Raw genomic sequence first — 57713 nt, 5'->3', positions numbered from 1 at the left:
TCATTTTAAATCACATACACCTAATCAACATTACTAAGTCTTTGGTTTTAGTGCTACTACAACCACAGTGCGCGTATACTCCGGGTACGAGCCGCGAACTCCCTCCCGCAATACGCCCATAGGGCTGTTGGAGAAGGCCCACCGTGAGTACTCGGAAAAATAAAGACAATGCCGTCCACCGGCTCTCAACAGAAATGTAAATAAATTAAATGACAGTGCTGACTCTAGCAATTTAAAAGCAGTACGATTGGCCCTCTTGAAATACCACCGGGGTTGCCGACTGTCCTACATGACTCGCCGGGCGTAATGCCTAACCGCCACAGTGTCCGACAAACGCGACCCCTGCTTCCCCCCAAATGGCAACCCAACACCTCAACCCCTGTTGGGAAGGGTCGTAGCACGGGATGGTGAGAATCCTAATACCGCATGCCCCTATATGCAGTACGACTGCATAGTGCCACCGTGTCCCATACCACGGGCCACCAATGCATTCGTTTCCAAGCCGACCACGGCATCTAATCTATCAATGCTTTATGCAACATGATGTCCACATTCAACATATAACATCTCATTTAATTTGCAATTGAAAGTAAACATAGCATATATGCACATCAATGAGTGGAATGACTAATCTATATAGCACATTCATGATGACATGACTAGATTAGATATGGTTATATGAATGCCAAACAAATGCCTTGAAACAAGGCCAAACGTCCTCTCTCCACTTACTTGTAGCGTATAAGGAGTCCCGCTCAGTACGGGTGAGATCCGGAGCGAATCGGGAAGGCTTTGGTGAACCTAACAAAATTGAGCGGGGTTAGTACTTCACCATTTTAGAATCAAAATTAATGAAATCCGACGTCAAAATCGTTTTTGGAACGCCGAAAGAAGGTCCCACGTCCGATTTGGGCTCGATCGGACCCAAAAATCACATTCTGGCCACTCGGGTGGGTCACTCAGGTGGGTTGTCTACCCACCGGTCCTACCCGCCGATTTTGGACCGGCGGGGTAGGACCCGCCGGTCCTACCCACCGGTTTGGCCAGAAGCCCACTGGTCCTCTCAGGTGGGTGACTCAGGCGGGTAGGGACCCGCCGGTTTTGGCGGAAAAACCCCAGTTTCTTCTCAACTTCCTCCATTCCTTGGGGACCCAAATAGGGCTTTTCTCAACCCATTCTTCACACCTTTAGAGTCCTATAGGATGGTTCTAGCTTAGATTTAAGTTAGATTCAAATGAGGGGAACCATCTTACCTTCTTTGTCCAAGAATGACTTCAAACCCTCCAAATCACTTCCAACTCACAATGCTCCTTCTACCTTGTCAATATCTCTTCAAATCCTTCAAGATCAACACATAAATCATCTATTAAACCTTAGATTCATCATTTCAAAGGGTGTCTACAAGATCTTAAGAACTCATACTCGAATCAAGGGTTTAAAGCGTGGGTATGGTGAATGTTCATAAAACCCAACTTTTCTTACCTCCAACTGTAGATCTCGAGTCGAAGATTACTCTCCCGGCACCGGAATGGCAAGATCGAGCTTCGGCGCCACTGAAATCCTCCCTTTCTTCCTCTTCCTTTCTTCTTCCCTTTCTTTTTCTCTCTCCTCTTTACTTTTCCCACCAAACGTACGGGGTAATAAATGGAAAGAAAAGAAGTCATAAAGCTTTATATACTATTCCTATTTAAGTGAATAGTGATGGATGGGTCACTCAGGTGGGTAGGTGTACCCACCGGTCATACCCACCCGAGAGTCAAAACTTGGGACTTTGACCGGGCACTGACCTCGGCTCGGACCCTACCCCAAGCATACAATGTAGCATACGTATATAACCTTAAAATACGGATATAATATCTGTTCTATCTGTACATAGCCTTATGGTAGGTGCACGTACACGGTTTGGGCACTCCCGTCTCTTCTGGCACTGGCTCGGACTTGTCGGGCCAGTCGGTGTTTAAGGTCACCCGTGCCATCATAGCCCATAAGGAACCCGCTCTAACATCCTCTGGCTCGGTTCCTGCATGGTTAAACCGGTTCAACCGCGAAATCAGACCGGGTTTAAGAAGCGGGATATTACATTACCCCCCCTTCTGAAAAATTTCGTCCTCGAAATTGCGTACCTGGTTGATCAAAAAGATGAGGGTACTTGGCTCGCATTTCTTCTTCTACCTCCCAAGATGCTTCTTCAAGTGAATGACCAGCCCATCGCACCTTTACATAGGAAATGGAGCGGTTGCGAAGGGTTTTCACCTTCCGGTCCAAAATTTCAGCTGGCTGTTCTGTGTAGGTCATATCAGCTTCCAGGTACCCTGGTTCCACGGGTAGTACATGAGATGGATCATGCACGTACTTCTTCAGCATGGATACATGGAATACATTGTGAACATTTCCAAGTGAAGGTGGCAGAGCAAGCATGTAGGCTACTGAGCCAACCCGGGACAAGATCTCAAATGGTCCCATGTATCTTGGGCTCAACTTCCCCTTTCTGTGAAACCTTTGCAAACCTTTAGTAGGAGAGATCTTGAGAAATACCTTTTCTCCTGGCTGAAATTCAATCTCCTTCCTGCGGGTGTCCGCATAGCTCTTTTGACGGGACTGAGCTGCTTTAATCCGTTCCCTAATAACGTCGACCTTGTCACAAGTCATTTGGATCATCTCAGGTCCTAACATTCGACGTTCACCTACCTCATCCCAATACAAAGGGGTTCTGCACTTTCTGCCATATAACGCCTCATATGGAGCCATCCCAATTGTAGCTTGGTAACTATTATTATATGCAAACTCCATAAGAGGTATATATTATTCCCAGCTGCCACTCATCTCCATTGCACACGCCCTGAGCATGTCTTCCAATATCTGTATGGTTCGCTCCGACTGACCGTCCGTCTGTGGGTGAAAAGCTGTACTCAAGTTCAGTTGCGATCCCAAGGCACGCTGTAAGCTTTTCCAAAATCTGGAAGTGAACCTTGGGTCCCTATCTGAAACAATGCTCACTGGCACTCCATGTAAACGCACTATGTTGTCCATGTAAAGTTGTGCTAGTTTGGCCATGGAGAACTTGGTCTTGATAGGAATGAAATGAGCAGTCTTGGTAAGCCGATCCACAATCACCCATATCGCATCCATTCCCTTAGGTGTACCTGGTAGTCCGGTGACGAAGTCCATTGTAATCCTTTCCCACTTCCATTCTGGTACTGGGAGTGGCTGAAGGGTACCATAAGGTCGATGCCTCTCAGCTTTCACCTTCTGGCAGGTAAGACAAGTCGCCACATACAAAGCTATGGTGACTTTCATGCTTGGCCACCAGTAACTCTGTTTGAGGTCTTTGTACATTTTGGTACTTCCTGGGTGGAGTGAGTACTCGGAGCTGTGTGCTTCTCTCACGATTTTATCCTGTATATCCAAATCATCGGGTACACACAATCTGTCTCGAAACATCAATGCCCCATCACTGGCTAAAGTAAAATCTGGGTCGTTCCTTGTTTGGTCTTGAACCTTAACCCTGATCCGCTGTAATTCATGATCCAAAGGTTGCTTCACAATCACCTCTTGCATAATTGCCGGATGCACCTGTAGAGCCGATAAGGATGCCGTCAACCATTTAAGGTTTTCTGGTTGAGGTTCAAGCTCTAGGGTTGCCCCTTCATACAAGAGGGTCTCTTCCATTAGCATCGCCTCTTGCACAAGTGGTGAGCTTACTGCTAAGCATGAAAGCGACACAGTCTGTGTCTTTCCGACTCAATGCATCTGCCACTACATTAGCCTTGCCGGGATGATACTGAATATCGCAGTCATAATCCTTCATGAGTTCAAGCCATCTTCTCTGTCTCATGTTCATATCCTTCTGAGTGAAGAAGTATTTCAGGCTTTTGTGGTCACTGTATATTTCACACTTCTCCCCATACAAATAGTGTCGCCAGATCTTAAGGGCAAAAATGACTGCCGCTAATTCCAAGTCATGAGTGGGGTAATTCTTCTCATATTCCTTTAGTTGTCGGGATGCATATGCTATTACTTTCCCGCGTTGCATGAGAACACAACCCAAACCAACTTTGGAAGCATCGGTATAAACTGTCATTCCACCTGTGCCTTCAGGAATAGTCAGCACAGGGGCAGTCACCAACTTTTCTTTCAATTCCTGGAAGCTCTTCTCACATTCCTCTGCCCAGTCGAATTTCACACCCTTTTTCGTCAACTTGGTCATTGGTGCTGAGATCCGAGCAAAATTCTCGATGAACCGCCGGTAGTATCCAGCCAATCCCAGGAAGCTTCTAATTTCAGTAACATTCTTGGGACTTTCCCATTCCACTACTGCTTTTACCTTAGCAGGATCTACTTCGATTCCAGCTTTAGACACTACGTGCCCCAGGAATCCAACTTGTTCTAGCCAGAATTCACACTTGCTGTACTTGGCAAACAACTGTTGATCTCTTAACCTCTGTAACACCATTCTCAAATGTTGAGTGTGCTCCTCTTCGGTCTTGGAGTAGATCAAGATATCGTCAATAAAAACAATTACCCATTTGTCGAGCACATCCTGAAATACTCGATTCATCAGATCCATAAATGCTGCCGGTGCATTGGTTAACCCGAAGGACAACACTAGGAACTCATAATGGCCGTATCGAGTCCTAAATGCTGTTTTGGGTATGTCACTACTCTTTATCTTGAGCTGATAATAGCCGGACCGAAGGTCTATCTTCGAAAATACTCTGGCTCCCTGCAACTGATCAAACAAATCATCAATGCGTGGCAACGGATACCGGTTCTTAATGGTTAACTTATTCAACTCCCGGTAATCTATGCACATACGCAAACTACCATCCTTCTTCTTGACAAACAACACCGGGGCACCCCAAGGTGAAACACTTGGGCGAATAAACCCCTTTTCTAATAGTTCTTGCAATTGCATCTGCAACTCCTTCAATTCAGCTGGTGCCATCCTATATGAAGCCTTAGATACTGGAGCTGCTCTAGGAGTCAAGTCTATGGCAAACTCCAACTCTCTATCAAGTGGTAAATGCATCAGATCATTTGGGAAAACATCAGGAAACTCTTTAACCACCTTTACTTCTTCTAGAGGTGTAACTCTTGCATCAACATCGAGTACCGAGGCTATGAAACCCTGACATCCACTTTCTAGAAACTTTACCGCTTGAAGAGCGGAGACGAGGACCTTCCTCACCCTTTTCATTGTATCTGCTCGGTACACCCACTCTTTCCCTTCGACATCTGTCACCTTAATCAGCCTTTCCGCACAGATCACATTAGCTCGATGAGCTGCCAACCAATCCATACCCAGTATAACATCAAAATTCTGCATATTGAATTTAATGAGTTGCGCATCAAAGTTCTTCCCACTAATCTCCACCGGGCACGGCCCATACACTTCCTTCAACTGTGCAATTTTACCAGTAGGCATACTAACAATCATTCCCTGGTCTAGGATCTTTGGTGACATCCCAAGCTTCCCCACAAATCTCTTAGATGCGAAGGAATGGGTAGCTCCTGAATCAAATAAAACATAGGCTGGTATGCCCGATATGGGTAAGATATCTAATATAACAATGTATATAATTTCAGCAGGTCATCAATATTAATCATAATGAACTTCTTAATTTAAAATGTACCTGCTACAACTTTTGTACTAGCCTCAGCTTCCTCGGCTGATAGGGCATACATCCTTCCCTGTGGTTGATTGCCTCGAGGCAAGGGAGGTCGGTAAGCAGAGGGCTGACTGGAGGGCAAGGCTGGTCGGGACCGACAGTCTTTCGCATAATGCCCATAGGAATGGCAGTTGAAGCAACGAATCTGAGACGTCGAAACTGGAGCGGGGCCCCTCTGCACTTGACCCGATGCAGATGTAGGTCGAGGTGGCCTTGGAGCTGTAGGAGCCACACTAGTGTTCGGGCGAAAAGAGGTTGAACCCGAACCACCAACTGGCCTAGGAGGATAGCCAGATGGCCTATAGGGCTGCCTATACATAGGCCCCGAGCTATATGATCCACGGTATGCCTTGGAGGAATTTCCCGCATCTGGGAATGGATTTGATCTCTTCCACAGTCCAGGAGTGAGGGACTGTTCACCCTTTTGCTTATCTTCCATTGTTTTGGCCTTCTGTACAATCTGGCCATATTCGGTCAAATCCAAGACTTCAAGCACCGACCCAATAGATGCTTTTAGGCCTTTTAGGAACCTTGCTGCCTTTTCTTCAGCTGTTCGCATATGCCTTGGGGCGAAATGGAATAAACTTTCGAACTGTTGCTGATACTCAAGGACAGTCTTACCTCCTTGAGTTAAGGCCATGAACTCAGTCTCCTTTCGATCTCTGAAACTGCGCGGATAATGGTTATCCAAGAACAATTCCTTAAACTGCTCCCAAGTGGGTTTTGGATGAGCAGCTATCAATATAGGCTTGGAAGCTTGCCACCACGAATTTGCCTCTTTCTTGAGTTGTAACTCAGCACAAATGAGCTTCTGGGCATCCGTGCACTCAAGCACCTCAAATATCTTCTCCAATTCTTGGATCCATTGATCCAGTTCTAGAGGATCACTCCCCACCTTAGAGAATACCGGTGGTAAGTTCCTCTTGAACGACTCTACTACCCTTGACGTATTACTCGTCGCCGGGAAGTTAGGAGCATAGGTAGGATAGTAGGCATAAGGATGAGGCATCCCATGCTGAGGAATACCGAATGGTGGGATTGGAGGTGTACCCACTTGTGGTCCCGTTCCCGACCCGACAGGTGGGTCTTGCGGAGTGTGTACCCGGGGAGGTTGACCCGGTTAAGAAAGATCCAACTGTTGCTGGATGGCAGTCATAAATGCTTGTTGTTGCTGAAGCATTTGTTGTTGGAAAGCTTGTTGGGACTGCTGAATTATTGTAGCAACATCTCCCGGTGTAATGACTGGTGGAGGGTCCGGGAGTGCAGTCATAGGTGGGTCCCCATGTGCCCCACCCTGACCATGGGTCTCTGCAGGTAGTGGAGGCGAGGTATGCCCCACAGAACGGGCCCCTCTAGGATTTTGTGGTCCACCGACCCGACGAGGACCCCGCGAGGTACCTCGGGCATTACTACCGGATCTAGTACGTACCATCGTATCCTTGTACCTGGAACATATCACACACCATATTGGTTAAACACCATAGACTGATTTAGGCACATAATCATATGCCATTAGGTGAGGTGTTGTAGTGTATGATAGCCTGTAATTATTCATAGCTCAATTCCAAGATACAGGCAAAGTTCACCACATACATGCTAATGGTCCCACTTGACCATAGCATATTGATCATAGGATTAATCTCCACCATAAAACCAATGCATTCATAATAGGAGAAAAGAAGGGAAAAGATAAAGAAGGAAAATTTTAAAAATTTTAAAAATTTTCCCCTCTGTCCAAACCGGTGGGATGAACCGGCGGGTAGGGACCCGCCGGTCTTGCCCGAGGTTAAAACACGAACAGGGCCAGAAAGGCCCTGTTTCGTCTATCACTCTCACCCTCTCCTTTCTCTTACTTCCTTTTCCTCTTGGACGATTTTGGGAGTTTACCCGGCGCTTCCACTCGCGAGTCTACTCACCCACTCGACGCTTTAGAGAGGATTCAACTCGTCTTCATCCAAGTAAGTTCTTCTTCTTCTTCGTTTTCCAGAATTTCAAATTGGGTGAATTATTTGAATAGGATTTACTTTTTAGGCTTTCTTTCTCTATTTTTCACCATAGAAAAGTATTATCATGTGTTTGTGATGATTCTACTGTGCTCATTTGTAGTTTATAGGATTCATCACTCTTTATTTGGAGAGACTCCTTTGTAATGCATTCCGCTTGTTTTACGCTAGATATGAGTTAGATTTCATTGAATCACCCATTATGCTTGAAATCCCCATGTATTTCCATGAAAATCCCTATTTTGGCATTGGTTTCCTTGATTTTCATCCATACTTGTACTCATGGAGTTTCATAGTCCTTTTTGGGGTATATTCTTGCAATTTCATCATCCCACTACTATGGCATTTCATTCTAGACCTAGGGTTTCAAGCTTTCTCTCCATTCCATTCCAATTTGCGCAATGGACTTGAATTTCCCCATTTCATTCATGCCTATTGCTTTTGCTGTCCTTTGTTGTCATTTTACTGTTTTGGCACGTTTCCATGCGTTGCCATCACCATGTTTCATGTCATAAGTTTTTTATCCTTCCTAGATCATTGCCGTTCCCATTTTACAGAAATTGGGTTTTGAATTTCCCTTCTTTAATGCTGCTGTCTTTTCTTACTGTACTAACCCAACTTTCCTTACTTATTGTCAGGATGTCTTCACGCACCGGCAGAGGACCATCTTCCTCTGGTGTTCGACGCAAGACCACCGCTTCTAAGCGGAAAAGTGCGGAGACCAGCACTTCAGCTCATCGCACAGGAAGACCTACACCTGCTCAGTCTGACCCTTCAGACTATGATGAGGAGCACTTCACTAGTGCAGAGGCCGCAGCCAAATGGCCTATCTTCCTGAAGGGGCCAGTGTTGATGGAAAAGACCGTGGTAGTCGAGGACTTCCACAAGGCCCAGCTTCAGGAGAGGTTCTCAGCATTGGGCTGGGACATTATTCTTCAGGTGGACCGACCGTGCTACGATCAGCTCGTCCGTCGGTTTTATTGCAACCTGGAGGTGTCGTATCAGTACGGGGAACTCACTGTCAGCAGTCTGGTGAAGGGAGTGGATATCCAGCTGACGGTAGACACCCTGGCTAGTGTTCTGGGCATATCGGCGGCGGGACATCGATACTACAGTCCCCCCAGGAGTAGACCTCAGGGATCGTTCATGAGCATGGAGACACCGGACTTCATCTATGAGACCATATGCGGCAGCAGCAGTCGCCCGGGGTCCGAGACATCTTTCTTCCCTGAGGTCCGTCTCTTCGCCCGGTTGATCCAGTTCAACCTGCTCCCCAGAGGAGGTCATCGGAACCAGGTAGGTTTCATGGCGGCTTTTATAGCATTCTGCATCTTTACGGCCGCAGAGGGAGGCGGGGAGCACCTGTGCCTTCCCTATATCATCCTCAGAGCGATGGAGCACCATGCTTCCCACCCAGAGGACGGAGGATTCCCATACGGCAGGATCCTCACTAGGATCTTCGAGTTCTTCGGGGTGGACCTGAGCGGAGAGGAGGGGAAGACTCCGGCTGATAGGTTCGATCGGAGCAACCTCTTGAAGATGGGTCTCCATACCCTCATGGATTCACCTCCCAGATCGGGAGCTCGGAGAGGTAGGGGTAGGAGGGCTGCCCCTGTAGAGGATGTCCTCATGGAGGAGGAGTCCAGTGAGGAGGACCAGGACTACGTTCCTCAGGACGAGGAGGCGGATCTGATGGGTGGTGGCATTCCTGAGGAGGCGCCTCAGGAGTCGAGAGGTCCGGGTCCTAGTTCTTCCGGAGCTGCAGCCCCACCATATGGAGCCCCACCACCTGGGAGTGGTGACTACGACTATGAGGATAGGACAGCCTCCATGCGGGCCTTGCAGGATGGCCAGGTCCAGATACTGAGGCGGTTGGACGAGATTGCCTCCCGGCAGATCACCTTGGAGGATTCCTTCCGTAGGCTGGGTCAGGACTTGGACACTAGGGCCAATGCTATCTCAGCAGACTATGGCCGGCTTCGGAGGGAGGTACGATTGGTGAACACGAGGTTCGATTATTACGATCACCGCTTCGATGTTAACTCCAGGCCTCCGGCGAATGTGGTGATCATCGACGACGATGACGACGACCAGTGAGGGGTTGGCTTGCCCACACTAGCTGTTCATCCATTTTCTCTCTTTCTGTAGACATTGTGTATTTATTTATCTCATTCCTTGTAATTGCAATGTACTTGAATTTCATTTATGGAATGAAATATCTTTGGATATTGGACTATTATAATGTTTTCATATGTGGAGTTCCTGTGTGGTTTTGTGGTGATGTGACTTTTCTATTTGTGCTCTTTGTTATATTATTATCTGTTGTTTATCAGGTTTTGTGTAAAATTTTTGGAAATCCCATTTTACGCCGTTATGCTGCCGAAATTTCGTCGAAATAGTACTTTATAGGTTATAGTTCCAATCTAATACCTTTTATCTACACTCACGCATGCCATGAATGCAACAAATAACATAACCTCATTTTATACTTTCTTTCTTTGACTTTTAATCTTTAAGCTTTTATCTTTACCCAACCCCATTTTCCTATTATAGAGTCTACGGGATTCTAATGGTATGCTGTGAGTGGAGCAGAGCATCACGCTCTGATACCACCGTTTGTCACACCCCGTTCACACTGAACCGGAGCGGTGACCGAATTAACACCGGTTAACCCAAACCTGCCAGGATCATCAGATACTGTATTCCACCACAGCATACACACACTAACACAAGTTCATCAGATCAGCGGAAGACTAAGTTTTACCTGTGAATAANACTCATCAAATCAGCGAAAGACTAAGTTTTACCTGTAATAATTCCCATATACCTGATACCCAAATGGCGATACCATAATTATATACATTTGGGCCCGAAGGCATGATATATATACACAAAAAGAATAAAGTTTGAATATCAATTATATACAGGAAATTATCAAAAACATCAGAGTACGCAGCCCGGCATCGGTATCAAGGCTGGAGCTCAGCTCGGCCTCAAAACCGCTGCCCCGCGACACAGCTCTCACACGCGCAGTCTACGCCGTGCTCAAACTCCTCAGGGGTCCACCAGTCCTCCTCAGGGAACTCGACGGTGGGACCCACCCCCTGCTCCTCAGATGCATGACCTGCAAAATCATCTAAAAAGGGGTGCACACGTGGAATGAGCTCACTAGCTCAGTAAGTAGAGAGGTGGACCACACACAACAGTCCACACATCACAACACATCATATGCACTACATGCCATGCAAGTCATTTTAATTCACATACACCTAATCAACATTACTAAGTCTTTGGTTTTAGTGCTACTACAACCACAGTGCGCGTATACTCCGGGTACGAGCCGCGAACTCCCTCCCGCGATACGCCCATAGGGCCGTTGGAGAAGGCCCACCGTGAGTACTCGGAAAAATAAAGACAATGCCGTCCACCGGCTCTCAACAGAAATGTAAATAAATTAAATGACAGTGCTGACTCCAGCAATTTAAAAGCAGTACGATTGGCCCTCCTGAAATACCACCGGGGTTGCCGGCTGTCCTACACGACTCGCCGGGCGTAATGCCTAACCGCCACAGTGTCCGACAACCGCGACCCCTGCTTCCCCCCAAATGGCAACCCAACACCTCAACCCCTGTTGGGAAGGGTCGTAGCACGGGATGGTGAGAATCCTAATACCGCATGCTCCTATATGCAGTACGACTGCATAGTGCCTCCGTGTCCCATACCACGGGCCACCAATGCATTCGTTTCCAAGCCGACCACGGCATCTAGTCTATCAAGGCATTATGCAACATGATGTACACGTTCAACATATAACATCACACTCAAATTTCATTTGAAAAGTAAACATAGCATATATGCACATCAATGAGTGAAATGACTAATCTATATAGCGCATTCATGATGACATGACTAAATTAGATATAGTTATATGAATGCCAAACAAAGGCCTTGAAACAAGGCCAAACGTCCTCTCTCCACTTACCTGTAGCGTACAAGGATTCCCGTTCGGTACGGGCGAGATCCGGAGCGAATCGGGAAGGCTTTGGTGAACCTAACAAAATTGAGTGGGGTTAGTACTTCACCATTTTAGAATCAAAATTAATGAAATCCGACGTCAAAATCGTGTTTAGAACGTCGAAAGAAGGTCCCACGTCCGATTTGGGCTCGATCGGACCTAAAAATCACATTCTGGCCACTCGGGTGGGTCACTCAGGTGGGTTGTCTACCCACCGGTCCTACCCGCCGGTTTTGGACCGGCGGGTATGGACCAGCCGGTAGGACCCGCCGGTCCTACCCGCCGGTTTGGCCAGGACCCCCCTGGTCCTCTCAGGTGGGTGTCTCAGGTGGGTGTCTACCCACCGGTCCTACCCGCCGGTTTTGGCGGAAAAACCCCAGTTTCTTCTCAACTTCCTCCATTCCTTGGGGACCCAAATAGGGCTTTTCTCAACCCATTCTTCACACCTTTAGAGTCCTATAGGATGGTTCTAGCTTAGATTTAAGTTAGATTCAAGTGAGGGGAACCATCTTACCTTCTTTGCTCAAGAATGACTTCAAACCCTTCAAAACCACTTCCAACTCACAATGCTCCTTCTACCTTGTCAATATCTCTTCAAATCCTTCAAGATCAACACATAAATCATCTATTAAACCTTAGATTCATCATTTCAAAGGGTGTTTACAAGATCTTGAGAAACCATACTCGAATCAAGGGTTTAAAGCGTGGATATGGTGAATGTTCATAAAACCCAACTTTTCTTACCTCCAACTGTAGATCTCGAGTTGAAGATTACTCTCCCGGCACCGGAATGGCAAGATCGAGCTTCGGCGCCACTGAAATCCTCCCTTTCTTCCTCTTCCTTTCTTCTTCCCTTTCTTTTTCTCTCTCCTCTTTACTTTTCTCACCAAACGTACGGGGGTAATAAATGGAAAGAAAAGAAGTCATAAAGCTTTATATACTATTCCTATTTAAATGAATAGTGTCGGATGGGTCACTCAGGTGGGTGGGGTACCCACCTGTCATACCCACCCGAGAGTCAAACTTGGGATTTTGACCGGGCTCGGACCTCGGCTCAAACCCCACCCCAGGCATACGTTGTAGCCTACATATATATCTTAAAATACAGATATAATACCTGTTTTATCCGTACATAGCCTTATGGTAGGTGCACGTACACGGTTTGGGTACTCCCGTCTCTTCTGGCACTGGCTCGGACTTGTCGGGCCAGCCGGTGTTTAAGGTCACCCGTGCCATCATAGCCCATAAGGAACCCGCTCTAACATCCTCTGGCTCGGTTCCTGCATGGTTAAACCGGTTCAACCACGAAATCAGACCGGGTTTAAGAAGTGGGATATTACAATAAGACTTTCTATTTTGTAAGTTTCTATTTTCAGATTTAGTAACTAGTTGAGTTTCTAATTTTTAGTTTCCTATTTCAGTTTTTGGAAGCTAAAGTTAGTTTTTATTTCATGTAACCCCTATCACTATTATAAATAAAGCTATGGCTCTTTTAATGAGCCACGATTTTTGACAAACTACATGGTTGCTGCTGCTGTTTTCTCTGCAAGAGAACTTCCTTGTGTTTGATCAAGGTATTGGGTTGGTGTTCGATCCAACGACTCTTTGCGGCGTGAAGTCCAAGAGGTTCCTCTTCAAGTGTTCCTTTTTTCTCTTTCAAAGTCTTCTTTTCAAAGGTTTGTTACTGTTCAAACAAATCAGGTAACAGATCTGATCTTCTTTAAATATCTGGTTTCGAATTTCCCAGATTTCTCCTACCTGATCTTTCACTGATCAGACCAACCAGCCACCTGATGGCTCCCCTATTCTGGTCGAGTGTTAGGCCTATTGAGAGGGTGGTTCGATCCTAATTTTGGGTCAATCAGACCTGAAATTTTATTGTTATAAAAATTCTCTCTATTCTGGCCGATTCTGGTTTCTGCCCAGAATTTTGAATCACTTTGTTCTGGATGTTGCTGATTGGTTGCTGGCCCAATGTTTCATTGTTTAGTCTTATTAATTGGTGATTTAAGTCCTTAATTCCTTGGCTGATTATTCAGTTACAGAATTTCTGAAATTGTTGAGATCGATGAATTTTCCGATATTTTATTGGGCTGGTTCTGGTTGTTCTTCTGATTAAAAGTTCCTGCAGTTTGGGCTGGTTTGACTTGTCAAATCTATTCCTACATTACTCTCTCTTTCCCTTATACTTTCCCTATACGTATTCAAACTCCCCTACCCCCAACTTCTTTTCTGATTCGCCTAGAAAAGCAAATTTCCTCTCTCTTTCTACACTAATAATTTAAAATCCCTGAATTACCCCTGATCCTCTCCCCCTTCCCACACCCTCTGCATCTCCCTCCCTCCCTCCCTCCCCCCCTCCCCTCACCCCCTGCATCTCCCTCCCCCGACCCCACAACCTGCTACCTCCCCCCGCTCCCCCTCTTCCTCGCCACCCCATCCCTGCAACTCACTGCCTCACCTGACCCTACCTCCTCTTTAACTCCCTGCCCCCACCCCGCATAAGTTCTAAAAACCTTCAATCATTGTCTCTGGAGGAAAGCAACTGTAGATCGACCTCTACAGGAATCAGGGGATCTATAATAGACAAAGAGAAAGATTGGGGCAGGGTAAGATCAAGGACACACAACATCTTCTTGAGATAATCGGAGAGGATCTGATTGTTCGCTACGGCTGATCGTAATCCTTTGCCAGTGGCGATCAGGGTTGGAGGTGGAAGAGAGATGATGAAACTTTTAGGCTGTGGAAATCGTTGCAAAATACCAAGAAACCAACAACCTTGATCAGTATAGATGGATTGATGACTACAAATGATGCAGAAGAGAGGATTGTGTAGCGAAAATGTGTTTCAACAAAGAAAGTTGAAAGAAAAAAATGGAAGAGGAAAAGCTAATGGCCTTCTCTCCTCCCTCTTGAGCTTTCGGAAACTCTCTACCTCTCTCTGTCTCTATCTACAACTTTTTCGGTTTCTGCTTTTCTTCCACGTCTGTAATGAGATCAAAATGGCGAGAACAAAGCAAACAACAAGAAAATCCACATGAGGAGGGGCTACTCGCAAGCAGATGTCCTACCATGACTCGCAGCATACAGTGACGGTGTATGTGTGATACAAGATCCCTCACCATGCCTTTAGGTGGAAGATGCCTGACCCTTCCGATGTTGACAGGATTCAGGTTTACAAAAGACCTGACTTGCATCTCTAGGACAAGGTCAAAATAAACTAGAATTTTTTTTTCTGGGCTTTAGTATGATTATATCCCAAGGGAGAGAGGGGGACGAAGTTAGGGGAGAGGGAGATGCAGGGGTGAAGGGGACACAGGTAGGAAGAGGGGAGGGATATACGAGGGGGGGAAGAATGGGAAGGGTAGATGCATAGGGGTAGGGGTGGGGGATGCAGAGGGTGGCCGAGGGGTGGTGGTGGGCTGGAGGTGGGCTGCCATTTGAGGGTTGTGGGAGGGGAGAGGAGGGGAGGAGACAAGGGGTAATTTTGGAATTTTGAATTATTAGGAGAGAAATAGATGTGAATATTTGCTTTCTAATAAGTTTATGGTAGGGGAATTTGAGTAAATATAAGGCAAGTATAGGGAAGTGAGAGTAATTAGCCCAAAAATAAATTCTACAATAAGCAATTTATTCACATACAAGATACAAAATGACCATCATCTCTTGAAAGGTTTAAATAATGAGAAACGATGCCTCTAAAAAATATAGTAACTTAGAAAATATTACAAGTGAATAACAATAAAGCATGCCAGGGATCAATTATAAAATTTCAGCTGCCAAATTCAAGGATAATGTATTTTGGATTGGTACCCGAGATAGCCAGCCATTAAAGAAACGCCCCAAACTGTGCTTTCCCTTCCTCTGTTGTATGGACTAATGTCAGCTGTTGTCTATGTTCAGAAAAGGATAAAAAATACACTGTTCATTAGCTTTTGTTAAAAATCCAGACAAGAAGTCAAAAATAGATGAATTAATTGTTAATGTATACATAAAATATATTAGTTAAAAAGCTATAGTTATTCGACTGACACAGCTTAGACCTTTAATAGTTCCTACATTTTCTTCAAATATTAGCATGCGGTAGTACAAGCATAAGTGTCAACATAGAAACACCTCCAACAGTTGAAAGGCTACAGATTATCCCTGTCACAGTTATAACCAATGAAGAGCATCTCTTACAACAAAAATAAATAAATAAATAAATGAAGAGCATCTCAAGAGATAAAAAATAGGAAATTATGGTTTAGAATGCCTAGATGCTTACACATATCAACCCATCCATTGTGCATTACATTATTGACATCCACATACACTAGCACTCGACCACTATTCATTTGTTAAGAATGTTGCTACCTCCATGGACCAAAAACACATTAACCAATTTAGTAAAACAAAAGGCTGCACCAGTAATCAGCAGCCTATCAATTGGCAAGCCTAGCAGTTTCAGTTTCACCCACCAAAATATTGACAAAAAATAAAATAAAAAATAAAAAAGGAGGGGAAAAAAATAATAAATAGCCCGACCTATTTAAATTGCATGATTTACTTGTAGGTTTCAGTTTTCTGAACATTTAAGTAACCGAACAAACCAGAAAAAGATTCATATTAAAGAGATTTATCAATAAAATACAAGGCAAAGCAACATGATTTGTCCAATGATATTTCCTTGCAATAGTCAAACAGTTCGCATGTTTAGAACCCATAGTCTCAAATGCAGGAAGACCAAGCTTTGAATACATTAATCCGGGTCCTACTAGAGGTGGCAACCTCAAGAAATACCTGTTTTCTCAACTCAACTGAACTAAGACTCATCCCAACTAAATGATGTCAGTGCTCCTCATGCTTATCCTAAGAAAAAACAGATTTTTTGACAAGTATATATGGTGTATTCTAAGAGAGTCCAATTAGTCTTTATTTAGCTACTAATTGTCATTATAAACTTCTATTTCCTATCCTGGTTAAGTTAAGTAAGACATTTAAAGTCCCATAACAATAACCTACTTCCTATTTTTCCTTACTGTCCTCCATTTCTGTAAGCCCTAATCATTTCTAACCTCTTCCAGTGTAAGCATATAAGAACAAGATTCATGTTGAGACTCATCATTAGCCCTTTTAAGTACGAACCAACCACCATGCAGTGGTAACGAAATAAGAATGACAACAGGAGGTGCTCATCCTTATTACCGGATATAGAATAAATATGGAACAACCCAGTGTCACAAGGACTGCCAATAAATAGTCTTGTCCCTTATATCTTTTCTGCATAATGATTGTGCCCCAAACCTGCAGAAGGAATTAAGTATGTCAGCTTATCCAGCCACATTTTTTATAATTTGCATAATTTCATAACATACAAAATAAATAACATCAATGCATCTAATGTTAGATATCAAAAGGATGTTGTATGCCAGACCTTGCACCCATAACTGAAACAGTCCCAAGTAAATTTGCATGGAGGGATTCAGTGTGGTAAAAAATACATTTTGAACTAAATAAAATCAACTTACCATTACAGGTATCATCTTGGCACACTTTGCAAGTGTTTGAACTGGAAAACTGACATACTTCAGGGCCTGAAGAATGAACTTAATGTCACTATATTACAACAGAAGTTTTCTCCCATTGCTCAACTCTTAACAAAAGCTAACCGTGTAATATCAGTTTAAAGCAAATGGAGAAGCCTGTGATTTTGTCATTTGTTGTAAAATTTATATCATTTTGCAGGAATATATTATGGTAAAAGATATCGCAATGTATATACCTCATACTGGCATGTTGTGGTCAGTATGTTTGATACTGATATTAGGCAATACTTATAAATTGGAGCAACAGGGTCCAAGGCCTTTTTGCTTGCCTGTAGAAGGAATGAGAAAAAAAAAATCATGTCAATTATGCTTCTTAAGTCTAGTAAATATTTAACAGATATTAACTACTCACCAGTAAAGCTCCTGCAGACACAGCAGATGTCGTAATGCGGTTGCAGAAGACAAGAAACAATGAGTATTTAAAAAATTCTTTGTTTTCCCCATAAGGAACTCTCATGATCTTTTCCTGCAGGAATATAACTTGTTCTTCAGCTAAAAGCGTAAAGTGAGCAGCTCTGAACTCCCCCCCCCCCCCCCAACACCAAATTTTTTTGTTGATCATTCTGAATAAAATAAACTTTCATTTCATAACAAGTAAATAAATAAGTGAAAAAGAGGTAAAATAAAAGTAAGATCTTCCACAATGCACATATTACACTCTCCCTCCACACGCCATAACATTTTTCCGAAGCCTGCATTCTGGAGGTGTTTATCACCCACCAAGCAGATTAAATTGAAACTCACCTAACAAGTTGACAGATAAAATTATGAACAGGAAAGAAAGAAGCAATGCCAGGATGGCCCGGGTCAAATCCCACGATTGATACAATAAATCCAATATTTCCCCTATAGTAAAACATATGCATGCCTTCGAAACAAAGAAACATCTTGAATTCGTTCACAGATAAATACAAATTCTAAAAGCGAAATCTGCAATCAAGGGCATCTATGTAAGTGATGATAACTAAGATGAGGAGGAAATGAAAGTAGAATCGTACCTGTAAGACACCATAGATAACAAGGGTGGTTATGATCCCAACGACAGCGAAGACACCCTTCCACAAGTTGTTCTCTTTCACAGCAGGTAATGGAGGTTCGGCCATAGCCCATCCAAACCAGCACTGCTCAATGATTCAATGAAACAGAAAGGAAAAAAAACAAAAAAGTCTATCAAATAAAAGCCTCGAGAATACCATTCAAAGCGGCAGAAAATATATAAAATGAAGATGAAATTACGAGACTGTAATGGAACCCGCCGGTGATCAGCGCTAAAACTCACCGGAAAGATTTAAAATGAAGTGAAAAAACCGATGGATTTAGGAATGCGAGCTTTCGGAATCGAGAGATTTAGTTCGATATGGGACCACGGTAAGGAGAAAAGAGAAGAAAGAGAGGAGGAGGAAGAGAGAGTCAGAAGGACACGCGTTATGATGAGATGAGAAGAAAGAGGCAAAGAGAGAGGGTTTAGCGCGGGTTTTAGTCTTTTATGTGAAAGCTTTTGGAATTTGCGAAGCTTTTGAAGCTTAATTAGATTAATGATCGGAAAAGAACTGCGCCGCCGGACGGGCTTCGGATCCTCTGATGGTCTGATCCTCAATCTCGTTTTTGAACGTCGCCGGCGTTTTGCTCCTCCATTCGCTCGTTAAGGTTTTAGACTTTTTGAGACTTTACAGAGTTTATTAGACATTTAGACGTTTGTGCTTCCTTCATCTCCGCCACGTCAGCCGCTCCCGGGTTGGCTTCGTTGACCTCCTCATGACTCTGCACGTGCTATGCGTGCTCAGATGCTGCGAGCCCTCAGATGCTCGCTAGGAGCGCGGAAGAGGATCCCCGTCCACGCGATATACCCCCACCGTAATCATAAGGCCAGCATCGGCGCTCAAAGAACTGGTGCCCATTCTGTATCGGATCGGCTTGGTTTTGTCGGATTGGATCTGTATTTGCCTTGTTCGATCTCGATTCTTGATCGATCTCATACCGTTGAAAGTTGAAACAATACGAACATAAGATAACAAGGTATTTCTTTTCAATAATGGCTGATCTGGATTGGGATCCGATCAGTTTCGCCGGTCAAATCAGATATCTTAAGTGATTATTATTATTATTATTATTATTATTATTATTATTATTATTATTATTATAATAGACACAAGATCACAATTTTTATTCAAAGCGATAGCTATTGGAAACCACGTACCACAAATGGCAACATGGATGCGCACTTGTTGTTTTACAATCTTTTTTTTTTTAGACGGTTTTTCCTTTTAGAAAAATGAATAAATAAATATGAGGACGGATGTATTTTTAAACTCTCATCGGGGTATTGCTAAGTGGGTGGTTGGTTGGTTACCTTTATATGGGTATTTGGGTCTTCTCATTTTCTAACGGTTTATTAAGTATTGTAATATCTCTATAACCTTCTTTTGTTTAGTATATTGCCTTCTTCATTTTGGAGTGGACCTATTACACAAAATATAAAATAAAATAAATCTTATGGCAAAGTAACTGTAAGGTTTTTCCTTTTTTCCACTTGGATTGGATACCTTTTAAAAGAATGGCAACAAATTCATTGACGTGGCTGATCAACGTATTAAAGTAAACCTTTGTTTAGGGGTATTAAATATTAAAGTAAACTTATACAAAATATACATTTTTTTTAAAGAATTATTTAAAGCACTGAAGATATATTTCAATCTTGTGGACTTATAATTTGCGAGGTTTACTATTAGATTTTTTCTTTTTTTTTTGGTAAAGTAGTATTATAAAGTCTTGAGACCTCTTTAATAAGCATTTTTCAAGTTTTCAACCATAGGACCCTGTTATGTATGGATTGAATCTTTTTGTTTGATTTTTCAATGATTTGTGTTAGATTGATGTCGAGTTTATTTTTAATGTTTGTAATTAACACATTAGAAGGTCAATGCCAAATTTTAACCATAGTTAAATAATGATGTAAGCAACATGAGAGAATAAAACATTTGCAAAATATAATAGTATATCATAGGTATGAAGATATAATTTGACTGAAATTTTTTCTTACCATAGATATAATGATGAGAAAGTGCTTAAAGTAAGGTATTACAGTTTATCTAGACGAGCAATTCTTGTGATGCTCTCTTGCCAGGTTTCACTGGAGATAAAATATTGTGAACCTATTATCTCAATTTTGTATGGCTTCTTTTATTTATTTTTAAACGGGTTAATCAATGTATGACTTATGTATAGTATATTAGTTATTATGCATTACAAAATGTAGTAGTATCGCTGGAGATTTATGAATTTTGATAAATATTTGGCAGACACTGTATTTGACAATTATATTGATAATTCATTTCGTATATACTATATGGAAAAAAGAAGCATATGCTACCTCTCTACAGATTTCTCAATGATTTTCTCATACAATAAATTGTGGAGAAAATTGTAACGCCACCCTGAACGTTGGTATTTATTCAATGTCACATGTTGTACGTTTTTTAAATAACAGAAGATACCCCTATTGATTTAATAAATGCCAAATCCATCACTATCGTTAGTTGTCCCTGTTAAGTTAAGGAATAACTGATAGTTATTTTTTCTAATACCCAAAACACCCCCGTGACCTTAGAATCTTACCTTCGCCCCTTCTTCACCCCCTCCACTTTCAGTATTCCCGAGAACAATGGCTGCCGCTCTAAAATGTGGAGCTCTTCTTCTATCCGGTAAATCCTATATCAGCCTACCCTCACCAAGCCCTCCTTCTTTGGTCATCTCCTCCTCAGAAAACCATCCCCTTCTCTTCTCATCTTCTCTAATCGATCCTTTTTCCGTTCTTCACTGAAAGCTTCAGATGCAGATTTCAACCTTGCCACTTCCCCTCCAAAACCAGATTCTTCTGGGGATCCTCCACCTTCAGAACCATCCATCCCTCAATCGGAACCCATAAAGAGCTTGGTAGATACGTTGGACATCAGGGTCGGACGAATTCTCAAAGCCTGGAGATACCCAGAAGCAGATTCACTCTATGTTGAAGAGGTAGACGTTGGAGAGCCTGAACCCAAAACCATATGTAGCGGTCTCGTCAATTACATCCCTCTGGATCACATTCAGGGCTTACAAGTGGTCGTTCTTGCCAATATGAACCCTAGGAGCATGCGTGGGATCAAGTCGAGTGGAATGCTTCTTGCTGCTTCTGATGCATCGCGTGAGAACGTTGAGCTGCTCTTGCCTCATTAGGGTTCAATCCCTGGTGAGAGAATCTGGTTTGGAACGGAAGAGGAGAAGGAAGGTTAGGGTGATCCTTCGTCAGCTAATCAGATTCAGAAGAAGAAGGTTTGGGGAACGGTTCAGCCTCGTTTCAAGACCGATGAGTATTGCATTGCGGCTCTTGTGGTTGATGAGGGTTAGGGGTTGCATCCCATGAGGACCTCTGCAGGTTTGGTCGTGTGTCCATCTCTCAAGAACGCTCGCATTTCCTAATATTGGCATGGCTCGCTTGGTAGTAGTGATGTAGTCCAGCCCATCAACTGGGATTTCCAGTTTTATATGTTACAGGGAAAACTAAATCTCCGATTCCGTGAACTGTCCTGATTCCTGAATGGATGAGTATTCTGGTCCTGATTTGGTTGATGAACCCTTTTGATTGATGCAGTTATTTTCCCCATTTATGTTGGAAATGAAAATTTGGTCTCCCAATTTTGTTGATTCAATAAATCCAAGCCTTCATCCTCTGCAATCACACGGGGTTCTTAGGAAACAAAAGATGCAGAATTAGATGGCGAGAACATTTCTTCGCACCATTTCTCACCAGGAACATATGATGAAGAAGACGTCGACAATTGCGAAGACGATGAATCTATCTTTCTTCTCTTATCAATCTCTTCACCGCCACCATCATCACGACTGCTTCTTTCACGGGCATCACCATCTTTATTGGACTTCTTCTTCTTCCTTAAGTTATGACAGATGGCCTGAATTTTGCTGTCGACAGAGGATCTCACAGCACTTAGCTTTGCAGAGTCTGCGAATCCAAACTTAACCACATCGTCTCTGAGGTTAGGGAAATTCAAGCGAGCGTACTCACCGGCTCACCGCGTAGTTTATGTGCAGCACGGTCATAGGCATAAGCTGCTGCTTCGGCAATATCGTGTGTTCCCAACCAGATCCTCATCCTGTTATGTGGTAGTCTAATTTCTGCAACCCATTTCCCCCAATGCCTCTGTCTCACCCCTCTGTAGAGCTTCTTCCTACATGATCTCAAGCCAGTACCTGTAAATGCATAATCCTGAATTCTCTGCAGGCGTGGTCGTGTGTCCATCTCTCAAGAAGAGATCCGCATTTCAAAGTGGCAGCCATTGCTCTCAAGGATACTGAAGGTGGAGGGGGTGAAAAAGGGACAAGGGTAAAATAATAATAATGTTACATTGAGTGAGGGGTTTTGGGTATTTAAGAAAATAATCAACAGTTATTCTTTTAATGATAGGGATGGATTTGATATTTATTAAATTAATAGGAATTATCTTTGTTATTTTGAAAAGTATAAGAGGTGGCATTGTAATTTTTTTAAATTTTCTCTAAAGTATAGATCCCATATAAATAATACCTTTCTAAAATCTTTTTTTTTTGGTAGAAATACCATTCTAAAGTGACATCGGTGTACACCTTGCAAATTCCTTTTACATTGTCCTAGTAGTAAACCCTCCCCCTTCAGACAAAATAGTTGTTTAGATGGTCTAAAAAGAAAGCCCATCCTTAAATGGGCACATAATTGTGCCTCATGGAGTTGTAATGTGCCAACTCACACTTAGATATATAGCATGGTTTGGATTGCCAATATATTAAATTTCAAGACATTTGTTTTTTATTGGATAGAATTCAAGACCAATTTATATCTTATGTTTTGTAGTGATGATCACATCACCTTGAAAAAAATAGAAAGGAACAAAGGTATATTGGTTGGAGAGGTATATAAAAATGGATAAAGATAATAGAGTCAAACCCATGACCTCATGGGACATCCCCACACTTCTGCACGCTATTGGCATGATACCTATGACCTACCAAGTACCAACTGCTTTAGCAATTGTCTTAATTGGCTAAGACTTCAGCACTATAGGATCTTATCTCAAAAAAAAAAAAAGCGCTATAGGACATAATTGTCAACAAATTTTTTGCCACAATTGATCTGCCACGTGGAAACCAGGGTTAACCACGGAGGCTTCTATGGACAAGTCGTCCATGGGACTGGTACTCTTAGGAGTCCATTTATATAATGGGCTCTAATATTAGGTCCAGTATATCACCCATGGGCTTGGCCCTCAGCGCGAAACATGTACTCGGCGGCTTCATTGTAATTTGATCAGAGAAGCAGGAATATATTGGTCAATTACACAAGATTTTTATAAACCTCGCTCTTCATCTTCGTCGCCATAAACCCTAGGTCGGCCGCTGCAGACCGGACTGTCTAGTTCATCCAGGTATCTCTTCCTCTATCTCGTCTGCTTTTTTTTTTTAGGTCTCAGTACTTAATTATTTCTATGGATCCTTTTTAGTATTTTAATTGTATTAGAATTCACTCAAGTTCACAGATTCATCTTTATCTATGCTAGATTTGCTCTTTTTATGGTTATGTAACTTACACTTTTTGAATCATTGGTTCTGCTTGTCTTGCTCGAATGTTTTCTTCGGAATTTTTCCATAACGAAGTCGAATGACAGGCAAGTGAGTCTCTAATCTGGGAGCTACTAATTAGTTCTCAAACCAGGGTTTTTCGTTGCGCAATTTGGTCTTGACCGCAAACTCAGTATTGCACTTGGAGCGAAATGGAAGTAAAAATTCGTTTAGAAAACTACGAGTTCTTATATCCAGAAAACTGATTTGTGTGATTGATTCTTGATTCGTGCAACCACTGCTTGAGACGCTGGTACCGAACTTTATTTTCAGGCCAATGAAATGAATTTGGTTGTGTTTTTTCTGTAGAGCAGGGTTTAGAATCTGTATTCATCTTGTTCTGCTCCAGTGACCGGACTACTTACTGGGTTCAACGGTTCAACCTATCTGAGCCTTGCAAGAGTTGCTAGGTCTAACCGAATTCACCAGCTCTTCTGGTCCTAAAATCTGTTTTCAATAACCTACAGGGGAAAATATGCTTTGAACATGGTTTAGGGAGAAAATCATGTGATTTTGGTGAATTACCTTTGTATATACAACATTTATAATATTCCATTTGACATTCTTACTCGCTTCATGATGCCTATTTTTTTTTTGTTTTTTTGTTTCAAAAGTTTCAGTTCTTTTGTTTCTTTTTATTTTTTGTCTGTTTTTCCCCTTCCTGTGTTCATTATGGTTTCCTTGTGCATTTTTCCAGGTTTGATTGATTAGAGTTGGGGGAGGGGGGAGTTTCTTTGGCGACCAATGGCGCCTCCTACTAAAGGTATTGGCTTGCCATGCTTCTGGTGTGTCTTATGTTATAAATAACATATATTAAATCCTGGTTCTTGAAAATGTTCACTCATAGTTTTACCTTGTCTGCTTTATTTATTAGTTACTCTCTGTACATTATATATGTTCGGCCCCACAGTTCTATTGACACATGGAACTGGTTTATTTTTGTTATTGTCTTGTGATCTTCTCAGTACCATTGTGGTTGGTAGTGGTGCCCTTGTAGAGTACTTTTCCCATCATTTGATTCCAGCTAGGTAGCTTAGCTTACTTCAGTGTATCAATGTGATGGATTACTGTTCTCTATGGACTATTTCATGATCATTAACCTTTTCCTTTTAGTGGATTTGTAATCAAATTAGTGTAATCAATGGAAGACACATTCTCAACCTGTGCAATTGATGGAGTTGGGAGTATGTTAGGGTGTCAATTTGTATGTTAATAGATTTGCATCCATCAGTTATGTGCTTTTGTATCAGCTCCAGCCTCCAGGTATCTAAAAAGTGTGTTGGGAATGTATGCAGTACTTCTCTCATAGCTTTCTTGGAGTCGATAGTCATTCACCAGGAAACCATGTTGCTCTGGAAATTAGACATTGAGTGCTTTACTTGATTCATATTTGAATCATTTGCAGGGAATAGCACTATGATAGTGGATTAGTGTGGTTGCCTTAAAAAATACACATTGAAATACTTGAAATTCTCCTTTGATCTACATTCTGAAAACTCATGCTTTATTCTCATTTCTGCTGATAGATTTGGTGTCTATGTGTATCTCTTGATCATTTTCCTGGACTAAAGTGCTTTGTCAATTATGCAGCCGCCGCTACAAAGAAGGCTGATCCAAAGGCACGGGCCTTGAAGGCTGCCAAGGCTGTGAAATCAGGTGCATCTTCCTTGAAGAAGAAGGAAAAGAAGATCCGAACTTCGGTTACATTTCATCGGCCGAAGACATTGAAGAAGGAAAGGAACCCGAAGTACCCCCGCATTAGTGCACCCCCGAGGAACAAGCTTGACCATTATCAGATACTAAAGTTTCCTCTTACCACAGAATCAGCGATGAAGAAGATTGAGGACAACAATACTCTGGTTTTTATTGTTGATATCCGTGCCGACAAGAAGAAGATAAAGGATGCAGTCAAGAAGATGTATGATATTCAGACCAAGAAAGTGAATACCTTGATCAGGTAAACCAAAGCCCACCTCAATTTTGTACTTTATGTTCAATTTAAGGGTGTCCGATGTTGGCTATGAATTTTTTGATGTTATTGGAGAAGATTCACCATTTAAGAGTAACTTATGTCCTAGGACAATAATTAGAAATTATAGGTAATCAAACAATCGGTATGTAAATTGGTATGGGTAACCATTTGATAAGGGTTTCTATGAAAGGGAATCCTTTTTTTTTTTTATGCTATACTTTTTCCAGATGGGATATTGCCGATACAAGGTGGGGTAGGATGTCATTTGGGTTTTGGTTCAATGCTAAAATGGGCATGCCTGGCACAAGGGGCTACTCATTGAGTGAAATCCTTAACCATTAAGTTTCGTATGTGAAAGACAGATCTGACAAAGTAGCCCTACTAAAGGTGATTAACCCCAAATGTACACCAACCTAGTTCTGCTTTATAGAATGGTTAGCACATCATTGTTCATGTTCCCAAAAGTACTTGGATTGAGACAGCTTATTTTGTAGTCTCCACCGAACAATTTTTTAGGATTGGAAATCTAGTTTTATCTTATCATCCATAAGAAAGATAAGTAAATATATTTATATATATATATATATATTCACTAAATGTTAAATGCTGAGCTGGAGACAACAAAGGACATTGACTGTTCAAAACAACTAATTTTTCTTATGGGGAACGAAAAAGGGGAGAGAGAGAGAGAGAGAGAGAGAGAGAGAGAGAGAGAGAGAGATAAGTTCTTTTCACAGGTAGAAGGAAGTGTTAGAACTCCCTATGGGTTTGAGATTGAAACCCTATGGAGGAAACCACACAGGAAAAACAAGAACACGAATCTAATAAAATTATGGAGGATCGATTTGTACCTTTCACCTAGTATGCTGAAGATGATTGATGTTGGTCACTCCCACTTTCGCTCTATTGGCTTGGCTATGGATCTTCTACAACCCCTTAAACCTCCTTGGTTCTCTCACTTTAGTGGTAAAGTGGGGAAGAATGAATAATGGTTGTAGGGACCCAAAACCTAGTATTTATAATACTGTCCTGCACTCAAAACCCTAAACCACAATGGGTTGAGCCAGCATATCCCTAAGCTTGAGAGTGGACCGAACCGGTTCATGCAATTTGACTCTCACCCATTTAATCAACCCGAATAATTAATTTAGCCCATAAATCCAACAGGAAGCACAATCAGGATTCATGCTAGCCACTAGTAGTTGGGGATCGCTAGGGTATGTTGGTTGAATTGTCATTTTCTTTTTTGGCGTGTCATTTAATTCTGTAATTAAGCAGTTAATTTTGATAATTGACGCCAATTTGCTTCTCTTTGTTGGAATTATTAACAGTTTATTGATAAAGAAAAAAAGAAGATTGGTACAAACCTCCAAGAGGGGAAATAGCAATGAGATAAATGATTGTACCAATAACTGAAGCATTTCTAACCTTTACCTGCTCCCTTTTTGTGTTAAGTTCTTTTTGGCTTTTTCCCTACTGTATTAATTTGTAAATTGTTTGATGTCTCTGATGATACCTACTTTTATTCTTCTGCTCTCTCAGGCCTGATGGGACAAAGAAGGCGTATGTGAGGTTGACTCCTGACTACGATGCCTTGGATGTGGCAAACAAAATTGGGATAATTTAAGCCCCTTGTTAGCATTTGTTTTTTCTATAAAATGTGTATTTCTGACCCTAGTGATTCTATCTAGGATATGGCAGTTCTTTGAGCAAACTTTGAGCATAGAGACGGACCTGCATGTCTATGTTTCGATTTTGTTAACTATTAAGGAGGATGTTTCTGTTGTCGATATTTTGATTAATTACATTTCAGAGTTGATTTGGGTGCATGGTTTGAATCTCAATTTTGCATAGTTTCTTTTGAGGCAACAGATTAAGGATAATACACTCCCCTGTTTGTTTGGTTGGAAGTGAATAGAATAAGAGAAAATGTGGCATTTTTTTGCAAAATCATGACAGCTTTCGCCTAAGAATTTGAGAGAGGATGAATGTTCACTACTCTTAAATCAATTTCAGATTTCAGAAAAGATATATTAGCTTTTCTTTTCCATGACAAACAGGTTCCACTCCACTGCATGTTCCACTGCCTGTTCCAGTGAGAGAGCACTTAGTGGCAGTTGTAGTAGGCCCACCATGACCAAAGAAAAAGTGGGCGTGGGCGTGGGCGTGGGCGTGGGCGTGGGCGTGGGGTGGGCCTGGGTGGGGGGTGGGTGGGACTTGCCGGTGGGAAAAGATCATCCCTGGAGAAGGGAAAAAAATCTTGGTTCCCTCTTACCATAAGAATGGTTCAGATTACATTCTAGGTGTATCAATGGTTATCGGTCTACCTGTTGCAGCCATTTAATCTGGTATAGAGAATCGGGTGACAAACTAAAACATTGAATATTTTGAAGGAATTGATAAGAGTAATTTATCTTTCATCTTTTCTCACCTCCTTTCGTTAGCTCTTGTTGTTAAGTCGTAAAACTTACCCAAGAAGAGAAGTTTAAAGTTTAGTAGAGGTATGAGGATGAAGACATTTACAAGTTATCTTTATAGGAAGATAGAATTCACATCAAAGTAGAGATTGCTAGAGATACAGTATCTTGTATTTCCATTGATTTTAAAAATAGGTTAATTAATTCTAAAAAGCCGTTAAGAATTCGACGGCCTCGAGTGGAAAACCCAAGGTTCTCTCTTCACCCATAATGGAAAACTCTCTCTCTCTCTCTCTCTCACTCTCTCACTCTCTCTCTCTCTCTCTCTCTCATACACATGACATTGTCAAATGGTTCTACTATGTATTACCACCTTTACAGAAAAAAAGTACTACAACCTAAAAGGAGAGTTTACTATCAAACATATAAAATCATAATTCAGCTTCGATAGCTTTCTTTAACACATCTGGACTCTAAAGAGATAACCTTAAACTTAAAAGCTTTATTACTCCAACCCGTGCAACCCCACGAGAGGCGGATTTAGGGATCACATGCAATAATCACACAGCTCGGTGACAATAATTATGAATAAAAAACAATGGATTTCCATAATTCATCCTTTAATCATTCACATTTCACTTTGCATGGTATGGTGGTTTGCCGTGCTCGGTGGAGTAGCTGTTTAAGGGTTTGGTCACTTGATATAAGAGGGAGAGAGAGAGAGAGAGAGAGAGAGAGAGAGAGAGAGAGAGGGAGGGATGTGTCTGGAAAGAGCCTTGTCAATTTATTAATTCAAAGGTTTAAGCTAATTTAAGAATAACTTCAATATGTAATAAAGTTATTAGAAAGTACGGGTGTAAATGGATAGTCGAAATCCGAATTCGAATTCTCATTTGTATATGTTTAGGGGTATCCATATCTTGTTAAAGGGTATTTTGATTAAAATTAGAGTTATCCAAAAAACAATTATCCAATCTGATTAAATAATCAATTAATGATTTTGAGGGCTCTTGAAGTTTAAACAGGTTCTATAGAATGAGAAAGATGAATTAAGAACATATTATATTCATTGGGGAGAGAAAGGTTCAGATTACACAAGTCAGAGAGTAAATGGATAGTTGAAAATATGAATTCGATCCGCATCCATTTTCTTTTTGAGGTATCCATATCCGGATCTGAACACATCCGAATTTGATCCGTTTACATCCCTATTAGAAAGTCGTTTGAAATGGCATGAATATATATAATAAGTTAACTTAAAAAAAGAAAAAAAACTTTTACCAGGGCGCGGGGTTTTCGTTTTCAATTTAGTCCGGTCACTTTCTCTTTTATGAGTTCCAAAAAACCCTAATCCAAAACCAAACCGATAAAAATGAGTTCAGTCTGATTCAGTTTCAATTTTTATCAATTCCATCAAACATTAATAATTCTTTTGTTCTTGGCTATTTAATAATATCATTCTAACATAAGTGGAGGAATGAATGTTAATTAATTAAGTAATTAATTACTGTACATAATAAAGAGAGTACACGTTGTCGATCACGTGTTGTCGACAATGCCAACTTACTTTCTTGCTGGTGATTGGATTTTACAAAAGTTTCCCATCTTACTTTTAGGGAATAAAATTAAGCTAACCATGGTTAGCTTAATTAGCCTTCATTTTCGGGCAGCAGTCAAAGTCAATGGAAAGGGAAAGAGTTGACCGACCAATCGAATGTTTGGATCTGCATGAGTATTTTAGGGTTTAAGGGTCAAAGGTCAATCCATTTCCCCTTGTTAATGTTGACCATTCTAATAAGACAAAAAAAAAATAAAAAAAATAGTGCCAGTTAGGGTTGTAAAACAGCGTATCTCAATCAGGTCCAATAGATTCCATTTTCGATTGATCCGATCTAAATTTGTCAGATTCTATCGAACCCTAGAAAAATTATGTGGATTAAGCTCGATTGATTCTAATTCATATTAATCAATTTTTCATCTTTGTGTAAATTTAGAGAAAAAGACATATAAGATACATTGTTGAATCGTCGACTCGTCAGTCTTTAATGCAAAGAAAACGTTGTATTTTGTCTATTTCTATATTGAAATATATGGACATAAATTACATATATAACTAGACTAAAAGAAAATGGGGGAGGGATGCACATTTCACCATAATTTGACTGTCTTAGTGGCCATTGGCATTCTTCCCTCCTCACCCGAACAAGTAAATACGATAACAATATGACAACATTTTTTTTTTTTATTCTTTTTTTCTTGTGAAGTTTTGGATGTAGTAAGGTCTTGGGATAGAACTCTCACTCTAAAAAATCTATATAATAGAAAATTAATGTTAAATAAACCTCTTTTTTATTTTATAAAATATGGGGAAAAGTCTGTTTAGTCTATAAGTTGTAGAGGGTATCTCTAGATTGACACAAAATTTTGTATCATATGACATATAAGATAAAATAGCCACAACATATTTTCTAATCCATGCCAAGTTTTGTCCAAGATGGATCAAATCAAATGAGTTTTTTCTTTTTTGTTTTTCTAACAAAAACAAAAGAGTGTAAATATAATAGGATTTAAAAATACATGAGAATGTACCTGGTTGAATTTGAGTTTGTAAATTTAAAATTTTGCTAATCCACATCTTAGTTATTGGTAGGGTAAAAATTGCCTTGTTAACTTATTGAAAACTTTTGCATTGATAAACAATAATATGTTATTAGCGTCAATATGCTTACCTCGATTAACCAATTGGCACAAATATCAAGAACCTTAATCTCTTACTGTCATTTAACTAACACAATCTGTAGACAAGTCGATAACAAAATATAAAGGGAAATGATATATTATATACTAAGTACTATTAGGTATTACTCCTATGGGATTTTCTCCAAAATTATCATGCTCCTCCCTCTTCTTAGGGGTCTTTGGGCTGAAGTGAAGGGAAGAGAAATAAGCAAATAAATAAATAAATAAAAACACATATAAAGCCCAATTTTCATATTGTCCATCATACCTCACAAAATCATGAATACACATTACAAAATATCAAAATATAATAATTAAAATTCCAAATAAAAAAGAAAAGTATCTTTTTTTTGGTAGCAAAACGTATTTATTCTTGACCTTGAGAATCTCTACCCAAAAAAGTGATAAATTTGATGCATTGACACAAATTCTTATCCAAGATATCACATTTTATTCTCTTAGTTTTTAAGTTTTTAAATGCACATCTCCTTACATTCTATCTATCTACATATTTTTATTTCTATTTTTCTAAATCTTTAATTCAACTCAACTAATTTCAGCCCTATCCCCAACTAAGTGGAGTCAATTACATGAAGCCTTATTGTTTTTTGTTTTATCTTCGCAATTATCTAAACTTATATTAAAAATATTGTTATTTAGCATGAGCATTATCATTTAAGTATCTATATATTTTTTCGTATTTTTTTAAATCTTCAATTTAACCTAAACTCAACATTTTCCCAACTAAGTGGGGTCAACTACAGGGTTTTTTTTTTTTTTTTTTTTTTTTTTTCAATATTCATAGTTAGTTGAATATATTGGAATAGTGTTATTTAGCATGAGCTAATTCATTTAGTTGTCAAAGCGCATTATGAATTAGTATGCCCCCATACCATTATACCACTTGGACAAATTTAATTGCTTAATCAAAATTCATAAGAGGGGTCCATGTATTGGTTATGTGTTGAATTTAGGGTCTCCACTCAATTGTATGGGGTACTTTGAATTAGGAAATATTTTTAACTAGTTGAGATTCTTCACAGTTTTTTGTTTTTTCATAATTTTTAATACTTTAGTTTAACATTTAGAAGAGTTGGATTGACCTCATACCTAGAATAGTAGGAGAGAATGGCATTGCACGTAAATCAAATTTGTGCTCTACTTTCACCTACGGTGTGGCAAAATGGCTATTTGTGATGCAAGTTGCACTCACCAAAAATTCATGGCAAAAATTTTAAGATCTTTTTTTTTTTTTTTTTTCTCTTCCGCATGAGTAGTTATTTAGAATTGAAAAAGAGTTCATACACGCTGATTGTAATTCCTACATGGTCATTGATTATGTGCCTAATAGACAAGATGATTTGACATTTTATTATTCAATAAAAAGATTATATACCACATGTCAAATTTAGTAACATATATCAATCAAATGGCCCATAATGTATAAGACTTTTCTTTTAATTTTTCGAATCAGCCTCAGTTGTTAAAACAACTTTACCCAAAGTTGACTTTCTTTCAAACAATCAAGGTTTCAAAATATAGAAATCAGATCAAAATTGGCTAGAATCTGTCTTAAAGAAAACCCTAGAATTGATCCTTAGAATTGAAAACTCAGCGACCCTAGGGTTTTGGCAATTTTGAAACCATGCTTAGAGAGAGAGAGAGAGAGAGAGAGAGAGAGAGAGAGAGAGAGAGAGAGAGAGAGTGAGCAATAAACTAGAAAAAATGACAAGAGAGAGCAATTCTTGAAACTAGAAAAAATGACAATGTGGGCTACCTTAAATAGCCTGATACTTAATTCCCCAATTTACCCTCGACATCCCTTTAAATGCCCCATCCGTTATTATACTGAGTAAGTCAAACGGCAGGTGGATTTTCATCAATCTCAGTCAACCTAACCGTTAAACTACCCTGTAGTCCCGTACCCTCGCCATTTAACCTTAAAATAAACAACAAAAATTAATTATCTTCCTTCTCTCTCTCTCTCTCTCTCTCTCTCTCTTTTATATTTCGAAATTAACAATTCTCATTAACCAATAAATGTTTTCTAAAAAAAGACGTAAAAGCATTAGAGAGAGAAAGAAGAGAGAGAGAGCTGGACTGGTGCACAAAAGCGCACGGTAATGATGTCTGCGAGTGATGGGTGAAGGGTGCTTTTCTCTGCTTTTTAACGCCGACGACGACGGCGAAAGAGAGAGTGGAAACCAAAGAAACGTCGCCGGAAAAGAAAAAGAAACGTTGTTGAGAGAGAAAAGAAGGATATACGGGAAAAGGGAGAAAAGAGAGAAGAGAGAAGGGTTTAGTGAGAGAGACAGTGACGAAGTTGCGTGTCTTAGAGGTCACTCCCGCCTTGTTTGACTGAGTCTGGAGTCTACATTCTCGAATCGTCACGGAGGAATATCCAAGAGAAACGTCACCGAAAATCACTGTTGTTGAGAGAAAAAGGTAAGATCAAAGAAGGGTTTAGTGAGGGAGAGTGACGAAACTCGAAAGTTGCGTAGGTTGAGAGGGCTCTGCCGCCCTTCCTTGTTTGACCGAGTCTCGACTCCTTACGGAGGATTACTGCCTCGGATTTCATTATCGAAGAGAAAGGAAGTGTAGAAAAATACTCTGCTTCAATATTTATTTATGGATTGGATAAATTTCTTATGGGTTTTCTGTCTTCGTTCCTCAACGCCCAAGTTCGAGTTTTGGTTTTTTTTTAGGGTTTCGATGAATTAGGGTTTGCTGAATTCACTCAGAAGATGATGATATCAAGAGGGCTCTTCGGCTGGTCTCCGCCGCACATACAACCGTTAACACCGGTTTCGGAAGTATCGGAACCCCCTGAGTCTCCGTCGCCATACTTGGATAACAATGAGGCAGTGCCCGTGGAGGATGAAGAGGGGATTGAGGAGTCAGAGGAGATCGAGCCGCCGCCGGCTGCGGTTCCTTTCTCGAGATTGTTTGCTTGTGCCGATGGCTTCGACTGGGTTTTGATGGTTGTTGGTTCTTTAGCTGCTGCTGCTCATGGGACGGCCCTTGTTGTTTATTTGCATTACTTTGGAAAGGTTATTCAGATACTTGACTGGCATAAACCTTCGGGAGGTTCGGAAGAGCTATTTCAGAGATTTACGAAGGTGAGTTTTTGGACCTTATTATTATTTTTATTGTAATGAATTTTCTTTTGCTTTCACTGTCCTAGTAACAATTCTGTAACTTTGCATACTCTCTTCGTGGATGTCGTTCTGCTGTATTTGGTTAGTATGTCCATGATAAAGTGTGCACCTTCTCCCTGACGTGTCTGTTTCATACTGGGCGTCTTGGATACTGTTCTATTAGCTACAGTCTGGAGGAAGGCCATAAGCAATTTGTTGAGTTAATTAGGGAATTGATTTTGGCTGTCTTCACTAAGAATTAAGAAAACCATCATTTTAAACTGGAAGGTCTTAGTGCTTCTAAATAATAACAACAAAAGGGGAAAATAATGAATTATGATACCACTCTGCCTTCTAGCCAGGTGAAGATGAACCCCCAAATGCAGTCCTCAATCTGTTTGGTGACAGCATATGAATTCCTCTCCTAGCCTGCATTCTCGTCCTGCTTCTATTTGCCCCTCTCACATACCATATACTTTACCACTCTTGAAAGGAAATTTGACCATGTTTGGAGGTTTAGGTGAGAGATTTTGACATTTGTTAGTGGTTGTTGAATAATTTATGGATTGACTGCTTGAGCGAGAACAGGAATGATTATGTTAAGAAAAAGAGTATCTGGGGTAAGGTTTGGGATAAGCCTTGTCATCTTCAGCTTAATGGTAGTCAATGTTTTGGGTAGTTTTCCGTAGTTCATTTGTGTCCAGTTAGTTAGCATGGACATGCTTTTTACATTACATTATCTCTCTCTCTCTCTCTCTATATATATATATAAGGTGTTATTGTCTCGTTTGTCAAGGGGCTGGAGGAGAAATACTTTTGGTTGCCAAAACCTGTACAAATTGTAGCTTCTGAATGCCAGTCATTTATGTGGCAATCGGCATAAGAGTTCTGAGTCACTGATCATTATGGTTTCATAGGCTGAGAGGTTTGGTGGTTGATAGAAGAAGGAAAGGCATTATTATGCATAAGGGACATTATGTATGTGAAAGATGAAGCAAAAAAGAAGTTATTGGTGTGACTAGCTACTAAATAACCTACCATCTAGGCTGTTTATGTGGTCTAGACTCTAGACTACAGTTCTGCAGGGTATCAAATGTGTGTGCTATTGGAGATGATGTGTGCAAGAGGTGTTACCATGGATCTGTTTTACTTGAGTACCCATGGATCACCATGCCCAAGAAGTGTGGGATCATGTATGTAGTAACGTGGAATTTTCATTTCGGGGAGGTTCTTGAAGGTCTTTTATCTGGTTAAACTTATTCCTTAAGCAAACCAGCAAGGCAGTGACTGCATCTTACGCATGGTTAAAGGTAGTTTTCTATGAGTTTGAGGAAATTTACGAGCCCACAAGGGGATTCTGATTTCAGAATGGGATTTTTTTTTTGGCATGTGAATTTAGTTCATTGTTAATTTCTTTATCTACTAATAATGGTAAGTAGTTTGCATTTTGACTCTTGTGCTGTAATAGTGAGATTTAGAATGTGTAAGTTAACTACAAATAGGAGTTGGGGAGTCCAATTTTAAATTTCAACCAAAGAGGCAGGCGGCTTCTACAGCTTGCTTTTGGAAGGAGAACTTTAATCCTTTTACCTGATCATTGATGAATGGTATGTGTTATCACCTTCCTTCCCCCCTCTCTCATATAGACTACAGTTGAATGATGCTGGTTTCTTAATTGGTTACTTGAGAGTCTTCTGCAGCCAATCCCATTATGTTGGGATAAGGCTGAGTTTATTGTTCTTGTTGTAGAGTCTTCTGTGAGAGGTACACTGTTGCTGGAGATTGTGTGGAATTCATACTTCAGAAGCCCCTAGATCAGCGCAGCTCACCTCAGGCAATCAACAGAAACTAGAGTGATTCTATCTCTTATTTTTTTCTGTTTTATTTCCTTGGCCTTGAGACCAAAACTCATTTCCCTGAAACTCATTTCACAAACTAGTCATAGCTCACCTGGGCTGCTATCATGTAGACATTACTAGGCCACCTCGTTGCTGTCTGGGTGGTGCCCTAACAACACTCAACTGTAACTCTTTAAAGGGCAATATGCTTCAGTCTGAACCTTAATATGTAATTCTTGTTGTGGGTTATTGGTAAATCCTTAGTTAACCCCCAAACCTCTTGTTTGAATACTCTTCAATCTATATCTTAGGCCGAAGAGTTCTAGAGATCTTTTTTCCAATAGCTTCTATGAGCACCCTTAGTTTTGGCCATTACCTTCTTGATTTTACAATTCCAACCTTTAGGGTCCACAATGCTGGAGACCTGATGCAGGCAGTGATCAATGGCCTAAATTAAAAGCCTACGGGTAATGGTCCCTAATACTGGAAAGATGAAATGAATGAGATTTTACCCTTCTTGTTGCCAGCTTCTACGTCCCCACAAGTATTGTGGTTATATTATTAGTTTGGATAAGTTTAGTTGACATTATGGTATGTTGTGAGTGGAATCTGTTATTACTGTGGTCATTCTGGACTGAAGGTGTTGAACGAAAGAAGTATATATTCAGAAAAAAAAAAGAGAGCATTCGTAAAATTATAGTGGACGGGACTAAAGAACCCCAATTGTTTTAGGATTCAGAATTATTCTCCCTCCATCCTACAATGACCACTCCTCTGGAAAGCCAAAAGCGTAAGGGTGAGTGGTTAAAGCATTAAAGACCCCCCTCGTTTTTACGTTATTTCCCTTCCATTAGTTGTTTAAGTCATTTCATATTTAACAAAAGCATGTGGTAACAAGTGCGAAATTGGTAAACTATAAATAACACTCATTATTTAAATCTTTGAGTTGTAGAAACAATCGGGGACAAGTATACCTGTGATAATTAAAGGTTGTGAGGACTGAAGAGTTCATTACTACCTTAAAATAGGATGGATGAAGTGGAGGGTGCGTCTGGACTCTGGAGTGTTGTGTGATCAACTTATTCCTTTAAAACTCAACAGGAAAAATTTATAGGACAGTTATATAACCGATGATGATATATAATGCTGAATGTTGGGCAGTGAAGTAACAAAATTAAACATTCTTCGTTTTTCTGAAATGAGGATGTTGAGATGGATGAGTGATAAAAATAGAAAAGGTAAAATCGGAAATGAACAAATTAGAGCTAATTTAGGAGTAACTTTGATACAAGATAAGTTATGAGAAAGTCGTTTAAGGTTGAATGGACGTGTTAAACATAGGCCTTTGAATAGCTTAGTATGGAGGGGTGATTTATTTCAAATTGAAGGAGCTAAAAGAGCCAGGGGTAGACCTAAAATGACCCTAGGTGAAGTGGTGAGGAAAGACATCATAGCTTAGGACTAGTAGCTTATTAACAAGTATGGCTTTGAATAAAGTTGATTGGAGAAAATCCAACACCATTTGGTTAAGATAACCATCTTGTTCTTATTCAGGATAAGTTGTGAGAGAGGTGGCACTGATATGTGCAACGGAAGCCTTTGAATGCTCTATTACGGAGGGATGATTTGATTTGATTTGATTGAGGAGCTAAAAGAGCCAGGGGTAAACCTAAAATGACTCTAGGACAAATGGCAAGGAAAGGCATGCATAGCTTAGGACTGGTAACAAGTATGTTTTTGAATAGAGCTGATTGGAGAAAAAAGATCCATGTAGCAGACCTCATTTAGTTGGGATAAGGGTGAGTTGAATTGAGTTGTTACAATTTCATTACAACCTACACCAAGGAGGAGAGAGTTTAAGTACTTCTACAACAAAGAGAATGATAAGTAAATAAATTAGTAGTGATAGCAAAACTCTCTCTCCCCTAGGCATATGTTGAATACCGTCTCCTAATACCTTAATGAAGATGCCAATTGGTTCAAACTCTGAAACTGAATGTGGTGTTGATGTTTCTTTTCCAAAAACCTTCTATTTCATAGTATATGTTACTCATTAACGTGCTAGTAGAAAAGCATAGAGAATGGGTGGTGGTTCTCATGACAAATGTCTGTTGAATGCGGACTAGAATATCCAACTTGTAGGAGTTGTTAAGGGCTTGTATGTCTCCAATCTGGTGTGTACAAACAACATCAACATGAAGTTTATAAAGTAAATAATATTTGTAACTTAAGAGATTTTTAGTCTGGTCCAGTAGTATGATAATTTGATTCTGAGTGGAATGACCATCAAAACTGGATTAGTCGATTGACTGATGGCTTTTAAACAAATCCAGTACCGACCAGTATTCTTGCATTCCTTCCAACTTCCAAGGCCTGTTGTTTATTTTGTCTTATTTTTTACAAGTTGCGATCCAGAATTCGTCTTTAACTCTGTTCTTGTTTATTCTGCAGCATGCTTTATACATTATCTATATAGCCTCGGGTGTTTTTGCTGCTGGGTGGATTGGTAAGATCAAACATGCACCAATAATTAGTAATTGCTGCTCTGTTTTGTTGTATTATGCTATTATGAAACCCTTTTGCTGCCTAATACTGATCAACTCTATGTAATAGAGGTCTCATGTTGGATTCTGACTGGAGAGAGGCAGACTGCAGTCATCAGGTCAAAGTATGTCCAAGTATTACTCAACCAGGACATGAGTTTTTTTGACACGTATGGGAACAATGGTGACATTGTGAGCCAAGTACTGAGTGATGTGCTGCTCATTCAGTCTGCTCTTAGTGAGAAAGTATGTTTCAGACTCAAATTTTCTTTCTTCATTAAACTGAAGGATTATGGATTCAGTCAGAAATTATATGCTTGCTATTTGGTTTTCAAGTATTTCTCCTTTTCTGGATGTTACATATGATTTTCTTTGATTTATTAGGTTGGAAACTATATCCATAACATGGCAACGTTTTTTAGTGGTCTGGTGGTTGGATTGGTCAACTGTTGGCAGATTGCACTCATCACATTAGCGACTGGGCCATTTATTGTTGCTGCAGGAGGAATATCAAATATATTTCTTCACAGGCTTGCAGAAAATATTCAAGATGCATATGCTGAAGCCGCGAGCATTGCTGAGCAGGTTATTTCCTCTACAACTTATGTTGTCATCTTGCTAGAGCTTCTGCTCCTGAGATTGATGAAGCCTCTCACTCGTCTGTAATCAGTTTGTATAAGTATGCTAAATTGTAGGTGTTTTGCTTACACTTGTTGAGAGAATGCGAGGGCTGTTTCTGTTCTACAATAAAATTCTCTGTTGGTATCATAGTTGTCAAGGCGTAAGGTGAGGCGACCCAAAGTGATGGAGAAGGGTAAAATATTAAGCCGACACCAACAGGGCGTCTAGGTGTCGTCTATGCAACCAAGGCACCAGTCCTGGCTGAGCCACCTGGATGCCTGGGCGATGCAGTGACAACCTTCGTTGATATAAATGTGCTATTTGCAGCTGTTCTGATATAAGAAGATCATGTCCCAAGCTTTAACATAATCGGCATAATCATAAGACCTAAGTTTAAGGCCGGTGATACTATGAAATTCGCGTTTAAATGAGGGTGAAGATCCCCATTCGCGATCACGAATGATGTTTAATATATTGAGCTTAGAATAAGCCCAAACATGTGCAGATCTATAATTGTGCTGAATTTGAGCACTTTGAGTTTCTTCAAGGATTCTTTCATAGAAAAAATGAGTTTTATCGCCAGTGGATGGATGAAAGTGATCACGGAGGTAAATAGTGGCAATTTAAGAAGGAGTGTGGCGAAGATGGATGGATTCGATGGGAATGACTGGGATAAAGTTTGTTGCTATGAAAGGAGAGTTATTGACAGCCTTTAGGGTTGAGGCCGGTGATGGTAATTGAGATGAGATAGGAGAAGGATGTTCTTGAAGTTGCTTAGAGGATGTTGAGGCAACATCTTTATCTGAAGAGAAAGGGATAACAGGCTTCTGTTTAGGAGCCCCACAAAAATTCTCGAGTTAAAAAGTCAAGTAAACTGTTAGTATTGCCAAACTGTTAGTATTGCCTTTAATGAATTCAATACTAAAATAAAAAACAGAGAGTAGTGACTGCCATCGAGCAAAGATTTGTTTTGAGGCAAGATTTTTGACATCTTTCTCAAGGACATCTTTAGCTGCTTTACAGTCGACTCGTACCAAAAAATGTTGAATAAGAAGATCACTCTCAAATTTGGTTATACATAGAACAAGTGAAAGAATCTCCTTTTTTATTGCTGAATATTTTTGTTGAGTGGGATTCCAAGTACCAGAAGTGAAACGTACTAAAACTTCGTTTGGAAGATTAGGACATCTTTGCTTCAAGATACCACCATATCCAAAGTCGGATGCATCAGTCTCAACAATTTTGAAACAATCTGGTCGTGCTAAGTTTAAGCACGGGAGTGTTTTAGCTTTAAGCTTGATTTTGCGGACAGAATTAGTATGTACAACTGTCCATGGTTCAGGCTGCTGTTTAAGCCTATTGAACAAAGGTTTGGCGTACTTTGCTAAGTCTTTATAGAACTCAGCAATGTAATTTAGGCTACCAAGAAACCTTTGGAGTTGAGTCTTGTCTGTTATTTCATAAATTTTTTTTTCTTCAAACTGAATAGCTCGTTCTATGGGAATGATTGATCCAAAAGAGATGTAATGTCCCAAGAACCGAACTTTAGTTTGAAATAAACTTATTTTCTTGGCAGAAACAACAAGTCATACTTGACGAATAACAGAAAAGAAAAGATTTAAGTGTTTCCAGTGTTGAAAAATGTCCTGAGAATATATAAGGACATCATCAATATACACAATTATAAACTGTGAATATTGATTAAAAATCTGATTCATAATGTTTTGAAATTCAGATGGGGCATTTTTAAGTCCAAAAGGCATAACATTCCATTCGTATTGGCCGAATGGGACAACGAAAGCTGTCTTATACCTATCGTTCTCTGCTATCTGAATTTGCCAGTATCTTGACTTCATATCAAACTTAGAAAATACACTGGTGGGGTATAATCGGTTGAGAAGATCTCTCTTATTAGGGATAGGATACCGAATCCATTTAAGAACCTTATTTAAAGGTTTGTAGTTTATGACAAGTCTGGGTGCACTTCTTTCAATTTCAACATTATTATTGACATAAAATGCAGTGCAACTCCAGGGAGACTTACTTGGTCTAATAAGACCTTTAGCAAGAAGTTCAGAGATTTCTTTTTGACAAGTTTCCCTTAAATGATCAGACATTTGGGCTGCCCGAGCTTTAGTGGGAATTTGGTTTTCAGAAAAGGTATCTTCATATGGAAGAGTAACATTTCCTATGGGTTTTCTTAGAGCCTGGAAGGCGAACCTTTTCAAACCCAAATTGTTCACAGAAATCTCCATGTTCTCTTAATCCAGCTTGTCTATCTTTAGACTGTTGTTTTTTGAGTTTTAGGTCTGTGTAGAGTTGAAGACCTTCATTGCATATTTCAGTAGCTAATTCCCCGTAGGTGTATTGCTTGAAGGGAATAGTGTCATTATGCTTTGCTTTAAGTCGATACCTAACCTTTTGAGCAAATAAAGGAGGTAGTCCAGAGCTGAACTTTTCTTTCCATATGGAATTGTTGCAGTCCTCTCTAGAAAAGACTTTAGCAAAAAAGACGTCTCTATACCGTCTATAATGAGATAGTGTAGGACAACGAAGATTCATAAGTTCTCTTGTTTGATCAGCTAGAATGTTAGCTGGTCCAACAAAATGAAGAGTTATAGTGTAGACCAAAATATTAACTGCATCTTCTTGGTTGACATAAACAGTTCACTGGGCAAAATTACCATCAGCTAATTATTCAGTAAGTTGCGGAATACGGGTCACAACATTTATAATTTGCTGTTTAACTTCTTCAGACAGATAGAAATCCTACCAACCACGAAGTTGGCCGGAAAATCCTGTTGCTATCATTTTAGCAACCTCAGAATCAGATGAATGGTTAAGTTTTGCTGCTATAGCATATATAAGCATCTGTTTCAAAAGATTGATGATTTGGTATTCAGATAAACCATCAATATTCCACTTTGTGGCTCAACCTCAGCCACCGATGAGAACCTCTCCATCATGCATTACTCAGCTTCCTTCTGGTGATGTTGAAATTACTTTCGATCGTAGATCTAATGATTCAAGAAGATCTACCTCTTCTGTAATTTCTTCTTCTTCTGAATATCCTTTGTTTAAAGCACCTTTCTGTGCTTCTACCTCTAGAGTTCAGAATGAGAATTATGATGGAATTATAAATATTCAGGGTACTAACCGTACTGGTGTCAAGAATTTGGAAAAGTTATGCCTACCGCTCCAACAAACTATTATTAACCTCGACCTTCTCCTGTCGACCTTCAATTTGAAGTAGAAGGAGAACCTGCAAATTTCCCGATTGATGGTAATACTATTTTCGAGTGGAATATTGATGGTTTATCTGAATACCAAATTATCAATATTTTGAAACAGATGCTTATGTATGCTACAGTGGCAAAACTTAACAATTCATCTGATTCTGAGGTTACTAAAATGATAGCAACAGGATTTACCAACCAACTTCATGGTTGGTGGGATTTCTATCTGTCTGAAGAAGATAGACAGCAAATTATAAATGCTGTGACCCGTATTCCGCAACAACTTACTGAACAATTAGCTGATGGTAATTTTGCCTAGCGAATTGTTTATGTCGACCAAGAAGATGCGGTTAATACTTTGGTCTACATTATAACTCTTCATTTTGTTGGACCAGTTGAAATTCTAGCTAATCGAACAAGAGAATAACTTATGATTCTTTGTTGTCCTACACTATCTCATTATAGATGGTATAGTCAGACTGACGTCTTGGCATGCGTCACGCAACACTATAAGCGTATTATAGTGAGTGTCATTGGTGGACACTTTAATAATTCACCTCACTAAGACTCTTCTAGAAAATAGTGGGTCCTCCCACATGGAATGCCAGAGAATCTTATTGTAGCTTATTTTCAGTCACACCTGGACTACGTACAAGATAACTTTTGGCTGAAGCTTATCAGTTTCTGACACATACCCCACACCTTATGAAGTGTACCATTTTTGCGTTAAGAATACCTTATCTTGAGGCTGTTTAGCTGTCACGCTCGGTTGGTTGGATGCCCATTCGACGCCATCTCCATCAAGGCCCATTAGCATCCCTCAACCATAATTTATTGAAATTTGGTGTCCGCCATCTATAAAAGGAGAACTCTTCATTCTTAGAGGACACCACGAAATATAGGAAGAAATAGAGATATAGATAAGTTTGTGAGTTTTGTGAGTGTTCTGTAAACATTTTAAGTGTTGTGCTATCTACGACTGTTCGTGTTCAAGTTTGTAAATTGAAGTTTCTCATGTGAGTTTGTCATCCTTACTTTTGATTTCTTGTATTATGTTTGCTATTAGAAAACTAAAAGAAGAGCTTGTTTCATTAGATAATTTGATTAATATTTCTCTTGATTATATTGATTTTTATCTTTATCTTATTACTGTATATCCTGGCAACTACGCTAAGGAACTTCATAAACGCGAAATCGCTGATTTGGCTAAATTACAATCTGAGAAAAGATTGCTTCTCAGCTTGATAGCTTCCCCAAACCTGATAAGGATCACAACTACAATGGGGAATATGAGATTTAGACTCAGAAGAATCGCTATCGAACTCGAGTTGAGCAATATCTTGATCTGAGTTGGACTCGGAGTCTGGCTCAGGGTCAGATGAGCTGTATAGCAAGACCTTTTCAAGATTTTGCTTCTGAGGGTCTTCAATTTCTAAAGCATTGATTCTAGCTTTAGTTCGACATTTATTCTTATAATATCTTACTTTTCCACATTTATAGCAAACAGGAGGTTTATTAGGAAAAGTGTTTTGAGGACGAGTTTTTGAAAAGCGTTTCTTGAAGAAGCGCTTAGGTTTAGTTTTATAGTGTTTGGCTTGGTATTTGGCTTTGAAAACTTAGAGAGTTTCCTATAGGTTTTATTGGAGCCTGGAAGATGAACTTTTTCAAACCCAAATTGTTCATAGAAATCTCCAAGTTCGCTGAATGCAGCTTGTCTCTCTTTAGACAATTGTTTTTTGAGTTTGAGGTTTGTGCAGAGTTGAAGACCTTCATTGCATATTTCAGCAGGTAATTCCCCGTAGGTGTATTGCTCGAAGGGAATAGTGCCATTATGCTTTGCTTTAAGTCGATACCTGACCTTTTGAGCAAATAAAGGAGGTAGACCAGAGATGAAATTTTCTTTCCATATGGAATTGTTGCAGTCCTCTCTAGAAAAGACTTTAGCAAAAAAGACGTCTCTATACCATCTATAATGAGATAGTGTAGGACAACGAAGATTCATAAGTTGTTTTCTTGTTCGATCAGCTAGAATTTCAGCTGGTCCAACAAAATGAAGAGTTATAGTGTAGACTAAAGTATTAACCGCATCTTCTTGGTCGATATAAATAGTTTGCTGGGCAAAATTACCATCAACTAATTGTCCAGGAAGTTGTTGCGGAATACGGGTCACAACATTTATAATTTGCTGTCTAACTTCTTCAGATAGATAGAAATCCCACCAACCATGAAGTTGACCGGAAAATCCTGTTGCTATCATTTTAACAACCTCAGAATCAGATGAATGGTTAAGTTTTGCCGCTGTAGCATATATAAGCATCTGTTTCAAAAGATTGATGATTTGGTATTCAGATAAACCATCAATATTCCACTCGAAAATAGTATTACCATCAATCGGAAAATTTACAAGTTCTCCTTCTACTTCAAATTGAAGGTCGATAGGAAAAGGTCGAGGGTAATAATAGTTTGTTGGAACAGTAGGCATAACTTTTCGAGCTTTTCTCATAACTTGGTTAAGTTGAGGAAGGGACTCAGGAACTGCTGCCTGTTGAGGTATCATAGACTAAATTCTTTCTCTGCTAGTTCAATTTCAGAATCAGAAGGTTTGGCAAGAGAAAGAGTCAGGGCCTGTCTTCTTCAAATTTACTTTTAGATACCTGGAGTTTTTGGAGTCGGGTAACAATCTCATCAAGAATGTTAGACTTAGTTTTCTTTTTTGGGATATCTAAAGTTGGAGGAGGTTTGAATATGACAGACTGGTTGCTTCTTGGTTGAGAAGCAGTTTCTAGCTTGCTTGTAGGTTGAGAAGCAAAAGTTGGCCAGATATGCTCAATTTTAGCATGAAAAGTAGACAGAGTAGAAGCTTTTAATGAGTCTACTATCATCTCAATACGATCAGTTTGATTTCCAATAGACTGAAGACATAGATTAGTAAAGTTATTTTGTTCAACAACTTGACTAAGATGAGATTCAGTTAGAGGAGAAGCGGTATGGCTAGAGGTTTTAAGAGGAACAACCATCTTATTACTGCCTATTTTTAAGGTTTGAAATGGAGGGTGAACAGATTCAATTTATGTTCCTTCTTTAGAAACATAAGTGATTGTCACCTTCTTAATCTCACTAACCTGATGAGGGTTAGAGGATTTATTAAGAAGATAAATTTTTAACCACTGAAAGAAGGGAAGATTTATTTGATGAGTTTCCATATGAGAAACCAATTTTTCATGAAGCTCCTGCCGCTCAGAATCAGAAGAATAATGTTCTTAAATTTTTTTTCTTTTTCCAGCATTCTTAGCAGACCTGTACTCCTAAATTAAGAGTTTCTTATTAATTTGGAATTTGGGTTCTTCTGTGATATGAAGCATCATGATTCCTGAAGGGGCTTGCATATCAGAAGGGGTTGGAGAAGAAGACCCAGTTTCCCTATTAATTGGAGCAAGAAGAGGCTGAAATTGAGCCTGTGATTGTTCTCTTTGCAGAGGACCATAAACAGGTTGATTAACCTGGAAAGGTGTACGGTTAGTACCCTGAAGATTTATAATTCCATCATAATTCTCATTCTGAACTCTAGAGGTAGAAGCACGGGAAGGTGCTTGAAACAAAGGATATTCAGAAGAAGAAGAAATTATAGAAGAGGTAGATCTTCTTGAATCATTAGATCTACGATCGAAAGTAATTTCATCACCAGAAGGAAGCTGAGTAATGCATGATGAAGAAATTCTCATGGGTGGCTGAGGTTGAGCCATAGAGGTTAAGGTCCAAGAGTCAAGAAGATTAACTTCTGACCAGCTGATGCATCGTGGCACAAAATCTTGAGATCTTTCAGAATTGGCCTGGAAACAGACGGTTTGACCTTTTGGATCTATAATCTTAGCATTTGGTGCACAGGTGGTCATTGCCTTGTAATAGATACGATAAATTACTGCAATGTTCTAAGTTATTGGGAGAATATTGTATCCAAAAGCCCTTAAGGTAATAACAACACCATTTAATATATTTGGATCTGTGAGGGACATGGGTAAATTTGGTCTACTTTGAAAATAGACGGGTCCTTCACAGAGGCTGAACAAGACCCATTAGAGATTCATTAAAATTATTCATTATCGCATCTCTAATGGCAGCAAAAACTGCATTATTTAACCCTGGAAGAGTTAAGGGTTTCAAGGCGACCTGAACAAGGCCGATGTGGATGAATTTAAATCCACGCTCTCTATGCTTCTGAATCTGGGAGCTGGTTAAAAGCTGAATTTGCTCTTGATCAGAAGCAAGAGTATGAGTGCTTTCGCATGTCTTAATAACGTAGTCACTATGAAATGCGAAAGTGCCTTTATGATATACCTCGGATTCAGGTATTTTAAAGATGATATAATTATTAATAGCAACTTCAAGATTGCAAAAAACCACTTCTTCGGAATTGTGGACTGTGTCATTAGTCCTTCTGGAGGTGCTAGCTTCAGAAGATGAGGATCTCCTTGAGCTGGAGCGAAAGTATGAAGCCATAGTCTTAGAGGTTCGAGTCAATAAGGGTTTCAGTCAATATATCCTACTGTCAATCCCGCCTATTGTCAATACTATTTCGCCTTCAAACGTCTTTCTGCGGCAACACGGTTGAGTACGACTTGGGTGTAGGTCTATACGACAAAGGGTGAAACACTACCAACTTAATGGTCCTTACGACTTTGGCACCTGTTCAAACTTGGCTCTGATACCATTTACAACCAGGATCAAAGGAAAGTCGGACTTAGGCAGCGAGGGAAGCTATCAAGCTGAGAAACAGTCTTTTCTCAGACTGTAATTTAGCCAAATCAGAGATTTCGCATTTATGAAGTTCATTAGCGTAGTTGCTAGGATATACAATAATAAGATAAAGATAAAAATCAATATAATCAAGAGAAATATTTGATCAAATTATCTAATGAAGCAAGCTCTTCTTTTAATTTTCTAATAGCAAACATAATACAAGAAATCAAAAGTAAGGATGACAAACTTACATGAGAAACTTCAATTTACAGACTTGAACACGAACAGTCGTAGATAACACAACACTTGAAATGTTTACAGAACACTCACAAAACTCATAAACTTATCTATATCTCTATTTCTTCCTATATTTCGTGGTGTCCTCTAAGAATGAAGAGTTCTCCTTTTATAGATGGCAGACACCAAATTTTAATAAATTATGGTTGAGGGATGCTGATGGGCCTTGATGGATATGGCGTCGAATGAACATCCAACCAACCGAGCGTGACAACTGAACAACCTCAAGACAAAGTGATCTTGTCGCAACGAGGGTACACCTAATAAGGTGTGGGATATGTGTCAGAAACTGATAAGCTTCAGCCGAAAGTTATCTTGTTCGTAGTCCAGGTGTGTGACTGAAAATAAGCCACAATAAGATTTCTAACATTCCATGTGGGAGGACCCACTGTTTTCCAGAAGAGTCTTAGTGAGGTGAATTATTAAAGTGTCCACCCGTGACACTCACTATAATACGCTTATAGTGCTGCGTGACGCATGCCAAGACGTCAGTCTGACTATAGTGGCACTAGGTGTGGATGCTTGACACCTTGCAAGAATCAGAATAGCGTGTCTTGTTATCACGGCACTGGTTCATGGTTCAATAAGTCTGATATACTTTCTCTTCATAGGGAGTCTGATATACTTTCTCTTCCTGTAAACTTATGTTGAGTCCTTTGGTGATTGGTCTTGTTGCCAGTAGCCTAGTTGAATTTCTTTTTATTTTTGTTTGTTTACAGAATTGTGCCTACTCTAGCCCCTTCCTTTGATTTGTGATAGAGGAATCAGGAAAATTTTCATTACTAGTGCAAAAAAACAACATGCATATTAGTAACTCAGTACACACACATCCACATGCTCCCATCAAGGAAGCCTTTCCTTGACATTCCACCTTTTCTAAGCCACATGAAGGCCTTCTCTGGTCAAACTGACTGTTGTATGGCAATCCTTCTCTTTGGATTGGCCTTGTAAAAGTTTCAGGTCCAATCTCCACTAGATGGTTCATCATGTTGGGAGTCTTGGGACTTTTACCCTTGTACATTCTATTGTTAAAGGGGATATGCCCCAAAGCTGCAAAAAATTGAATTTTCAATCAATTTTGCAAGTTTTTTGTGTGCACATGGGAAATTGGGGTTAGAACAGAACCTACTGGACATATTCCACAATTGAGAACCCTGGGTTATTCTCAGTCTTGAAAAATTATTTAGATGAGAAAGCACATTTTATCACATCAAATCAATGACCATGCATAGTACCTAATGGAATCCTAGGGCACTTAATAGTTGATGTTGGGATTCTCAAAGAAAGCCAGGATCACAAAGGCTGAGATTTAACCAGGATGGGAGATTTGAAATAGCTCAAAACTGACAAATCTGATGGGCTGTAATCCAGTTCAAAGGATGTTATAGAAAATGGAATTAACCCTCTAAGTATGATTACAATACAATCATTGGATCTGGAGACTGGAGTTATAGGCAATCACAAAAATAGAAAGTACTATCGATACAGTTAGGCACCGTTTGACAACGTTCATGCCATTTCTGTGTCCAGAAACAACAGAAACATAAACTCACATTTCTGGGAACAGAAACGGTTTTTGGGGTGTTTGATAAACCTGTTTCTAGGTTTCTCTTCGTCATCGCTCGATCCATTCCAAGATCTAACCCTATAGCCATATTCAAAGATGGTGGTGGATCCTGGAAGAACCCAAACCTTTCATTATCTTACTCTTGATTAGCAGAACCACCATTCATTAGAAGGCAACTGAAGCTAAATTCTTCTTCTTCTTCATCTTCATCTTCTTGTTCTTCCCCTGTTTCATCAATTTCTTTCATATTTTTCTGCTTTTCTTCTTCCAACCAATCCCTTTCATACACAGAGAATGATGGAATCTGTTGGAGCTTTGTTATAGGGTTTGTAGCAAGCGATTCAAGAAATTTAACCAGAGAATCAACTTCATTGAACCCAATAGGGGAATCAGATTCGGTCTCATTCTCGATCTCGATCTCCTTTTCTTCAGATTTGGTCTCATTCTCGATCTCAAATCGAACCTGTTTTGGAGCATTTCGAGCTTGAGAAGGGTTCTTGACGGTTCACGAGCAGAGACCTGCAGAGGGCTGACCCTTGAGAGTTACTCACGCCACAGCTCATGTTGCGGGCGGCTGACCCTCTGGAGTTACTCACGCTGCGTCCTTGGAATCGTTTTGGAAGGTCTGCAGTAGAATCCTCGCCATGAGATCTGAATCAGTTCTTGTCGGTGGTGGAGGTTATTGAGGAAATGAGCAGGGTCGGTCGGAGTGAACGAGGAGGAAGATGGCCTACAGCAAGGGCTTTCACTCTCTCGGTTCTCGTTTTTGCATGAAGAGAAATGGGTGCGAGGGCTTTTTGTCGGGAATATCATGATTTTGGGTGCCCAAGACGTTTCTAGAAACGTTCGTCATATGTGTTTCTGGGAGCATAAATAGTTATAAATTTTGATTTCTATTTCCAAAAACAAGAGAAATGGAACGAATTTACCAAATGCTTTTTGGGCTTTTTCTGCGTTTCTGGGAGCAAGAAAACGCAAAAACACCAGAAACGGAACGTTGTCAAACGGTGCCTTAGAAACTACAGTGTAATAGTAGCTAATTCCAGATTTAGAAAGCCCAGCAACTAAGTAATATTCTGATGTAGTAACTGAGATTAGAAACGTGGGGAGACAGTGTTAAGAGGTTAGAAACATGCTGTGGAGAAATAGAAACTGAGTGAATAAGTAACTAAGTTAGGTATTGATTGCAGCAGCAGGCGTATGTATTCAACTGTTTGGAACTCGGACAAAAGTACACAGAACCTATAATGGAACCTGTGAAAGCTGTTAGAATGAAACCCTTAACCTATGACTATGTCAGCACCGATGGTAAATACATCAGAATTGCTGAGACTGGGGAAGACATACAGAACTCTTTCCAGCCCGATTGGTTTGGCCTTGGAGATTTAGCAACTGCAAGAGAAGAAAGAAGAAAGATAAAAGGATATGTTGGCTTCTCACCAACTGCGGAGAAAGGTTTCTTACTGATCTCCAGCCTGAAGTCCCACCAGGTTTACTGCTTCTCACAGTCTTAACAATTGAACAAGCAAGGTTTGTATTGGCAGAAAATCGTGGTTAGGGTGTGGTAAGTAATGAAGAAACAGTACAAATGTAGCAACTCTTCATAACTAAGGAAGAGTTAACAAAATATAGACGATGGGGATTGTAACATGTCTATCCAACCCTTCTAGAAACACTACTAAAATAAAGAATACAACGTAATAAAATATAAATTAATACTAATCCCGTGTAGGACTCAAATCCCTCATATTTGGGCATATATAATTGGCCGATTACAATAGTAAATCCAATAGAGAAGAAAGATAAAAGGATATGTTGGCTTCTCACCAACTGCAGAGAAAGATTTCTTACTGATTTCCTGTTCGGAGGCTCACCAGGTTTACTGCTTATTGTAGAACTAGGGAACAAGTGAACCAACCCCAGGCAGGATCTTAAAAGCAGTTAATAAAACTCAGGTTCAAGTACTCAATCAGATAAACAAGCCATATCCCCAAATCTGATATATCAAATTGCAGGAAATAGGGCTTAAAAGTCATATGTCAAGAAAACAGATAAACAGCCTTGGATGGCTTTCAAATAGCCAATCAAGTGCAGCTTCTAGATCCCTGAATTGATCTCCAACATATCAGCAGCAGCAAATTTTCTTGGTCGATTATACGTTGCAGCAGATCACCAAACACACAAATTGATTGGAAGGTAAAAGAAGAAAGAAAGAAGATAGAAGATAGAAGATAGAAGAAGGATAGATTTGGATCGGCCTCTCACCCTAGGACCTCTCACCCAACTGCATCTCACAGCGCAATAGCATAAAACATTTTTTTTTCTTTATCAAAATCGTGGGGCTGTAGATCAGCCTTCTCCCTTTATTTATAAACTTTCAAATTGATTACGAAATTGGGTCCTTCCTTCCGTGGAAAGGAAAGGAAAGGAATCCCCTCACAACTACATATTATCCTATTTGGAAACTAATTACAAATCAAATCAAATCCCTACATTTTACAAAGATAGAAACCCAGTAAATTAGAATTCCTACTTTCTAAATTGAAAACTGAAGTTAGAACTACCTAGATGATACCTTCCTAGCTATTACAAGGAAATGTGAAAATAGAAATCAGATCAATCAAAGATTTCCTAATATTTTGCAGCTTAAAATCCTCCATGCGAGCTGGTCATGGGGCCCACGAAATCTGCAAGAGTCCATCCAACTTTGTTCCACGTAATCTGGAGTTATCTTCGTAGAGATCAGAAGTCAATGGAAGGAAGATCTGGGAAAGTATTCTTTTAAAATCATCTCCCCACAAGTTGTCATGTCTCTTAATTTATGCTCCACCAAACTAGAATTCTGACCCAAGAAACTGACCACACCTGACCAGACTGTCTCTCAAAAGTCACAACTGTTGAATCCCACAACCGATCTGGACTGGTTTTGGCCTTGCTCCTGCTATCTACATTGGTTTTCCCCATTAAAAAAAAGAAAAAGAAAACTTGTCCTCGAGTTTTGATAATTCTGATACAAATCTTCATGTTGTGCATGTCAGTTTTCATGGCTGGGCACAATAGGCTTTTGATACCAAAATGATTTAGATCTAGGCCACTAGTGACCTAACCTCAGGTTGGATCTGAAAGGCAGTTAATAAAACTCCAGGTCAAGTACTCAATCACATAAACTAATCATATCCTCAATTCTGGTATATCCAATTGCAGGAAATAGGGCTTGAAAGACAGATTTCAAGAACACAGATAAACTGCCTAGGATGGCTTTTTAAATAGCCATCTAGTGCAGCTTCTAGATCCCTGAATTGATCTCCAAAATATCGGCAGCGGCATATTATCTTGGTCGATTATAGGTTGCAGCAGATCACCTAACACACAAATTGATTGGAAGGTAAAAGAAGATAGAAGATAGAAGAAGGATAGGTTTGGATCGAGCCTCTCACCCAATTTCATCTCTGAACCCACAGCACAACAGCATAAGCTGATGTAGATAAGTCACTTAATGGGCTTATTTGATTGGAAATAAGCCTTGGGTTGGGTTATGTATGTGTTGGGCCTTTGATCCCATGGGGTTTCTTTGTAATGAACCACTTTAATGGGCCTAAAATATTTGTAGAAAGTAGGAAAACGAGATTTAATTCATTAGTTTAGTTAGAGTCCTGTTTTGAGACTTTTATATAGTTTGGTTTAGTTATTTCAGTTTCCTAGTCAGTTTAGGTTTCCCAGTCAGTTTAGGTATCCCAATTAGTTAAAGATTGGGTTAGGCCTTCCTTTTTAGTGTTTGAGTCGGTTTTGAGTCTTCTATATAGGTTTGTAAGGAGCTACAACATTGAACACTAATTTTATGGAATGAAAAAAAAGAAAGCTTTGTGCCGGAGAACTGTGAGATGTAGTGCTGTGAGAGACAGCTTGGGTGAGATGCCCTAGGGAAGAGTGAGATACTCGACCCTACCTGTTCCCCTACCCCCATTATTCCCTTCATTCTCTTATTTCCCCTACCCCCATTATTCCCTTCATTCTCTTATTTTTGTTTTGTTCATACTATCTGTCATACTATCTGATTTTTTTTTTGAATTTACTAAAGATCCTACTTGGGATTGGATCGCTTGTGACCAATCTTACATTATAAGTCATTTCTTTTTTCTTTATCAAAATTGTGGGCCTTTTTTGTTTATTTATAAACTTTCAAATAAAGGAAAGGAATCCAAACTGCCGGAGAACTGTGAGTTGTACTGTAGATCAGCCTTTTTCCTTTACTTATAAACTTTCAAATTGATTACAAAATTGGGTCTATCCTTGCATGGAAAGGAAAGGAATCCCGTTACAACTTGATACTATCCTATTTGGAAACTAATTACAAATCAAATCAAATCAAATCAAATCCCTCCCTCTTGCAAAAATAGAAATCCAATAAATTAGAATTATACTTTCTAAAATTGAAAACTAAAATTAGAAACTACCTACATAATATCTTTCTAGCTATTACAATATGAAAATGGAAATTAGACGGTAAGGGTCCGGCTGTAATTGTCGATAATGTAAAGGGTGTGTTGTTAAAAGTGGCATTCCTCAAGGGGTGGCGCTGTAAATTTTCCAATAAAGAATACAACTTACTAAAATAGAAACTAACAATAATCCCATATGGGACTCAAATCCATCATATTTGGGGTTATGGAATTGGCCCATTACAATAGTAGACCCAAAAATATAAGCCCATGGCCCATTGACCTAGTGCACACACAAAATTCAACATAGTTGTCCGTTCTGGGCCTGGTTTGTTGCTGGCCTTCTTGTTCTTCTAAATTGCATCAGTACCACCACCCTTCAAAAAAAAAAAAAAAAAAAAAAAAAAAAGGAAATTCCCATATCCATGCATATTTATCTCCTTAGAGTCTTCAATTCCCTTGATCCATGATCCCCAACAGATGCCAAAGGTGAAAGGAGTAGTAAAATCAAAGTGTTTTTTGGATCTAAAGATATCTGAGGCTATGAAGTAGTGCAACCACCCACATTTTTTCCAGAGTTCTGCGCTTCCACTACCTTCTACAATTTCTTTACTCCTACATTTTCCGTGAATATATTCCACTATTTCAAAATTTTTATCAGTTTTCTCTGCTTCATAGTAGATTTCTGCCTTGTTCTGTCATGAATAAGTAGGAACCCACTGTTACTGCATAGCCTGAAAATCATGTACCTCCTCCCGCATGTTTTTGTTTCTGAGTAGCATATGTTTTCACCTGAAGATTCTCATCTAGTAGGCACTGGTCTATGCTTAAGACTCGCTGAGGTTTCTTATGTTATTCTAGACTAGTTCTACCTCATTAGTAGCAATGGAAATGTGTCTGGTCAGATTTGCTTCAACACTATGCCTTTAATAAATGGGTTTGGAAACCTGAACATGAAACTGACCTGCTTCTGTCCTGTAAATTCGATTTACTAATTGGGTCATGTTTGTTGGACAGAAAACCACCTGCTTGAGGCTAAGAGAGTCAAATTTATTTGGCAAATTATAGTGGCATATGCTTGAATTTGGACATTAGGTGTGAAAACACAAGAGTGCATGCTTCCGGGCTAGTCGTTTTAACTTTTAGTAATCATAAGATATATGCCATTTCTATTTTGTTGTTACAGAGTTTGTGAGTAAAACGGTTTGAGTGGGTCATACCATTAACCTGAACTCTACTCATTCAATAAATACATAAATAAGTTTAGTCATTGTGGTATATTTGTGCCATAGTTGTCACGGCGGCAAGGCGAACCAAGGTGTTGGAGGGCTGCCTAAGCTCTTAGGTGACAAGTCGACCGCCTTAAGGCGAACAAGGTGACCAAGTATTATTATTATTATTATTTTTTACCTGTTTTCTAATATTATTTAGTACGCCATACACCTTGTATCATAAAAAATCAACATTAAGCCACATTGAGTCATCAAAAACCAACATTAAGCTACATTAAATCATAAAAGATCAACATTAAATCACATTAAGTCGTCAAAAAATAATATTGGAGAACTACTCTTGTTTAATAAGTTTGAATAGTCAAATGATTTTATTTTTACATGATACATTTTGTATTAGGTAGAGCACAAAACCAGTTTTCGAACAAGTCGAAGATTACTTAAATTTGAGTTTTAATGACAGTTATGTTCTAGTCAAACCTATATTAACGTGTAAAGTGTTAAAATCTTCTAAATGAAAGTAATTTTATGGATATCAAAACAAAAGATTATTTTACCGGACTTTTGTTTTTTAGCAATGTTTTACCATGATAAGATTTATGAAATTTTCAGAATTGAGAAAAACCTAACATTTGAAAGTTGAAAATAGCCCGTACAACAAAAAATGCAGTTTTTGTTCAGGATTGGGGTGTTGACTTTTTATCTTTTTAGAATTTGATTTTTAAACTATTTTATTGGATTCAAATATGGGGTATTTGCTTAATTATGAAGAATATCTTCAGTAAATGAAATAAAAAAAATATAAAAACATTTACATAAATGACATTTGACATAAATAAGTGTTGCACCTTGGAGTAAGGTGCAGAGCAATAAGATGACAGTCGCCCAGACTCCAACTAGGCTGCTTGGACGCCTAGTCGTCGCCTAGGTGACACCTTGACAACTATGATTTGTGCTGTATCTTTGGATTCGCATAGAATTTGGGCACTATGATGTTAGTTGAACTGGAGAAAGTTGAATTTTTATGGTTATTTGTTATTTCTTAGCATAGGTACTATATGAGTAGGTCTGGCAACACCCTTAGGCCCTTCTAGTTCTTGATAAAAAGAAATATGATGGACAACACATTCTGAAGTTGATGCAAGTGTGAAAAAGGACTATGCCATTTTTAAGTAGATGATTTAGCAACAGTCCCAAAATAGAAGAAGAGTTATGATCTCTCCTTATATCCATTATGTCTTATACCTACACCACCTTGATTCTTTACTTGGCAACCTTCAATTTTTGGGTTTTTGCTTGTATTTGGAGCGAAGTATTTTGATGGTGGGCCGGTAGGAGTAGGGTAGAAATCAATGATATGGGTCTCAGGGTTGCAGGGGAGAGGGAGAAATCACACAAAGAAGGGGGGGAGGGGGAAGGATCACTCACAATGCCCGCAGGGCGCAGGCTCTTCACAAAAACCAAACTCAATTCATCTTCTCAATCTCTTCTCTAATTGAATATTACATGCATTTAAATAGTAAAGAAAACCAACATTAAAGGAAACCTACTCTAATTTGGAAACTCAAATTAATTGGAAACTAAATCCTAGGAGCTGTCACCTACTTAAGTTACCAAAAATAAAAGATTGCATGAGAATAGAAATAAAATCCTAAAAGATCCTACTGGTCAAAGACCCAACTTGGATCCCGTTCATCTCTGTTTGGATCGGTCCATGGGTGTGCATCTACATCATATTTCCCCATACTTTGTCCTGCTTCAGTGGGACGAATAGGAACAAGAAGAGTTATACTTAGATCCATTTTATGTAAATGAGTTCATTGGACAAAGTAAACTGTACTCCAGCTTCTCGTAGTTTGTTTTGTTTGTACAGTGGCAGTTTAAGGTGGTTGTCTGTTGCTTGTTTGGTAATGAGTCCAAATTTATGGTCTATTTTTTGTAAATACTTCTTTTCTTATCCGTTTATAGGAAACTGAGTAAAAATTTAACATTGATCCATTTGTCTTCTCATACTGGATAAAGTACCCAACGCCTGTTATTTGGTAACGGAACCTAATTTTGTTTACTTGCAGGCAGTCTCTTACGTTAGGACCTTGTATGCATTCACAAATGAAACATTGGCCAAGTATTCTTATGCCACTTCACTCCAGGCAACACTGAGATATGGTATACTGATAAGTCTGGTGCAAGGTCTTGGACTTGGATTTACATATGGACTTGCAATATGTTCTTGTGCTTTGCAACTTTGGGTTGGAAGGTTCCTAATTTCACATGGAAGAGCCCATGGTGGTGAAATTGTGATAGCCCTCTTCGCTGTGATTTTGAGTGGCCTGTAAGTAAATAGCCCTTTTATTTTCCTGTTTAATGCTTTATCTGGTCTCGTATTTTACAGATTTTCTCATCTCTAACCACTTATGTTTTCTAGTGGTCTAAATCAAGCAGCAACAAACTTCTATTCATTTGAGCAAGGGAGAATTGCTGCTTACAGGCTTTATGAGATGATAAGCCGTTCAACTTCTTCTGTTAATCAGGATGGAAATATTTTAGCATCTGTGCAAGGCAATATTGAATTCCGGAATGTTTATTTCAGCTACCTGTCTCGCCCTGAAATCCCTATCTTAAGTGGCTTTTACCTAACTGTACCAGCTAGAAAAACTTTGGCCCTTGTTGGCAGGAATGGGTCAGGAAAAAGTAGTATAATTCCTCTCATGGAACGGTTTTATGATCCTACATTAGGTCCGGACCTCACTTTCTTTTTATTTTCTTTTTCTCCTATTGTTCTGCTAGAACCCTCCATGTGCTCTCTGTATTTCCAACGGATTATTTGTTTTGTTTTGCAGGAGAAGTACTTCTGGATGGTAAGAACATTAAAAGCTTGAAACTGGACTGGTTGAGAAGCCAAATAGGACTTGTCACCCAGGAACCTGCCTTGCTAAGTTTGAGCATTAGGGATAATATTGCTTATGGACGGTCCAATGTTACTTCTGATCAGATTGAAGAAGCTGCTAAAATAGC

At 39.7% G+C, this 57713-nt stretch overlaps 4 protein-coding genes and 1 pseudogene across 4 annotated transcripts; 3 read left to right on the top strand and 2 right to left on the bottom strand.

The window, feature by feature from the left end:
• Positions 1-15457: 15457 nt before the first annotated feature.
• On the bottom strand, positions 15458-18942 carry LOC122066805 (UDP-galactose/UDP-glucose transporter 5B-like). Its single transcript, XM_042630639.1, has 7 exons — positions 18555-18942; positions 18274-18396; positions 17628-17741; positions 17452-17544; positions 17198-17263; positions 16875-16973; positions 15458-15580 (listed from the first exon to the last, which is right to left on the bottom strand). Exons 2-7 carry the CDS (start codon positions 18376-18378, stop codon positions 15473-15475), a joined length of 585 nt encoding a protein of 194 aa, XP_042486573.1. The 5' UTR covers positions 18379-18396; positions 18555-18942; the 3' UTR covers positions 15458-15472.
• Positions 18943-20986: 2044 nt separating this feature from the next.
• Positions 20987-22730, top strand: LOC122066804 (annotated as a pseudogene).
• Positions 22003-22571, bottom strand: LOC122066803 (ethylene-responsive transcription factor ERF061-like). The gene is made up of 2 exons (XM_042630637.1): positions 22346-22571; positions 22003-22274 (listed from the first exon to the last, which is right to left on the bottom strand). The coding sequence occupies exons 1-2, from the start codon at positions 22569-22571 to the stop codon at positions 22003-22005; spliced, it is 498 nt and encodes a 165-aa protein (XP_042486571.1).
• An 858-nt stretch (positions 22731-23588) lies between the features above and the next one.
• On the top strand, positions 23589-27724 carry LOC122066802 (60S ribosomal protein L23A-like). The gene is made up of 4 exons (XM_042630636.1): positions 23589-23730; positions 24621-24686; positions 25514-25880; positions 27438-27724. The coding sequence occupies exons 2-4, from the start codon at positions 24668-24670 to the stop codon at positions 27520-27522; spliced, it is 471 nt and encodes a 156-aa protein (XP_042486570.1). The 5' UTR covers positions 23589-23730; positions 24621-24667; the 3' UTR covers positions 27523-27724.
• A 5379-nt stretch (positions 27725-33103) lies between these two features.
• Positions 33104-57708, top strand: LOC122066801 (ABC transporter B family member 6-like; the record flags this gene model as incomplete). The annotated part of the gene is made up of 7 exons (XM_042630635.1): positions 33104-34170; positions 38478-38532; positions 38640-38815; positions 38954-39154; positions 56771-57030; positions 57124-57434; positions 57539-57708. Coding segments are annotated over exons 1-7 (1548 nt in total), but the record flags the coding sequence as incomplete, so codon positions are not given.
• Between the last annotated feature and the right edge of the window lie 5 nt (positions 57709-57713).

This window comes from Macadamia integrifolia, unplaced genomic scaffold, assembly GCF_013358625.1.
Source record: "Macadamia integrifolia cultivar HAES 741 unplaced genomic scaffold, SCU_Mint_v3 scaffold2595, whole genome shotgun sequence".
Taxonomy (NCBI): Eukaryota; Viridiplantae; Streptophyta; class Magnoliopsida; order Proteales; family Proteaceae; genus Macadamia; species Macadamia integrifolia.
The sequence above is the reverse complement of the archived record's forward strand: the minus strand, read 5'-3'. Positions and strand labels throughout refer to the sequence as shown.

Bases quoted from the DNA above. Each gene is read 5' to 3' on its own strand.
- LOC122066802 (XM_042630636.1), top strand. The intron at 25,881-27,437 runs GTAAACCAAAGC...CTGCTCTCTCAG, and splicing joins AAAGTGAATACCTTGATCAG to GCCTGATGGGACAAAGAAGG.
- LOC122066805 (XM_042630639.1), bottom strand. From the start codon at position 18,378: ATGGCCGAACCTCCATTACCTGCTGTGAAAGAGAACAACTTGTGGAAG. The intron at 17,264-17,451 runs GTATATACATTG...TTCATTCTTCAG, and splicing joins CCACAACATGCCAGTATGAG to GCCCTGAAGTATGTCAGTTT. The intron at 16,974-17,197 runs GTAAGTTGATTT...TTCCTTCTGCAG, and splicing joins CCAAGATGATACCTGTAATG to GTTTGGGGCACAATCATTAT.
- LOC122066803 (XM_042630637.1), bottom strand. From the start codon at position 22,571: ATGGACACACGACCACGCCTGCAGAGAATTCAGGATTATGCATTTACA. The intron at 22,275-22,345 runs GTGAGCCGGTGA...TTGGATTCGCAG, and splicing joins TGCTGCACATAAACTACGCG to ACTCTGCAAAGCTAAGTGCT.